At 42.5% G+C, this 66,113-nt stretch overlaps 2 protein-coding genes across 3 annotated transcripts; both read left to right on the forward strand.

The window, feature by feature from the left end:
* The first annotated feature begins 22,207 nt into the window (after positions 1-22,207).
* LOC134601530 (zinc finger protein 583-like) lies at positions 22,208-41,075 on the forward strand. 2 transcript variants are annotated; one of them, XM_063446043.1, is made up of 6 exons: positions 22,208-22,261; positions 33,292-33,394; positions 33,431-33,561; positions 35,409-35,532; positions 36,587-36,691; positions 39,392-41,075. In XM_063446043.1, the coding sequence occupies exons 2-6, from the start codon at positions 33,292-33,294 to the stop codon at positions 40,366-40,368; spliced, it is 1,440 nt and encodes a 479-aa protein (XP_063302113.1). In that variant the 5' UTR covers positions 22,208-22,261; the 3' UTR covers positions 40,369-41,075. The 2 variants fall into 2 exon arrangements, with proteins under 2 accessions (XP_063302113.1, XP_063302112.1); XM_063446042.1 differs by having other exon boundaries at positions 33,292-33,561.
* Positions 41,076-50,866: 9,791 nt separating this feature from the next.
* On the forward strand, positions 50,867-56,172 carry LOC134601531 (platelet glycoprotein Ib alpha chain-like). Its single transcript, XM_063446044.1, has 3 exons — positions 50,867-50,972; positions 51,745-52,276; positions 54,719-56,172. Exons 2-3 carry the CDS (start codon positions 51,788-51,790, stop codon positions 56,045-56,047), a joined length of 1,818 nt encoding a protein of 605 aa, XP_063302114.1. The 5' UTR covers positions 50,867-50,972; positions 51,745-51,787; the 3' UTR covers positions 56,048-56,172.
* The last annotated feature ends 9,941 nt before the right edge of the window (positions 56,173-66,113 follow it).

A 66,113-nucleotide genomic window follows, 5' to 3' on the forward strand; every position in this document is an offset into this window, starting at 1 on the left:
CTCATACTATAAACATGTAAATACTGGGTACAGGCAGCCCTCATACTATAAACATGTAAATACTGGGTACAGGCAGCCCTCATACTATAAACATGTAAATACTGGGTACAGGCAGCTCTCATACTATAAACATGTAAATACTGGGTACAGACAGCTCTCATACTGTGGTGGAATCTCGGTAAAAATAAATTTAGTAGGCCGAGATTACCACGTGGCATGTGTACGTGCATATGCTGACGTATCGATCAGTTGGTTGCACGAGGCAAGATACGATCAGTAGTGTACGGAGCATGTGCAAGAATACAGGATGTAGTATTCCCCTCCTCCATTGTGCTGGACAGGCCATGCGGTCAAGCAGGAAGTTAATTCTTATTTGTATTGATTGGTCAAGAGAATGTGCGGGTGGAGCTTAATATGGGAGGAGTTATGTGCCTATATAAGGAGCCTGCACTATTGTCCGGGGCTCAGAACTTGCTGTATTTTGGTGACATTAGTCCCTCTGAGTCCCGATCGGTGATCCAATAAAGAATCTCTTCCTTCCTGAAGAAACCTGTGTCCATCTCTCTGTGCTTGGCTTCCGTCAGTTTCTCCGGTATCATTTGGTGCATTGGCCGGGACGCTCATCGTTCAACGGTAGCTGAGAGGCAGAGGCGTGAGACGGTCTATCTTTGCCCACGTTCTCTACGGCTGCACCCCTGAACTTCTGCGTGGACCTCCCTTCGTCTCGGCGCCACTGGTCTGTTGTCCAGGAGATCATCGGCCTCTACGTAAGAAGTGCTGGGGTGTCCCCGTCGATGAGTGTGAACTCAGGTTCAGGAACGAGGAGGTAAGACAACTGCTGTTTTAGACGGCAGACCCACTAGGGGTATACCGATTGTGCGGTAGGCCCATAAGGGGTTATTTGTGTATGGAATCTGCCCCCTCTGTCGGAGGGAAGGAGGGAAGGAGCGAAGGCGCACCGCTCGATCGAACGCTCTTTAGTCAGACCGTTTGATTTTGTTAGTCAGGCGGGGTTCTGGTGTAAATAGCCCTAGCCGGACACCGGTGTCTTGTCTAGACTAGCGTTCTAGGGTGTATATTTTGTTCGCTAGGTCGGAGGGACCGGGAGACTAAGCGGCGTCTGTGTAAATTCGGTTCGCTAGCTCTCAACCTATCTTGGCTAAGTGGGAAGGCGTGTAAATTTGGAACCCACTAGATTTTTGATAGTAATCGACTAAGAGGCGTCTGTGTAAATTCGGTCCTCTAGCTCGCTATATGTGGTGCTTTGGCAGTGTGGCTAACCAAAACGGATGTAGATAGTTTTAGGTAGTCCATTCAAGGTACTGGCCAATAGTTTAGTTGGGAATTGTAAATGTGATAAAGATTGTTTAGTAAAGTGTATATCTTGTTAGATAGCGCGAGCTCAGCCGTCTAGCGAGAGTGTTAATAGTGTGTTGCTGTATCATAGTGCACGGTACCATAACCTTGTATATTTACTGACACTGTATATAAGTACTAATCACTGTCGTCCATTGCATGTTTAACACCATAACCACTAATAATTGTATTGTGACCTTAAATTGTGCTTTGACCTATGCTAACCGTACTGTAACCGCTATTTGTAAAAGACGATGTTACTGGGGTGTGTTATAGACGGGTAATTCATATATAGAGAATTATAGCGTGGGTGACTGTATAGTTTCGCCAAAGGGCATAATATTGATTATATAGTGACTGGTGTAACAGCTGTGTGTGTACGGGAATTCCCTGAGTGTTTATTGTGTTATTGTGTACGTTTCACTTGGTAACCGTACCACGTGGTGCTGTTGCCAGAGGAAACGGGTGTGACTGTTGAAAAGTACGCGTGCATAGTATTCGTTGTCAACGACGTTCCATTGATAAGTATGGGCGCGTCGCAGTCAACGATTCCGGATCCCTTAGGTTGTATGGTGAAGAATTTTAAAAAGGGATTCAAAACATGTGATTTTGGGGTTAAAATTTCTCCTGTACGTTTGGTCACTTTGTGTACTAGGGAGTGGCCTACTTTGGTTGCGGCATGGCCGCCATGTGGCAGTTTGGATCCAACTCTGGTACAGCGCTTACACGTGGCTGTATCGGGTAGGCCTGAACTTTACGGGCAGTTTCCTTATATTGATTGTTGGAGACAGGCCGTAAATGACTCGCCAAAATGGATTCAGACATGCCACGAGGAGCAATGTCGCCTCATGGTGGCTAGGACTTGTTTGTCCACTAGGACTGGTGTTAGGCCCATTTTGGATACGCCCCCTGAGTCCGAGATCCCTTTGTCGCCCCCTTACTTTCCTTTAAGAGGAAGTGACGCGAATGCAGGAAGTCCTGCACCCCTTCCCCCATTGCCCCCATCCACTTCCGCTTCCTCCTCCAGTACAGAATCCACCCCCTCTCGTACTAAATCTCCCCTTCCGGAACCAGAACCAACCCCCATTAGATCTGAATATCCTGATTTGGCGCCACTTCAGACTTCCGGTCAAGCTTCTTCTAGCTCGGCTCGAAGTGTTCTATTTACTAACTTTTCCCAAAACCAAGCTCCCACATCCTCATGCTTTATTACCCCCCGACCGGAACCTCTAACTGACGCCCCTCTACGTAGCCCCATACTAACCCGACAACTGACCGGTACCCAACAATGAAAACATTATCAGATGCCTCTTCGTCTGAATCCCGGGTCAGCCTATATCGATGCCGCAGGTCAAATGGCACATGCTGACCCAGTCTTCGTATATGTCCCGTTCACGACTACCGATCTCTTGAATTGGAAGACCCACAATTCCTTGTACACTGAGAAACCACAAGCTATGACCGATCTGTTCACCTCGATAGTTCAGACACATAACCCGACATGGGCTGATTGCCAGCAGTTATTCATGACTTTGTTCAATAATGAGGAAAGGACAAGGATTAATCAAGCGGCCATTAAAGCGCTAGAGGATAGAGCCCGTGCTTTGAATCAAGCCAATCCAGCAGCATGGGCCGCAACACATTATCCTAACACTGATCCCGACTGGAATGTAAATGGTGCTGATATGGTTCAACTCAGAGCCTATAGAGACGCTATAATTGCTGGCATGAAAGCCGGAGGAAAGAAAGCCATTAATATGTCGAAGACAGTTGAGGTGATTCAGAAAAGTGATGAAGCGCCCAGTGTCTTTTATGACCGATTATTGGAGGCATACCGCTTGTATACCCCCTTTAATCCGGAAGACGCAGATAATTCCCGAATGGTGAACTCCGCCTTTGTCAGCCAAGCTTACGGAGATATTAAGCGCAAGCTACAAAAGTTAGAAGGGTTTGCAGGTATGTCTATCACCCAACTAATGGAGGTAGCGAATAAAGTATACATGAACAGGGAAACAGAGACTAAGAAAGAGGAAGAGCGTAAGATGCGTAGAAAGGCAGATATGTTAGCGGTAGCGATCGCAGGCGTAGATAGACGGGGCCCAGATAGAGGCGATAGTAAGTGGAATGAGGAACCTCTAAGTAGAAATCAGTGCGCATACTGTAGGGAAGAAGGGCATTGGAGAAATGAGTGTCCGCGAAGAGAACAGTATGAGAGAGACAGACCTAGGACAGGTTATGGAAACTTTAGAGGCAGAGCGAGAGGTAGAGGAGGCCCCGGAGGGAGTAATGGTAATAGAGGGAGCAATGGGAACAGAGGAAGTGTTAGGGAAGATAGGTATTTTCCAGCAGCGCAAAGGTCCCGCGATAGAGAAGGTAGAGACTTTCTAGGATTGGCTGACACGGTCATGGAGGACTATTGATACCGACCGGGCTCCATCCCCCTTGGTCGAGCGGAGCCTATGGTCGATGTATCAATAGGGGGAAAAAGGAGTGCGTTCATGATCGACACTGGTGCTGAACATTCGGTGGTGACTAATCTAGTTGCTCCTCCATCTGGAAGAACTATTACTGTAATAGGAGCAACTGGAAGAAGTGCTGCAAAACCGGTTCTTAAAAGTCGACTCTGTACATTGGGAGGCCACGTAGTAAAACATCAATTCCTTTATATGCCTGAATGTCCAGTCCAATTGCTGGGACGTGATATGCTATCTAAATTACAAGCGCAGATTACGTTCCTACCAAATGGAACAACATCCTTAAAGTTTAATGGACCTTCAGGTATTATGACATTATCAGTACCAAAGGAAGAAGAGTGGCGACTTTATACAGCGTTGACTATCCAAAACCCTAGGAGTGATGAATCCTTATTCAACATACCAGGAGTTTGGGCAGAGAACAACCCACCAGGACTGGCCCGCAATATTCCACCTATTAAAATCGAACTAAAACTTGGGGTTTATCCAGTGAGCCTAAGACAATATCACATCCCGCAGAAGGCTAAGAAGAACATACAATCTTATCTGGATAAGTTCATACGTTATGGTATCCTAAAATTCTGTACTTCCCCCTGGAACACCCCATTGCTGCCTGTTCAAAAGCCCGGTACAGATGAGTATCGACCTGTGCAGGACTTGAGAGCAGTCAATGATGCGGTTGTTAGTATACACCCAGTTGTACCCAATCCATATAACCTGCTTGCTTTAATTCCGGGCGGGGCTACTTACTTTACAGTCTTAGACCTCAAAGATGCCTTCTTTTGCCTCCGAATTGCCGCAGAAAGTCAATGTATCTTCGCTTTCCAATGGGAAAACGCTGTAACGGGCTCAAAACGCCAAATGACCTGGACAAGACTGCCCCAAGGGTTTAAAAATTCACCTACCCTATTTGGTTCAGCTCTAAGTCAAGATTTATTGGATTTCGAGTCCATCCCAGGAGAGTGTGTATTGTTACAATATGTAGATGACTTGTTGATAGCAGCAGTTACAAAGGAAATATGTCAGCAAGCAACGCACGATCTACTACACATTCTCTGGAAGGCAGGATACAAGGTGTCTAGAAAGAAGGCTCAGTTGTGTTTGCCAACTGTCAAATATCTGGGATTCCATATCTCTGAAGGTCAAAGAATTATGGGGCCAGAGAGAAAAGAAGCTGTGTGCCAAATACCGATACCCAAGAATAGAAGACAAGTGCGAGAATTCTTGGGGGCAGCAGGCTTCTGTAGGATATGGATTCCCAGCTACGCGATACTGGCAAAACCTCTGTACGCAGCTATCAAAGGTACAGAGCACGACCCCTTCTTATGGACTCAAGAACAGCAAACGGCATTTGAAGATGTGAAGAAGGCTTTGATGAGTGCCCCAGCATTAGGTCTACCTGATCACACACGACCATTCTACCTGTATGTACATGAGCAAAGAAGAATGGCTGTGGGAGTATTGACACAGTACTTGGGATCATGGCAAAGACCTGTCGCCTACATGTCTAAGCAACTGGATGCAGTGGCCAGCGGACTTCCACCTTGTCTAAGAGCCGTAGCTGCAGCCGCCCTGCTAGTAGCTGAAGCCGATAAACTCACTCTGGGTCAAGAACTTTATGTACGAGTCCCACATGCAGTACAGACGTTGTTGGATTACAAAGGAAATCATTGGTTCAGTAACAGCCGTATGACCAAGTATCAAGCAATGTTGTGTGAAAACCCAAGAGTGCATTTAGAGACTGTAAACACCTTAAATCCAGCTACCCTTTTGCCACAACCTACTGAAAGTCAACATGATTGTTTGGAAGTAATGGATGAAGTATTTTCAAGTAGACCCGATCTTCGTGATTTTCCCATCCAGAACCCCGATGTTCAATATTACACCGACGGCAGTAGTTATGTGAAAGAAGGGATCCGCTATGCAGGATATGCAGTAACAACAATAGACAAGGTGATAGAAGCTCGGCCACTGGCGAAAGGAACATCAGCACAAAAGGCAGAATTGATAGCACTGACACGAGCGTTACAATTGGCTGAAGGTTTAAGAGTGAACATCTACACGGACTCCAAATATGCGTTTTTAACCACTCATGCCCACGGAGCTTTGTATAAAGAAAGAGGACTATTGAATTCAGAAGGCAAAGAAATCAAGTACGCAGCTGAAATCCTACAACTATTGGAAGCAGTGTGGGAGCCGAAAGAAGTCGGTATCATACATTGTCGAGCGCATCTGAGAGGAGATGGTGATGTAACTAAAGGAAATCGGATGGCAGACAGTACAGCTAAGCGTGCCGCTGAATCGGGAAGACAGGAATATGTGGGGCATATAGCTGCTCTTATACCAACTCCACTGTCTCAATGGACTCCAGTTTATACAGCTCAAGAAGAGGAGTGGTTAAAGACTGAACCTGGAAAGTATTTGGAGAACAAATGGTATCAGTTAGAAGATGGAAGAATAGTCATTCCAGCATTACTAGCGGTAGAAATTGTCCAAAACTATCACAACGGGACACATTCTGGGAGAGACAGCACAGAAGAATCTCTCAGAAAACATTTCTACATACCAAGATTGTCCAACTTGACTCAGGCCATTGTACGAAGATGTGTAACGTGTGCTAAAAATAATGCAAGGCAAGGACCAGTAAAGCCACCAGGAGTCCAGTTTATGGGGGGACTCCCCATGTCCGATTTACAAATTGACTATACAGTGATGCCTAAATCGGGTGGACATCGTTACCTGCTGGTAATTGTGTGCACCTATTCAGGCTGGGTAGAAGCATGTCCTACTCGTACAGAGAAAGCAGGAGAAGTTGTGAGATTCCTGTTACGAGAAATAATACCCCGATATGGACTACCCTGCTCTATAGGATCGGACAATGGTCCAGCTTTTGTTCACCAGTGCCTACAACAACTGACTTATATTCTTGGTATAAAGTGGAGGCTTCATACGGCATATAGACCCCAGAGTTCTGGTAAGGTAGAGAGAATGAATAGAACTATTAAGAATCAGTTGGCTAAAATGTGTCAGGAAACCCAACTTAAGTGGAACGTTCTCTTACCCATAGCTCTATTGCGAATCCGCAGTACACCTACCAGAAGGATGGGCCTCTCTCCTTTTGAAATTATGTATGGGCGACCACCTCCCGTACTTGGTAACTTAAGGGGGGATTTGAGTCAGTTGGGAGAAGGAATTACCCGGCAGCAGGTTGTAAGAGTTGGGTAAGACTATGGAGGAGGTACAGAAATGGGTACAAGATAGATTACCTGTGAATATTTATCCCCCAGTTCATAGTTACCACCCAGGAGACCAAGTGTGGATTAAAGAATGGAATAATGTACCGTTGGGGCCCAAGTGGAGAGGTCCTTATGTTGTTCTTTTGTCTACCCCTACAGCGATAAAAGTAGCCGAAGTGACTCCGTGGATACATCACTCCAGGGTTAAACCAGCAGCAGTCGATTCTTGGCAAGTTACAGCAGATCCAGAGAATCCCTGCAAGATCCGGTTAAAACGCACGACTCAGTCGGAGTGACGAGGAACCTTGTGGATTACAAATTTTATTGTTTCAGAGATTTGGTACGTGAGTGAGAAGGCCATAATAAAGCCTGTCCGCTCACCGACGTATAGTATATAAGCCAGGAAAAGTCTCGAAGGGACTCCTGTGAAGACGAGCAGAACTCCATTCCCTGCAGCCCTTACATCCTGGAAGCTGAGGTGCCTTCGCACGGACGAAGACTGAGGATGACGACGAAAGATGTGTTTATGATAATGTTTATTTATGTGTATTTTTATATTCAGGAAGGTAGAGGTACCGACACTCCTAGCTGTGAGGTATGCATTAAGACTACAAGAACAGGTAACCATATTTCCCAAACCCTAATTTGGCATTCACAATACGAGTGTAAAGGAGATGTATCAAGATGTAGATACCTAAATATAGAATATAGTGTGTGCCATTTAGGAGTAGGAGAACCTAAGTGCTTCAGTCCAGAGTATCAACCTCGTACAATTTGGTTGACTCTCAGGAATGGAGATCCTCAGGGGACCCTAATTAATAAGACGGTATTAGAATCCGTACATTCTTCGGGTGTTCTGCTATTTGATGCGTGTAAGGCAATATCAAGTGGTAGAAAGCCGTGGAATGTATGTGGGGATCTTAGATGGGAGAGGACGTATGGGTCTAACGATAAATATATTTGTCCCAGTAGTAAAAATAAATATGTGAGTCCTAGATGCCCAAATAGAGATTATAACTTTTGCCCATATTGGTCTTGTGTGGGGTGGGCAACTTGGGGACAGACAGTAGACAAGGACATGATAGTGACTAAGTTGCCTACCAGCCCATATTGTAAGTCTATGGAATGCAATCCAGTCCATATACTTATAAATAACCCCGACAAGTTCTTAGATACATATGGTAATTTATTTGGGTTTCAAATATATGGGACGGGTTTAGATCCTGGGACAGTATTGTTTATAGGGATAGAGACTGATACGGTATCCTCCCAAACTCATCAAGTATACCATTCCTTTTATGAAGAGATGAGCATAGATAATAAGATCCCCCATAATGCTAAAAACCTGTTCATTGATTTAGCCGAGAGTATTGCCGGTAGTCTTAATGTTACCAACTGCTATGTGTGTGGAGGTACTAACATGGGAGACCAATGGCCTTGGGAAGCAAAGGAGGTAATGTCCGGTTCTGAGGCAGTTGACCAATTAATATCTACACAAGCCGATTATCATATGAGTGTTAGAGGTAAATCTGAGTGGAGATTAAAGACCTCCATCATAGGTTATGTTTGCATAGCAAGGAAAGGAATGATGTATAATACTTCTGTAGGAGAATTAACTTGTCTAGGGCAAAAAGCTTATGATGATGATACAAAGAATACAACTTGGTGGTCGGCTTCAAATGTCTCAGAACCATCTAACCCGTTTGCTAGATACGCCAATTTAAAGGATGTGTGGTTTGACCTATCTATCACATCTACCTGGAGAGCCCCAGCAAATTTGTACTGGATCTGTGGTAAGAAAGCCTATTCGGAGTTGCCACAGGACTGGGAAGGGGCATGTGTGTTGGGTATGCTCAAACCATCCTTGTTCTTGTTACCTATTGAAACAGGTGAGACTTTAGGTGTTAAAGTGTATGATGTGAATCATAGGAAGAAAAGGGGACCCATAGAGATAGGCGCCTGGGAAGATAATGAATGGCCTCCCCAGCGTATTATAGATTATTATGGGCCAGCCATGTGGGCAGAAGATGGTACCTTTGGTTATAGAACCCCTATTTATATGCTTAACCGTATTATACGATTACAGGCGGTGGTTGAGATCATTACTAACGAGACATCACAAGCGCTCAATCTTCTAGCGAAGCATAATACCAGGATGAGGACAGCAGTCTACCAAAATAGATTAGCCTTGGATTACCTTTTGGCAGTAGAGGGAGGTGTATGTGGGAAGTTTAACCTGAGCAATTGCTGTCTTCAAATAGATGACGAAGGGCAAGCAATAGCTGAGCTTACTAGCCATATGGTTAAACTAGCGCATGTGCCTACTCAGGTATGGAAAGGGTATAATCCAAGCAGTTGGTTTGGTAGCTGGTATGAGTGGTTTGGAGGGCATAAGGCAGTGGTAGGTGGAGTCCTACTGATTTTAATGTTGTGTCTACTCCTGCCGTGTCTTATACCCTTAGTAGTTAGGTCTGTGCAAAGCCTGATAGAAAATATAGCAGAGAGGAAGGCTGCTGCACAGATAATGGCAATTTATAAATATAAGGCTCTAGATCAGGGAGAACCAATGCAGGAAGATGAGTGTTGAAGATTCACATCATAAGATAAGTCTGGTCTGGTTCAAGGTAACTTGCGGTGTATGCAAACTAAGGTTAAGTGATGCCTCAAGTAATTGTGAAATATCAAGAGGCATCAAAGGGGGGAATGTGGTGGAATCTCGGTAAAAATAAATTTAGTAGGCCGAGATTACCACGTGGCATGTGTACGTGCATATGCTGACGTATCGATCAGTTGGTTGCACGAGGCAAGATACGATCAGTAGTGTACGGAGCATGTGCAAGAATACAGGATGTAGTATTCCCCTCCTCCATTGTGCTGGACAGGCCATGCGGTCAAGCAGGAAGTTAATTCTTATTTGTATTGATTGGTCAAGAGAATGTGCGGGTGGAGCTTAATATGGGAGGAGTTATGTGCCTATATAAGGAGCCTGCACTATTGTCCGGGGCTCAGAACTTGCTGTATTTTGGTGACATTAGTCCCTCTGAGTCCCGATCGGTGATCCAATAAAGAATCTCTTCCTTCCTGAAGAAACCTGTGTCCATCTCTCTGTGCTTGGCTTCCGTCAGTTTCTCCGGTATCAATACTATAAACATGTAAATACTGGATACAGTCAGCCCTCATACTATAAACATGTAAATACTGGGTGCAGGCAGCTTTCATACTATAAACATGTAAATACTGGGTACAGTCAGCCCTCATACTATAAACATGTAAATACTGGATGCAGGCAGCTCTCATACTATAAACATGTAAATACTGGGTACAGACAGCTCTCATACTATAAACATGTAAATACTGGGTACAGGCAGCTCTCATACTATAAACATGTAAATACTGGGTACAGGCAGCCCTCATACTATAAACATGTAAATACTGGGTACAGACAGCTCTCATACTATAAACATGTAAATACTGGGTACAGTCAGCCCTCATACTATAAACATGCAAATACTGGGTACAGGCAGCCCTCATACTATAAACATGTAAATACTGGGTACAGTCAGCCCTCATACTATAAACATGCAAATACTGGGTACAGGCAGCCCTCATACTATAAACATGTAAATACTGGGTGCAGGCAGCTCTCATACTATAAACATGTAAATGCTGGGTACACGCAGCTCTCATACTATAAACGTGTAAATACTGGGTACAGGCAGCTCTCATACTATAAACATGTAAATACTGGGTACAGGCAGCCCTCATACTATAAACATGTAAATACTGGGTACAGGCAGCCCTCATACTATAAACATGTAAATACTGGGTGCAGGCAGCTCTCATACTATAAACATGTAAATACTGGGTGCAGGCAGCTCTCATACTATAAACATGTAAATACTGGGTACAGGCAGCCCTCATACCATAAACATGTAAATACTGGGTACATGCAGCCCTCATACTATAAACATGTAAATACTGGGTACAGGCAGCTCTCATACTATAAACATGTAAATACTGGGTACAGGCAGCCCTCATACTATAAACATGTAAATACTGGGTACAGGCAGCTCTCATACTATAAACATGTAAATACTGGGTACAGGCAGCCCTCATACTATGAACATGTAAATACTGGGTACAGGCAGCTCTCATACTATAAACATGTAAATACTGGGTACAGGCAGCTCTCATACTATAAACATGTAAATACTGGGTACAGGCAGCTCTCATACTATAAACATGTAAATACTGGGTACAGGCAGCTCTCATACTATAAACATGTAAATACTGGGCACAGGCAGCCCTCATACTATAAACATGTAACTACTGGGTACAGGCAGCCCTCATACTATAAACATGTAAATACTGGGTACAGGCAGCTCTCATACTATAAACATGTAAATACTGAGTACAGGCAGCTCTCATACTAAAAACATGTAAATACTGGGTACAGGCAGCCATCATACTATAAACATGTAAATACTGGGTACAGGCAGCTCTCATACTATAAACATGTAAATACTGGGTACAGACAGCTCTCATACTATAAACATGTAAATACTGAGTACAGGCAGCTCTCATACTATAAACATGTAAATACTGGGTACAGGCAGCCATCATACTATAAACATGTAAATACTGGGTGCAGGCAGCTCTCATACTATAAACATGTAAATGCTGGGTACACGCAGCTCTCATACTATAAACGTGTAAATACTGGGTACAGGCAGCTCTCATACTATAAACATGTAAATACTGGGTACAGGCAGCCCTCATACTATAAACATGTAAATACTGGGTACAGGCAGCCCTCATACTATAAACATGTAAATACTGGGTGCAGGCAGCTCTCATACTATAAACATGTAAATACTGGGTGCAGGCAGCTCTCATACTATAAACATGTAAATACTGGGTACAGGCAGCCCTCATACCATAAACATGTAAATACTGGGTACAGGCAGCCCTCATACTATAAACATGTAAATACTGGGTACAGGCAGCTCTCATACTATAAACATGTAAATACTGGGTACAGGCAGCCCTCATACTATAAACATGTAAATACTGGGTACAGGCAGCTCTCATACTATAAACATGTAAATACTGGGTACAGGCAGCCCTCATACTATGAACATGTAAATACTGGGTACAGGCAGCTCTCATACTATAAACATGTAAATACTGGGTACAGGCAGCTCTCATACTATAAACATGTAAATACTGGGTACAGGCAGCTCTCATACTATAAACATGTAAATACTGGGTACAGGCAGCTCTCATACTATAAACATGTAAATACTGGGCACAGGCAGCCCTCATACTATAAACATGTAAATACTGGGTACAGGCAGCCCTCATACTATAAACATGTAAATACTGGGTACAGGCAGCTCTCATACTATAAACATGTAAATACTGAGTACAGGCAGCTCTCATACTATAAACATGTAAATACTGGGTACAGGCAGCCATCATACTATAAACATGTAAATACTGGGTACAGGCAGCCCTCATACTATAAACATGTAAATACTGGGTACAGGCAGCCCTCATACTATAAACATGTAAATACTGGGTGCAGGCAGCTCTCATACTATAAACATGTAAATACTGGGTGCAGGCAGCTCTCATACTATAAACATGTAAATACTGGGTGCAGGCAGCTCTCATACTATAAACATGTAAATACTGGGTACAGGCAGCTCTCATACTATAAACATGTAAACACTGGGTACAGGCAGCTCTCATACTATAAACATGTAAACACTGGGTACAGGCAGCCCTCATACTATAAACATGTAAACACTGGGTACAGACAGCCCTCATACTATAAACATGTAAATACTGGGTACAGACAGCCCTCATACTATAAACATGTAAACACTGGGTACAGGCAGCTCTCATACTATAAACATGTAAATACTGGGTACAGGCAGCCCTCATACTATAAACATGTAAATACTGGGTACAGGCAGCTCTCATACTATAAACATGTAAACACTGGGTACAGGCAGCCCTCATACTATAAACATGTAAATACTGGGTACAGGCAGCCCTCATACTATAAACATGTAAATACTGGGTACAGGCAGCTCTCATACTATAAACATGTAAATACTGGGTACAGGCAGCCCTCATACTATAAACATGTAAATACTGGGTACAGGCAGCCCTCATACTATAAACATGTAAATACTGGGTACAGGCAGCTCTCATACTATAAACATGTAAATACTGGGTGCAGGCAGCCCTCATACTATAAACATGTAAATACTGGGTGCAGGCAGCCCTCATACTATAAACATGTAAATACTGGGTACAGGCAGCTCTCATACTATAAACATGTAAATACTGGGTACAGGCAGCTCTCATACTATAAACATGTAAATACTGGGTACAGGCAGCCCTCATACTATAAACATGTAAATACTGGGTACAGGCAGCTCTCATACTATAAACATGTAAATACTGGGTACAGGCAGCCCTCATACTATAAACATGTAAATACTGGGTACAGGCAGCTCTCATACTATAAACATGTAAATACTGGGTGCAGACAGCTCTCATACTATAAACATGTAAATACTGGGTAAAGGCAGCCCTCATACTATAAACATGTAAATACTGGGTACAAGCAGCTCTCATACTATAAACATGTAAATACTGGGTACAGGCAGCTCTCATACTATAAACATGTAAATACTGGGTACAGGCAGCTCTCATACTATAAACATGTAAATACTGGTTACAGACAGCCCTCGTACTATAAACATGTAAATACTGGGTACAGGCAGCTCTCATACTATAAACATGTAAATACTGGGTACAGGCAGCCCTCATACTATAAACATGTAAATACTGGGTGCAGGCAGCCCTCATACTATAAACATGTAAATACTGGGTACAGGCAGCCCTCATACTATAAACATGTAAATACTGGGTACAGGCAGCCCTCATACTATAAACATGTAAATACTGGGTACAGGCAGCTCTCATACTATAAACATGTAAATACTGGGTGCAGGCAGCCCTCATACTATAAACATGTAAATACTGGGTGCAGGCAGCCCTCATACTATAAACATGTAAATACTGGGTACAGGCAGCCCTCATACTATAAACATGTAAATACTGGGTACAGGCAGCACTCATACTATAAACATGTAAATACTGGGTACAGGCAGCTCTCATACTATAAACATGTAAATACTGGGTACAGGCAGCCCTCATACTATAAACATGTAAATACTGGGTACAGGCAGCCCTCACACTATAAACATGTAAATACTGGGTACAGGCAGCTCTCATACTATAAACATGTAAATACTGGGTACAGGCAGCTCTCATACTATAAACATGTAAATACTGGGTACAGGCAGCTCTCATACTATAAACATGTAAATACTGGGTACAGGCAGCCCTCATACTATAAACATGTAAATACTGGGTACAGGCAGCCCTCATACTATAAACATGTAAATACTGGGTACAGGCAGCCCTCATACTATAAACATGTAAATACTGGGTACAGGCAGCCCTCATACTATAAACATGTAAATACTGGGTACAGGCAGCTCTCATACTATAAACATGTAAATACTGGGTACAGGCAGCTCTCATACTATAAACATGTAAATACTGGGTGCAGGCAGCCCTCATACTATAAACATGTAAATACTGGGTACAGACAGCCCTCATACTATAAACATGTAAATACTGGGTACAGGCAGCCCTCATACTATAAACATGTTGTCACGACTAGTAATGTGGTCCAGCACGCAGAATCTATGTAAACATATACATAAGTCAGAAAAGGAAAAATAACAGGACAGAGCGTAAACCGGACCTTAGAATGGCCGGACTAATACGCTAGAGACAGAGAATGGTCAAAGGGAAAGCCGAGGTCAAGGAAGCCAGAAAATACTCAATACCGATAAGACAAGCCAAGTCAGGGAAACCAGAGATCAGAATAACCAGGGAAACGCCAAGGATCAGGATACCAGGAAATCAGAAACACGAAACTAGCACTTTCAGGAAACCAGGAAACTGAAACCACGACATGGCAAAGTACTAGGGTGAATTAGGGGTTTAAATACCCCTCTCTAAGCTATGATTGGTCAGAGGGCGACCTCTGACCCCAGAACGTACGTGTGCGTTGACGTCGTGACGTCACGCACACGTTAGTATAATTCTCGGGGGCGGGGCTATCCATAGACGCGACCATGTGGTCGGCGCCATATTGGATTCGGGCGTGATGCCCGGAAGAACTACACGCGCGGTTCCCGGCTCGCCGACGAGCAGGTAAGCTCGTGTAGTCGGAGCGGTCGTGCCGGTCGGGCACGACCGTGAGGCTCGGCGGGCCGGTGACCGCAACAGTACCCCCCACTCGAAGACCGCGCATCGAGCGGGAAGGACCCGGCTTAAGAGGAAAGCGGTTGTGAAATGACCGGATAAGACGGGGCGCATGGACCCGGTCAGCAGGAACCCAACAACGTTCCTCGGGACCATAACCCTTCCAGTCAACGAGATAGGACAAGACACCTCTGGATAATTTGGAGTCCATGATAGAACGGACTTCGTATTCCTCTTGATCACCCACTACCAAGGGCGGAGGAGGAGTGGATACCCTTGTGTAGCGATTGCAAGTAAGGGGCTTGAGCAGAGACACATGGAAAGTATTCGCTATTCTCATATGAGCCGGTAGTGCCAAAGTATAGGTCACTGGATTAATACGTTGGGTAACTCGAAAGGGACCAATGTACCGAGGGGCAAATTTCATGGACGGGACCTTAAGCTTGATATGTCTTGTGGAGAGCCACACCCTGTCACCTGGAATATAGACAGGATTAGCGCCCCGTTTCTTGTCAGCTTGGACCTTCGCTCGTAATGAGGCTTTTTGCAGAGCTGAATGGACGGAATCCCAAGTATCATGAATCGAATCTAAACGGGTGTTCAAAGCGGGGATTTCTGTGTCTGAGAATGCAGAAGGAAAAACAGTGGGGTGATAACCCTGATTAACAAAGAATGGACTGTGATTAGAAGATTCATGAGTGGCGTTGTTTCTGGCGAACTCAGCCATGGGTAAGAGCTCGTACCAGTTAGATTGATTGGCATTTATAAAACAACGTAAATAGGCTTCTAAAGACTGATTCGCCCTCTCTGCTGCTCCATTTGTTTGAGGGTGATATGCTGACGAAAAGGAGAGTTCGATGCCCAATTGTTTGCAAAAGGAACGCCAAAACCTAGAAACAAACTGGGTACCTCTGTCAGATACTATGCTTTTGGGTACACCGTGCAACCGAAAGATCTCTCTCAAGAATATTTGAACTAGATCTTGAGCAGATGGTAATTTTTTAAGTGGGACGAAATGTGCCATCTTCGTGAATCTATCAATGACCATAAGGACTGTATTAAACCCGTTTGAACTGGGTAGATCCACAATGAAATCCATGGCCAAGTGGGTCCATGGAGCACTAGGTATGGGCAGTGGTTGTAATAGTCCAGGAGGTGACCTGGGAGGAACTTTAGAAACAGCACATATTTGACATGCCCCAACATAATCTTTGACATCGTTTCTAAGAGCAGGCCACCAAAATCTCCTGGAGATGGCAGAGAGAGTTTTATGGACTCCAGGATGGCCCGCTGTGAGGCTGTCATGGAACAAATCTAGTACCTTCTTTTGAAACTGAGGTGACACATACAGTTTGTCCGGAGGTTTTCCCACAGGTGCCTGAGTTTGATCTGCTATTATGGCACAGAAGAGTGGAGAAGACACTTCGGAAACTGTAGTGGCAATGAGGCATTCAGGAGGTACAATAGGATATATCACCTGTTCCGGAACTTCATCTGTCTCAAACTGCCGAGAAAGTGCATCTGCCTTGGTGTTTTTAGTACCAGGTCTGTATGTAATTACGAAATTGAATCGGGAGAGGAACAATGACCACCTAGCCTGACGAGAGGACAGTCTCTTAGCGTCCCCAATATAAGCCAAATTCTTATGATCAGTAAAGATCAAAAGTGGCTCTTTGGAACCTTCCAAGAGATGCCTCCATTCCTTAAGGGCAAGTACAATGGCCAAAAGTTCCCTATTCCCTATGTCGTAATTCCTCTCTGCAGGTGTGAGTTTGCGAGAGTAAAATCCACAGGGATGTAAAAGCGTATCAGGACTCTCTCTTTGAGACAGAATGGCTCCAACTCCTGTCTCTGATGCATCCACCTCTAGGATAAATGGTTTGGATGGATCAGGATGGGTCAGGACAGGTGCTGAGGAAAATAAAGATTTTAATCGTTCAAATGCCTCTCTTGCTTCTTTGGGCCAAGATATACAATTTGCTCCTTTTTTTGTTAAATTGGTTATAGGGGAAATCACGGAGGAAAATCCCCTTATGAATTTGCGGTAGTAATTCGCAAAACCTATAAAGCGTTGAGTAGCTTTAAGGCCCTTGGGTAATGGCCACTGTAAGACTGCCTCCAGTTTACGAGGATCCATCTGGAAACCAGACGGAGATATAACGTATCCAAGGAATTGTATCTCCGTTTGGTCAAACTGGCATTTCTCCAGTTTACAGTAAAGGCCGTTCTGTAACAGGGTTTTCAGTACAATTCTCACATGTTCGTGATGTGTCTCTAGGTCTGGGGAATAGATGAGAATGTCGTCCAAATACACTAGAACGAGCATGTGAAGGTACTCTCTTAGGACATCGTTGATAAAATCCTGGAATACCGCTGGAGCGTTACATAATCCAAACGGCATAACCAGGTATTCGTAATGTCCCATTCTGGTGTTAAATGCGGTCTTCCATTCGTGACCGTCCTTAATTCTGACTAGATTGTAGGCACTTCGGAGATCGAGCTTGGTAAAGACTCGAGCTCCCTTTAATCTGTCGAATAGCTCTGATATAAGGGGAATAGGGTAGGCATTTTTTATGGTAATCCTATTCAAACCCCTATAATCAATACAAGGGCGTAGGTCTCCTTCTTTTTTAGAGACAAAGAAGAATCCAGCCCCGGCTGGTGAGGAGGACCTACGGATATGACCCTTTCTGAGAGCATCCTTAATATATGCCTCCAAACAAAGATTTTCCTGGGGGGACAAGGCATAGACTCCTCCCTTGGGAGGCATAGTCCCTGGTAACAAGTTTATAGTACAGTCATAAGGTCTATGAGGAGGTAACCCTTCTGACTGGACCTTGTTAAATACCTCTTTCAATTCCATATACTGCTGAGGAATTTGTGTGGTCAAGGGAGGTGTAACAGGAACATTAATGGTGCCAATAGGTTGTGGGATTTGCTTAAAGCAAACACCTTTGCATCTCTCACCCCAACTCACAATCTCTCCTTCAATCCAATCTAAACGTGGATTGTGTTTCAGGAGCCAAGGGAAACCGAGTATTATCGGAACTGTAGGTGAAGATATGATTTGAAAGGTAATTTCTTCAGAGTGGAGAATACCCACTGAAACAGTGATTGGCAGAGTTTCGTGTGTGATGAAAGGCTGGGTAAGAGGCCTTCCATCAATGGCCTCGACTGCTATAGGTTTCTCTTTATGTCTTAAGGGCAGGAGATGTTTAGCAGAGAACTCTTTGTCTAGGAAATTCTCCGCTGCCCCAGAGTCAATCATAGCCTCACACTGAACAGTAGTGTTCTCGAAAGATAAGGTTACTTTGACCAGGAAACGGTTCTTAGTCAATTTAGGGGACATATACATCACACCTAAGGTCGGTCCCCGTACGTGCCTTAGGTGTGCAAGTTTTCCGGCCAAACCGGGCATGACGATCTTAGATGTCCCTTCTTGCCACAATACATACATAACCCCTCGTTACGTCTGTGTTGTCTCTCTGCCTCAGTGAGTTTAGCACTACCCAATTGCATGGGTTCAGGTTCTGGAAGAGGCGTTTGGCTACTCACCACTGGGTTAGAGAAACGAGGAGCTATGGACAAATTAGAACGTCTGTTACGTTGTTTGTTTTTCTCTCTCTCTCTGAGCCGGTTATCAATGTTTATCATGTAGGCAATAAACTCATTAAGACTAACCGGAAGGTCTCTAGCTGCAGTTTCATCTTGTATATTCTCAGCTAAACCTTCAGAGAAAGCAGCCACCAGACCGCTATTGGTCCAATCAACCTCAGACGCTAATGTCCTGAACTCTATTGCATAATCGGCTACAGAACGATTGCCTTGCCTGATTCTCATAAGGGCTTTGGCAGCGTTCTTCTCCCTGCCTTTAGGTTCAAATGTAGCCTTAAAGGCCGTAAGAAAGGTACTGTAATCACGGGCTATTGCGTCACCACTTTCCCATAAGGGGTTAGCCCAAGTCAAGGCTTTTCCAGTTAATTGGTTCATCAGATAGCCTATTTTAGATCTATCTGTTGGGAATGAACCTGGGGAGGCCTCAAAGTGGTATTCGATTTGGTTTAAAAAACCTCTAAATTCCTTAGAATCACCTCCATAACGAGGGGGCGGTGACAAAGTTATGGACGGTGGTTTATGTGGTACGGGAACCACTACAGGTGGCGGAACCACAGGTGGTACAGGAGGGACCTCTAAATAGGCAGTCCTCTGGAGCAGGGTCTGAAATGCCTGAGCAAATTGGTCTAACCTGTGGTCCATATCCTCCACCCTATTTTCACAGGCGATCATATGTTTGCATAGTTCTGCAGGATCCATGGCCATGTCGTAATGTCACGACTAGTAATGTGGTCCAGCACGCAGAATCTATGTAAACATATACATAAGTCAGAAAAGGAAAAATAACAGGACAGAGCGTAAACCGGACCTTAGAATGGCCGGACTAATACGCTAGAGACAGAGAATGGTCAAAGGGAAAGCCGAGGTCAAGGAAGCCAGAAAATACTCAATACCGATAAGACAAGCCAAGTCAGGGAAACCAGAGATCAGAATAACCAGGGAAACGCCAAGGATCAGGATACCAGGAAATCAGAAACACGAAACTAGCACTTTCAGGAAACCAGGAAACTGAAACCACGACATGGCAAAGTACTAGGGTGAATTAGGGGTTTAAATACCCCTCTCTAAGCTATGATTGGTCAGAGGGCGACCTCTGACCCCAGAACGTACGTGTGCGTTGACGTCGTGACGTCACGCACACGTTAGTATAATTCTCGGGGGCGGGGCTATCCATAGACGCGACCATGTGGTCGGCGCCATATTGGATTCGGGCGTGATGCCCGGAAGAACTACACGCGCGGTTCCCGGCTCGCCGACGAGCAGGTAAGCTCGTGTAGTCGGAGCGGTCGTGCCGGTCGGGCACGACAGTGAGGCTCGGCGGGCCGGTGACCGCAACACATGTAAATACTGGGTACAGGCAGCCCTCATACTATAAACATGTAAATACTGGGTACAGGCAGTCCTCATACTATAAACATGTAAATACTGGGTACAGGCAGCCCTCATACTATAAACATGTAAATACTGGGTACAGGCAGCCCTCTTACTATAAACATGTAAATACTGGGTACAGACAGCCCTCATACTATAAACATGTAAATACTGGGTACAGACAGCTCTCATACTATAAACATGTAAATACTGGGTACAGGCAGCCCTCATACTATAAACATGTAAATACTGGGTACAGGCAGCCCTCATACTATAAACATGTAAATACTGGGTACAGGCAGCCCTCATACTATAAACATGTAAATACTGGGTACAGGCAGCCCTCATACTATAAACATGTAAATACTGGGTACAGGCAGCCCTCATACTATAAACATGTAAATACTGGGTACAGGCAGCCCTCATACTATAAACATGTAAATACTGGGTGCAGGCAGCCCTCATACTATAAACATGTAAATACTGGGTGCAGGCAGCCCTCATACTATAAACATGTAAATACTGGGTACAGACAGCTCTCATACTATAAACATGTAAATACTGGGTACAGGCAGCCCTCATACTATAAACATGTAAATACTGGGTGCAGGCAGCTCTCATACTATAAACATGTAAATACTGGGTACAGGCAGCCCTCATACTATAAACATGTAAATACTGGGTGCAGGCAGCCCTCATACTATAAACATGTAAATACTGGGTACAGACAGCTCTCATACTATAAACATGTAAATACTGGGTACAGGCAGCCCTCATACTATAAACATGTAAATACTGGGTGCAGGCAGCCCTCATACTATAAACATGTAAATACTGGGTGCAGGCAGCCCTCATACTATAAACATGTAACTGAACTTTTCCCATAGAGATGCATTGATTCACCAACTTCAAAGTGGGGCTGGAGGGCCAAAATGTTTTTTTTTTAACACTATATGGTCAGGAATACATGTTTTTACTGCTGACCGTATAGTGTTCCTTTAAGATCTACCAAACAACAACCCAATGAGACTGTCTGGTTTTCTTGAGAATGAGGTCCAAAAATAGAAGTATCAATACCCCCAGACATCACGACCCATCCATTTTACCCATCTGGCTAAAGTGGTCTTTGAGAGCAGATAATGGGGCTTGTAGAGAACGAGGAATAGTAACAGGCGAGATGCATCGCAGAAGTCTGATATATGTAGTTCATATTCCAGGAGACAGGACATAATTGGGCATGTTGAAGCCATATCCACACACACACACACACACACACACACACACACACACACACACACACACACACACACACACACACACACACACACACACACACACACACACACACACACACACACACACACACACACACACACACACACACACACACACACACACACACACACACACACACACACACACACACACACACACACACACACACACACACACACACACACACACAAAAAAAAAAAAATTTGGAGCTCCTAGAAAAGAGGGTCAGGGCGATTTGTGCCCAAAATAGGGACTGTCCTTCCTAAATAGAGACGCTTGGGAAGTATGATTCATGTGCAACTACATCACTGTGAATATTTTCAGTTTTAAATAAAGCTTCACACATTCAAGATAAGTCAAGCCTCAGTATGATTTTTTTCTGATCAGCTGACTGTGTGTATATACTCTTTACAATGCATCATGGGATTAGAAGTTTTTGTTACATGTAGCACTGCTTGAACCTACTGGGGAGAGAACTACATGTCCCATGATTCAATTTGTTCAGTGTTTCTGCTACTGAAAGTTAAACCATCCCCCACACAGTAGTAAGACAAGGCACATCTCTCCTGCTGTAAGGTATGGTTGTTAGCAGAGATACATTGTAGCCAGCCAGCTGTTATAGCTCAGGGTGATACCTGATGTGTGTTAATGCATCCTCTATTTATTTTACTTTGCATGTAATGTTATTTCTGTCATTTATTTAGTAATGGTTGTATGTGGTTTTTTTTAGAACTATATAAAACAAGCAGCATCTGTCCCATGTGCCTTAGGTTTTTATTAATAAATGTTCTCTATATTTTATATCGTGTTCAAGGAACGCTATAGTGTTAGGGATATAACACTGTATTCATAACATTATAGTGTCCTTCTGTCATCCCCCCTGTCTCCCCCCCACCCCCATTTCTCCTGCACCCCCCTCCTCCACCCCCTTTTCACTTACCTGATTCGGCGCAGTCAGGCTCCTCCTCCAATGTCAGCCTGTGGTGGAAACGCAATGGGCGGCGAGCACGTTAAACCTTCCCCATCGGAAAGCATTGACTCGATTCGATAGACTCTGGAGGTCCTCGTGCAGAGTGTGCGAACTTCCAGCGTCGTTTCACGGAGTCGAACCCAGTGAATGGCCAAGAAGCGCATTTAATGGCTTAACCCAGCAATGTAACATTGCAGTTTCTGTGAAAATGACCGGGACGGTGCACCAAGACCAATTCGATGAGATGGTTGTGGTGTTGCCATATCCACCATGTTTTCCCTACCTATAGTGTCCCTTTAATGATTGAGAGTTATAACCAGAGTCATTGCTGTTTAGCAGAGCAGACTGAAGCAACACTTTGCGAAGAAACAAATCGTCAGGGCAGACATTTTTCAGAGCGTACTTTGATATTAAAGAATGTGGTGTACTTTGATATTACAGAACGTGGTGTACTTTGATATTACAGAATGCGGTGTACTTTGATATTACAGAATGCGGTGTACTTTGATATTACAGAATGTGGTGTACTTTGATATTACAGAATGTGGTGTAATTTGATATTAGAGAATGTGGTGTACTTTGATATTACAGAACGTGGTGTACTTTGATATTTCAGAATGTGGTGTACTGTGATATAGAATGCGGCGTACTTTGATATTACATACTGTGATATTACAGAATGTGGTGTACTTTGATATTACAGAATGTGGTGTACTTTGATATTACAGAATGTGGTGTACTTTGATATTACAGAATGTGGTGTACTTTGATATTACAGAATGTGGTGTACTTTGATAATATTACAGAATGTGGTGTACTGTGATATTTCAGAATGTGGTGTACTGTGATATTTCAGAATGTGGTGTACTTTGATATTACAGAATGTGGTGTACTTTGATATTACAGAATGTGGTGTACTTTGATAATAGTACAGAATGTGGTGTACTTTGATATTACAGAATGTGGTGTACTGTGATATTACAGAATGTGGTGTACTTTGATAATATTACAGAATGTGGTGTACTTTGATAATATTACAGAATGTGGTGTACTTTGATATTACAGAATGTGGTGTACTGTGATATTACAGAATGTGGTGTACTTCGATAATATTACAGAATGTGGTGTACTTTGATATTACAGAATGTGGTGTACTGTGATATTACAGAATGTGGTGTACTGTGATATTACAGAATGTGGTGTACTGTGATATTACAGAATGTGGTGTACTGTGATAATATTACAGAATGTGGTGTACTTTGATAATAGTACAGAATGTGGTGTACTTTGATAATAGTACAGAATGTGGTGTACTTTGATATTACAGAACGTGGTGTACTTTGATAATATTACAGAACGTGGTGTACTTTGATATTACAGAATGTGGTGTACTTTGATAATATTACAGAATGTGGTGTACTTTGATGATATTACAGAATGTGGTGTACTTTGATGATATTACAGAATGTGGTGTACTTTGATGATATTACAGAATGTGGTGTACTTTGATATTACAGAATGTGGTGTACTTTGATAATATTACAGAATGTGGTGTACTTTGATATTACAGAATGTGGTGTACTGTGATATTACAGAATGTGGTGTACTTTGATAATAGTACAGAATGTGGTGTACTGTGATAATATTACAGAATGTGGTGTACTTTGATAATAGTACAGAATGTGGTGTACTTTGATAATAGTACAGAATGTGGTGTACTTTGATAATAGTACAGAATGTGGTGTACTTTGATATTACAGAATGTGGTGTACTTTGATAATAGTACAGAATGTGGTGTACTTTGATAATATTACAGAACGTGGTGTACTTTGATAATATTACAGAATGTGGTGTACTTTGATATTACAGAATGTGGTGTACTTTGATAATATTACAGAATGTGGTGTACTTTGAAGATATTACAGAATGTGGTGTACTTTGATATTACAGAATGTGGTGTACTGTGATATTACAGAATGTGGTGTACTTTGATAATATTACAGAATGTGGTGTACTGTGATAATATTAGAGAATGTGGTGTACTTTGATATTAGAGAATGTGGTGTACTTTGATATTAGAGAATGTGGTGTACTGTGATATTTCAGAATGTGGTGTACTGTGATATTGTCAGGATCGGGACAGGGATCCAACACGCAGAGTACAAACAGTAGCCAGATACGTATACCGGACCTTAGAATGTCCGGACTAACGTAAGTAGTACAGTATAGAATGGTCAAAGACAAGCCGAGGTAGAGGGTAACAGAAGACAGGTAAGCGAGAGACAAGCAGAATCAAGGGTAACAGAGATAAGCAGAGTAAGGTAAACAAGCCGGGTCAAAACCAAAAGGGATAATAGAATACACAAGCACTGAGTGACTAGAGCAAGCTAGAACCACGACAGGGCAATGAGCTAATGAAAGAAGCTCTGTTAAATACCCTGTTCAGAGCAGTAACCACGCCTCCGAGGCGTCCTGATTGGTCCTGCAGCAATTGACTGACAGGTCGTTCCGGGGGAGTGTCCTGATGACTACTTCCTGCCTAGATGCTGTAAAAGGCAGTCACTCCCTCGCGGCCGGCCTAGCATGACCGGATAGACCGCGGGGAAGGGAGCCATCAGACCGTCTGGATGGAGGAACAGCTAAGTCTCTACCTCTTTCGGAGGTAGAGACCACAGGTACCCTGACAGTACCCCCCCCCTCAGATGCGCCCACCGGGCGGAATGAACCGGGACGAGATGGGAAGCGAGAGTGATACGCCCTGCGGAGACGGGGAGCATGAACATCCTCCTGAGGTACCCAACTCCTCTCCTCAGGACCATATCCCTTCCAATCAACCAGATATTGTACTCTCCCCCGGGAGATTCGAGAATCAATAATAGAGTTAACCTCATACTCCTCCTGACCCTCCACCTGAACGGAGCGAGGAGGGGCTATTGTGGAGGAAAATCTGTTACATATGAGTGGTTTCAGCAATGAAACATGAAACGAGTTCGGGATGCGTAAGGTATTAGGAAGAGCTAAACGATACGCAACTGGATTGATACGGGTCAGCACCCTGTAGGGTCCAATATAACGAGGAGCGAACTTCATGGAGGGCACTTTTAAACGGATGTTCCTCGTGCTCAGCCATACCCTATCACCTGGAACAAAGACCGGAGCCGCCCTTCTACGTTTATCAGCGTGTTTCTTGACCAACATAGAGTTGTGCACAAGGATTTGTCGAGTTTGATCCCACAACTTCCTCAAATTGGCAACATGAACATCAACCGACGGCACCCCCTGGGAAGGAGAATCCGAAGGAAGAATAGACGGATGAAAACCATAATTCATGAAGAAGGGGCTTGAATGAGTAGAATCGCAAACGAGATTGTTGTGTGCAAACTCCGCCCAAGGAATCAAACCGACCCAATCATCCTGGTGTTCAGAAACAAAGCATCGTAAATATTGTTCAATTTTCTGGTTGGTACGTTCAGCAGCTCCGTTAGACTGAGGATGATAGGCAGAAGAAAAGTTTAATTTAATACCAAGTTGAGAGCAGAAGGACCTCCAAAAGCGGGAAACAAATTGGGAGCCTCTGTCCGATACAATTTGAGAGGGTATCCCATGTAGGCGAAAAATCTCCTTAGCGAAACCATGGTTTCTCTGGAACCTCCAAGGGGTGCCGGAATCCACATGGAAGCGCATGGGGTTGTTTGGTTTTAGTACAAACTTCACATGCAGCGATGAACTCCTCAATATCCCTCCGTAAAGCAGGCCACCAGAAGTCCTTAGAGATCAACGCGTAAGTTTTGCGAATACCAGGATGTCCCGCCATCTTGCTATTATGTAAACACTGTAAAAGTTCCAGTTGAAGAGCAGGAGGAACGAAATGACGGCCCGCAGGAGTCTGTTTAGGTGCTAGATGTTGCAACTTAATGATCTCGGCCAGTAATGGAGAATGAATCCTGAGATTCGTATTAGCAATGATATTGCATTTCGGAACTATAGAAGAAAGAACTGGTTCAGGTACAGTAGAAGGTTCATATTGGCGAGATAATGCATCGGCTTTAGAGTTTTTAGAACCAGGTCTGTAAGTCAGTACATAATTGAAGTGAGTCAGGAATAAGGACCAACGAGCTTGTCTAGAGGATAAGCGCTTAGCCTCCCCAATATAGGACAAGTTTTTGTGGTCCGTCAAAATCGTAATAGGGTGTAGGGTCCCCTCCAACAAATGTCTCCACTCCTTTAAGGCTTTAATGACTGCTAACAGTTCCCTCTCCCCGATGTCATATCTGCTCTCGGGCCCAGAAAATTTCTTAGAGAAGAAACCACAAGGGTGTAACGGTTTATCCACCCCTAACCTTTGAGACAGAACAGCCCCAACTGCTGTCTCAGAGGCATCGACCTCGAGCAAGAAAGGCAGAGTCGTATCAGGATGGACTAGAATGGGAGCCGAGGCAAAAAGTTCCTTGAGAGTCTTGAAAGCACCAAGAGCTTCCTTAGACCAGAACTTAGTATCAGCCCCTTGTTTGGTCATATTGGTAATAGGTGCAATGATAGAGGAGTATCCTTTAATGAAGCGCCTATAGTAGTTGGAAAAACCAATAAACCTTTGGATAGCCTTGAGTCCTTTGGGCAAGGGCCAGTCTAAAATAGATTGGAGTTTTACAGGATCCATTTTAAAACCTTCCCCAGAAATCACGTATCCAAGAAAGTCTACCTGAGACTGATCAAAACTGCACTTCTCCAATTTGCAATATAGACCATGTTGCAGCAGCTTGTGTAATACCTTTCTGACCTGTCTATGGTGAGTTTCAATCTCCTTAGAGTGTATTAGTATGTCGTCCAGGTAAACAATAACACAATCGTGCTGAAACTCCCTAAGTACCTCATTAATCAAATCTTGAAATACTGCAGGAGCATTGCATAGTCCAAATGGCATAACAGTGTATTCGTAATGGCCATACCGGGTATTGAATGCCGTCATCCATTCGTGACCTTGCTGGATTCTCACCAAATTGTAAGCCCCTCTGAGATCTAACTTGGTGAAGATTTTGGAGCCCTTAAGACGATCAAATAACTCGGTAATCAGTGGGATAGGATAGGCATTTCTGACAGTTATTTTATTCAAGCCTCGGTAATCGATACAAGGTCTCAGCGTGCCATCCTTCTTCTTAATGAAAAAGAACCCAGCCCCGGCCGGAGAAGACCACCTCCTGATGAATCCCTTTTCTAAATTCTCCCGAATATACTCCTCTAGAACCGAGTTTTCCTGAACAGACAAAGGATATACATGGCCCCTCGGAGGCATAGTGCCGGGTAGAAGCTTAATCTTACAGTCAAATGACCTGTGTGGAGGCAAAGAATCGGCATTCTTCTTGTCAAACACTGCCCTTAAGTCTAGGTAAAGGCCTGGTATTTGTCTTTCTGTGGACTGAGTAGGATTCTCCGGTATGTTAATATTAGCTAATGGAGAAACCTTGCACAAACACCGATCCTGGCAGCCCTGGCCCCACGAGAGTATCTCTCCTAACTCCCAATCGATAATAGGGTTATGTTTTTTCAACCATGGGTACCCCAGAACTATGGGAACGGAAGGAGACGAAATGAGCATAAGAGATAAATTCTCCACGTGTAGGATACCAACATTTAACTCAATGGGTATGGTCTCACGAAAGATAACAGGGTCTAGTAGTGGTCTACCATCTATGGCCTCAACGGCCAAAGGTGTCTCCGTTAGCTGGGATGGGAAATTGTTCTTACTAGCAAAGGCTTGGTCGATAAAATTCTCAGCAGCACCGGAATCTATCAATGCCATAGCCCTTACTACTTCCCTCCCCCAAGTTAAGGAAACTGGTAGCAGAAGCCTGTGATCTTTATAATTAGGAGTAGAGGACAAAATAGAAACACCCAAGGCCTGTCCTCTAGAGAGACTTAGGTGCGAGCGTTTCCCGGGCGGTTAGAACAGTTCGAGAGTAAATGACCCTTGGCTCCACAATACATACACAAACCCTCTCTTCTCCTGTGCTGTCTTTCCTCCTCAGAGAGGCGGGTATACCCTATCTGCATAGGTTCAGTAAGCAAAGATATCGTGGAGTCAGGACTTGGAAAAGCGGGAGCTAACCTAAAAGAAGGTCTCTGGTTCCTCTCTCGAGTGTTCTGTCTCTCTCTTAGACGTTCATCTATACGAGAGATGAACGAAATTAAATCCTCTAAATTCTCAGGGAGTTCTCTGGTAGCAACCTCATCAAGGATTACATCAGATAGGCCATTCAAAAATACATCCATATACGCCTGCTCATTCCACTTGATTTCTGCCGCCAGAGACCTGAACTCTAGTGCATAATCCACCAGTGTTCGGTTCTCCTGTCTCAGGCGCAACAGTAATCTGGCTGCATTAACCTTTCTACCTGGAGGGTCAAATGTTCTTCTAAAAGCAGCTACAAATGCGTTATAGTTATAAACTAATGGGTTATCGTTCTCCCATAGTGGGTTGGCCCATCTCAGAGCTTTCTCTATGAGTAGGGTGATAATAAATCCTACTTTTGCCCTATCTGTAGGATAAGAGCGAGGTTGCAATTCAAAGTGGATACTAATTTGGTTTAAAAAACCACGACACTTCTCAGGAGCCCCACCATAGCGTACTGGGGGGGTAATGCGAGAAGAAGCACCCACTGTGGCTACCTCTAGACCTGAACCGACAGGAGAAACAGGGGTATTACGTATCTCCTCTGGTGGGTTATTGGCACAAGCTAATAGAGCCTGTAGCACCAGCGCCATCTGATCCATTCTGTGATCCATGGCTTCAAACCTAGGATCAGGAGCAGCCAGCTGACTGTTTGTAGTTGCAGGATCCATTGGCCCTGTCGTAATGTCAGGATCGGGACAGGGATCCAACACGCAGAGTACAAACAGTAGCCAGATACGTATACCGGACCTTAGAATGGCCGGACTAACGTAAGTAGTACAGTATAATGGTCAAAGACAAGCCGAGGTCGAGGGTAACAGAAGACAGGTAAGCGAGAGACAAGCCGAATCAAGGGTAACAGAGATAAGCAGAGTAAGGTAAACAAGCCGGGTCAAAACCAAAAGGGATAATAGAATACACAAGCACTGAGTGACTAGAGCAAGCTAGAACCACGACAGGGCAATGAGCTAATGAAAGAAGCTCTGTTAAATACCCTGTTCAGAGCAGTAACCACGCCTCCGAGGCGTCCTGATTGGTCCTGCAGCAATTGACTGACAGGTCGTTCCGGGGGAGTGTCCTGATGACTACTTCCTGCCTAGATGCTGTAAAAGGCAGTCACTCCCTCGCGGCCGGCCTAGCATGACCGGATAGACCGCGGGGAAGGGAGCCATCAGACCGTCTGGATGGAGGAACAGCTAAGTCTCTACCTCTTTCGGAGGTAGAGACCACAGGTACCCTGACAGATATAGAATGCGGCGTACTTTGATATTACATACTGTGATATTACAGAATGTGGTGTACTTTGATATTACAGAATGTGGTGTACTTTGATATTACAGAATGTGGTGTACTGTGATATTACAGAATGTGGTGTACTTTGATAATATTACAGAATGTGGTGTACTGTGATAATATTAGAGAATGTGGTGTACTTTGATATTACAGAACGTGGTGTACTTTGATATTTCAGAATGTGGTGTACTGTGATATAGAATGCGGCGTACTTTGATATTACATACTGTGATATTACAGAATGTGGTGTACTTTGATATTACAGAATGTGGTGTACTGTGATATTAAAGAATGTGGTGTACTTTGATATTACAGAATGTGGTGTACTTTGATAATATTACAGAATGTGGTGTACTTTGATAATATTACAGAATGTGGTGTACTTTGATATTACAGAATGTGGTGTACTTTGATATTACAGAATGTGGTGTACTGTGATATTATAGAATGTGGTGTACTGTGATATTACAGAATGTGGTGTACTTTGATAATATTACAGAATGTGGTGTACTGTGATAATATTAGAGAATGTGGTGTACTTTGATATTAGAGAATGTGGTGTACTTTGATATTACAGAACGTGGTGTACTTTGATATTTCAGAATGTGGTGTACTGTGATATAGAATGCGGCGTACTTTGATATTACATACTGTGATATTACAGAATGTGGTGTACTTTGATATTACAGAATGTGGTGTACTTTGATATTACAGAATGTGGTGTACTTTGATATTACAGAATGTGGTGTACTTGTATATTACAGAATGTGGTGTACTGTGATATTACAGAATGTGGTGTACTGTGATATTACAGAATGTGGTGTACTGTGATATTACAGAATGTGGTGTACTTTGATAATATTACAGAATGTGGTGTACTGTGATATTAGAGAATGTGGTGTACTTCGATATTAGAGAATGTGGTGTACTTTGATATTACAGAACGTGGTGTACTTTGATATTTCAGAATGTGGTGTACTGTGATATTATAGAATGTGGTGTACTTTGATCATATTAGAGAATGTGGTGTACTTTGATAATATTACATAATGTGGTGTACTTTGATAATATTAGAGAATGTGGTGTACTTTGATATTACAGAATGTGGTGTACTTTGATATTACAGAATGTGGTGTACTTTGATAATAGTACAGAATGTGGTGTACTTTGATATTACAGAATGTGGTGTACTTTGATATTACATGCTGTGATATTACAGAATGTGGTGTACTTTGATATTACAGAATGTGGTGTACTGTGATATTATAGAATGTGGTGTACTTTGATAGTACAGAATGTGGTGTACTTTGATATTACAGAATGTGGTGTACTTTGATAATATTAGAGAATGTGGTGTACTTTGATAATATTACATAATGTGGTGTACTTTGATAATAGTACAGAATGTGGTGTACTTTGATATTACAGAATGTGGTGTACTTTGATATTACAGAATGTGGTGTACTTTGATAATAGTACAGAATGTGGTGTACTTTGATATTACAGAATGTGGTGTACTTTGATATTACAGAATGTGGTGTACTTTGATATTACAGAATGTGGTGTACTGTGATATTATAGAATGTGGTGTACTTTGATAATATTACAGAATGTGGTGTACTTTGATAATAGTACAGAATGTGGTGTACTTTGATAATAGTACAGAATGTGGTGTACTTTGATATTACAGAATGTGGTGTACTTTGATAATATTACAGAATGTGGTGTACTTTGATAATATTACAGAACGTGGTGTACTTTGATATTACAGAATGTGGTGTACTGTGATATTATAGAATGTGGTGTACTTTGATAATATTATAGAATGTGGTGTACTGTGATATTAGATAATGTGGTGTACTTTGATATTTCAGAATGTGGTGTACTGTGATAATATTACAGAATGTGGTGTACTTTGATATTACAGAATGTGGTGTACTGTGATAATATTACAGAATGTGGTGTACTGTGATATAGAATGCGGTGTACTTTGATAATAGTACAGAATGTGGTGTACTTTGATAATAGTACAGAATGTGGTGTACTGTGATATAGAATGTGGTGTACTTTGATAATATTACAGAATGTGGTGTACTGTGATATCAGAGAATGTGGTGTACTTTGATAATATTACAGAATGTGGTGTACTGTGATATCAGAGAATGTGGTATACTTTGATATTTCAGAATGTGGTGTACTGTGATATTACAGAATGCTCTTTGATCGTAGTAGTACTAGGGTGAGCAGTAAACCGTGCGGTAAATTAGAAGCAAATCATATTTATAAGATAAACTCCTTGTGCCCACCGTTATCTAATTCAAAGCAGCACTCAATATGTTATATAATATACAGGAAGGAGATAAGTGCAAATTACAGAAACTCTAAAATCAAACTCAAATATAAAATGTAAAAAGCTAAATAAATGAAAATTTCAAGCACACAAGGCACTAAAATGAAATAAAAAAAAAAAGAATATCCGGGATAGTCTGAATCAGTGAATGCAGTAGGAATTAAGACGGCCCTTTTCTAGCGACTAAGCTGCAATGGCTGCCCTCTCGCTAGGTTTAAACATTTAGTAGACCTGCAGCAGGTGGGAGCGTATGGAGGTAAAACACCTCCGTTTTAGTATAGCCATTGAATGTTATTTCTGTATTTATTTTTACATGTTTAATGTGGCGGCTGGCTAGCAAGCACTGGTCAGCCGCCACGTATTAACCATTAATGTTTCAGAATCAGTCAGGTGGACTGAATCTTGACCGCATTTGGCCTCAGTAAATCTGCAAATTGCCAATGCGATCAGAATTCAGTCATTTTTTTGTCCATTTGGACAAAGTCCAGTATTTAGTGAATAGCCATGATTATGTAAACTTCTCTTCTCATTTCTGGTGGTACTGCTGAGGTGAGGCACTCACCTGACCACATGTCCTTCTAAACACCTGGTTTAGTGACCTTTCTTTATCGATGTCCTTGTCTTAAAGGGACGCTGTAGGCACTATAACCATGTCATCTTATTGAACTATGATAACCTGGATGACAAAAAGTGTTTGGAGACCCCTGGCTCCTGATGTAGTTCATTCAAATAGTAAAATCTGGAGCGAAGAGCAGATGGGTAAAATTCATAAAAATATAGAGGATTGCCTTTAATATTATAATTGAGTAAATTAATGTGTACCTCAGATGCCTAAGTTGAAAAATGCAGACATTCCTCCAAGGAAGCCTAAGCTGCGGAAGTGTAAAGGTGGTCTCCAACGGAAGCCTAAGCTGCGGAAGTCTAAAGGTGGTCTCCAACGGAAGCCTAAGCTGCGGAAGTCTAAAGGTCTCCCAAAGAAGTCTAAGATGAAGACTGTGATCACCGACTGTCCGCATTGGAAGCCTAACTTGAAGAATTCCAGAGATGGGGGAGCAACACTTAAAACTTCGGGAAGAAGATTCCGAAAAAAGCCACAGGTGAATTACAGGTCATATTATGCATTCTGTTATGTATTGTTATGCCTACCGTTACAGGCACAGGTATTATAGAGTTGTGCTTGGCAAGAAAACTTTGTAATCAGAAACCAGGTAATCTGTGTAAATCTATGCTAGTGTGCACGTATAGTAAGTTATAACTACACTCCTACCTGTCTTCCAGTGTGCAGACCACCGTTCTCTTCTAGATTGCTAATCATTGCTAAACAAGAACGAGAGACAGAGTTGTCATCTTTATTTAAGCTAGATAGCCAAAATTGTGAGAAAAAAAACTTGCTCGCTGTGGTGGACCGCCTGGCTGCGACTGGGTGCCTTGGCCAATCACTGCTTTCTAGCAACCCCGAGTACTCCTAAGTACACCACCGGACACCATAACCACTGTAAACCCCACAGCCAGCGTTACAGCTTGGTTTGGGTCTCGCTGTCCAAGGCCAGGATCCTGCTTCCAGTGAGTAGACCTCTCCTAGCCCAGAGAGTAAAGCAGGATAACTCTTACAAGAGCTAATGTTGTAATCCAAAGAAGTATAGCGAGATTAGTAATCCCTTCCCTGTGCTTGAGAGATAATTGAGTCAGGAACTGTACTAAACTCCATTATCTCCAGGCACAGAAAACATAAATGTTATAATATCCCTAAAGTACCCCCGAAACATATGGAAACCCCACAAAAGTCAATCCCCTGTTCGCCCTGATCTGGGGGATCAACATATCCAAAAATCACCCAGATTGGTTCAGGGGTTCGGGATTTCCATGGAAGTCATAGTTTGACCGACCGCACACGAGGCTCCTGCCCAAAAGAATTCCATGAAATCAGGCTGTGTGGTCGGTCTCTTTCGGGAGCACAAAATACATACAAATATGAATGGAGATGTTCGTCTGTATGCTTGCCTTGTGCCCCTCGTTCGGGAGTGTGTTCCCACCGGACGCCGTTTTTTCTCATATAAACACCACCGAACATACCTGGAGGTGGAAGTCCCAGCAGTGTTCGCGCCCTTGAGTGTCCGATTTGGGTTCCATACACTCGACGACCAAACACCGCTATACGCGTTCGCGGGAATAAAATGCCCGCCACCCAGCCGACCATTCAGAATGTTGCGGTTAGAGCTTCCTAACAAGTTCAATAGGGTTAACAAGTGACACACTTCACTTCCAGGTGGTCTCTTCGGTAGTCTGTTCGGCACACTAAAACAGCAACCATAATCCGTTCAGTACATCTCATGTACTGAACCTGGTGATTCAAAAGGCACGGACGGAGCCTTTTTCTGCAGCAAGGTCTATTAAAAGGGCCATAGTCCTGAGGTAGGAGGCTGGCCAGAAGGTCCCTCCAAAAGCCTGTGGCGGGGTTACTTTCGCCACACTCGCCGTAATGGTTATGCGGCAAGTTCTCCTCCTTCTTTGTAAATGGTCAAAATGTTTTTGAACGGTTTGACTTCTTACCTTGGGTCCCCATCTCCACTACGTTCCCCAGTAACAACTTCCATTAACTTTCTTGAGGGCTTAGCTCATTGGCTGAAATCGATCAGCTGACTAGCAATTTTAAGATGGTCCCGGGGGTATTTAACTAATTTACATACCAGGCAAAACGTGTAAAGTAAACAAATAACTAGTGAGTTCTTTAAGAAATAAATAGCACGACTCCTAACTTTTAGTTAGCTTTTCAGTTGTGCACCCAAGTATCTCGATGTTTAATAAGAGCTTATTCGGTAATCAGTTTGAAATTGTAAATTGATGCTGTTGGGTCTGAATGATTGACTGATTTATCTTAGCTTCGTGCAGTGTTTTTTCCTGTGTAGTAAAATGTTATGGATGTAGGTAATTGCTTTGTTTTTAGCCCCCAGAGTTTGAAGACATTGCCGTATATTTCTCAGAGGACGAATGGCGCTTTTTAAAACATGGACAAAAGAAGCTTTATCGGGAAGTAATGATGGATAACTACCAAACTGTTCATTTTTTGGGTTAGTTCACTGTAGTTTACTCATTTCCTTGATATATATATTTATGAGCTCAAGCAGATCACATACGCAAAGTAAATAAAGTACAGAAACAAAAAGTCATCACACGCTGTAAGATGTCACTCTGTGTCTGGAGAGCGGTGGGGGTTCGAAAAATATCCTTTTACAAGATAAAGGTACTAGGCCACTGATTGACAGATTTGTGTTGTTTATTTATTTATTTTTACTGGAAATGTAGCTGGAAAAAGGGGGGGAAAAATAAATTTTTGCTTTTTCAGCTACATTTAGCTTCAATCCTTTTTTTTTTTTTCTGTATAGGACGGAGTTTACTTGTGATTTATTAACTCCTAGACTGAAAGGTTATTAAATCATAGCAAATATAAGGTCTCGTATTAAGATCGCCGGTTTCTTTCCCTGTCTAGATTTGCTGTTTGTGTAAATAAAGCTTTAAAAAAAAAATAAAGCCCGGTCCACAAAACCGTTACCTATTCTGATAATAGAAAGATTGGAGCTGCACAATGGTCGATAAGAAGGGAGATTCTTATAACCTCCGTATTCATAAATTACATTTTCATAGATGGAGAGACTGCATGCAGAACTGCGATTTCCTATTGTGCAGGAACCCAAGACATTTTAGGCAGAGCGGCAGCAGTAGGGTGTGATGCCAATTGATTCCCTACTTTGCCAGTGGTGCAGCCATTAAGGCATTCATCTCTACATTTACTAGCACAATGCTAACTTGGATCATTGTTCCAGTTGAGCAATTGAATTCTTAAATTTGAAATTCACTGTGAATTCTCAACAATTCCCACTTCAGTAAATAATCCTGTCTGAATTTGTGACAACCACTTCTGTTACTAACCCTGACTGTCAAATTGTGACCAAGTTCAACGTAGACCAACTTGAGATAATCTCGAAGCCTGCTATGTTTTTTTTTTAGTTCAACTATTTTTTGGCCAGAAACCTTAAAAATTCCCTTAGAATTTCTGACAATCTCGTTAATAAACCTTAGTAAGCAAAAATGCACGCTTAATGTAACTATTTTTAAATCACCCAGGTTATAGAAACAAAAAGCCCAAATTAATCACAAGCATTGAACGTGGAAAAAATCTTTACGTGTCTAAGAGGGAAAGTCCAGAAAAAACTACCCGATGCATTCAGAGTAAGTATGAAAAAAAAAAAGAGAGACATTCGATGTCCGTTAAATCTAAAATGTGTCTGACTAGTTGTTTATTATTTTTTTGTATTAATGCTACCACCTTTGTAGCCGGCATTGGGGAATTTTGTCTTTTAAAAAGTTCAACACCCACAAATCAGTCTGTCTGGAGGTTTGTCTGACATTTTGAATGTTTTACCACCAAATGTATCCTCTGTAAACTCTTATGTCGTATTCTATAATACTGTGGATGGATGTATTGTAATATTGAAGGAAAGGGCACTGTGTAATGAGTTCTTATTAGTAGTCATTCACAAAATGAATGTTATTATGCAAAGGAACGTGGAACACAGAATCAATGCAAAGTCAGAAAATAAACTTTCTATTCCCCAGAACACTTGTATTGCCAGGTCCGCTGCTCCGACACTGGCTGGGATCCTCAATATTGATAATCTCAGTCAATCCACTGCTTTCCCATAGGAAGCCCTGGGAGTTGGTGTGCATGCACAGTAATTGCTGCTCTGCTCCAATCAGAGAGATGCATTAACTAAAGGTGGTCATAGGAGGCAACGTAAACAATGTATTTTCTCATAAAAGGCGGTCTTTACACTGCCGAGATTGCCCCAGAACCAAAACATTATAGGACAACTAAAGGCACCCAGGCTGCTTCATTGAGATGAAGTGATCTGAATGCAATGGGTCTTTTGCAATGTAAAACATTAACGTGTAGTTGATACACCAGCTTACTTTGCAGCGTTAAATACACCTCTAGTAACTGTCTACCTGGCAGCCATTAAAAGTGCTTCCGCTGTAAGAACGGAGTCAAACTCACTTCTCACAGCTTACCTCCAAAAGTGGCACAGCTGCACATGCTTTTTTTTTATTATTTTATCCTCCAATGCTCGTTTGAATTTGATTGGATTTTTTACAAGCGTCGTCGTGATGTCACAGGAGGCGGAATGAGCAGTCAAGGGAAATTGCTCTTGGCGCTGGGAAAAAAAAAAGTAAAACATTTTTTTTTTCTCTTAGATTTAATCTAAATAAAGAGAAGAACACCATAGTATTAGGAATACAGGTGTTTTATTCCTAACACTATAGTGTGCCTTTAAACCATGGGGCGTCAACCTGGTCCCTACCGCCCACTAGTGGGCGTTTCAGGATTCCAGGTGGGCGGTAGGGATTTTCAAAAATTTTTTACAGATTGGGTGAGCGGGCGGGTGCGAGCCGGCGGTACCCCTGTGACCGGGTACCGCCATCACCACTTGCGGCCCCGGCCCGGGCGGCAAACCGCCGGGGCCGCATATGGAGGGGTCCATCGGGTGGCCCATGCTGTCAGGGCCACCCGATGGATGTGGATTGTGAGGAGGCCCGGTCAGCGCTGGGTGCTTTAACAGCGTGACCGGGCCCCCTGTGATGACCTCATCTCTGCTGGGAGGAAGTGATTCCCCGGTCACTCCTCCCAGCATACAGACAGCCTGCGCGGGAGGAGGAAGGAAGAGGGAGTCAGAGTGGGAACTCTGACTCCCATCCACCTGATCCACCACTGGACCCCAGGGAAAGTCACCCTCCTGCACCTTAAAGGTAGGAAACAGGAGGGTGACTTAAATATGTGTGTTTGTTTGTGTATGTGTCTTTGTATGTATGTCTTGTGTGTATGTGTCTTTCTGTATGTGTGTCTTTGTATGTGTCGTCTTTGTATGTATATGTGTCTTGTGTGTGTATGTGTGTCTTCTTTGCATGCATGTCTTGTGTGTGTGTGTCTTTGTATGTATGTCTTGTGTGTGTGTGTCTTTGTATGTATGTTTTGTGTGTCTGTCTGTATGTATGTGTCTTTGTATATGTCGTGTGTGTGTGTGTCTGTCTGTATATATGTGTGTATGTATGTGTCTTGTTTTTGTATGTTATGTTTCTTGTGTCTGTCTGTATGTGTGTATGTCTGTCTGTCTGTATGTATGTGTGCCAGTCTGTTATAGTGGGATACCTAGCTCAGCCTTCCTAATGGGCATTGCTATAAGGAAGGTTAAAAAAAGGTGGGGAGGGGAATTGAGGAGGGAGAAGAGGGGAGCTGACGCACAGATGAGAAATCATATTATGCGCAAACAGAGAAGTCGTCTGAATATCACCGAAAGAGAAGACCTTCGTTTGTTCCTTATGAAAATTGAACCAGATATCAAATATTTAGTCTCGCAGCATCAACCTCAAGGGTCTCATTAATCACTAGTAAAGGTAATTTCAATTTACTTTATTGTTTTCTCATTAAACTTTATAAAGCTAAAAACATTATAAGCCTGCATTAAGTAGAAATAAAAAGATAAATGTACGTACACCCTCCTTTCGAAAAAAAATATTCCGCACTTGCGCGAAAACTGGTGGGCGGTAAGGAAATTTTTTCAACCAAAAAGATGCATTAGTGGGCGGTAGTTAGAAAAAGGTTGACTACCACTGATTTAAACTGTAGTGGTTTTGGTGCTTAGAGTTTAATTTTAAAAATGGTGTTGACATTGAATTTGATCATTTGTTGTTTTATTCAGTTGCTTCGACTGGATTACCTGTTTAAGAATTTGTATATAAATTAAGTAGAATTGCTTTAATTAAAGTGTTCCATATATATATATTAATGAATTCAGGTGAGATGGGCTGCATCCTAAATTATGTCTACGAATTGTGTTCACTGGATACTGACAGTAGGTATTTTTTCTATCATAGATGGCTCCAAATATACAACAGCTGAACTGGTTAGGTCCCTGTTTACACCACATGGATGGGCGGTGGCAGGCCTAAGTTTTGAACCACATTATGAAGAGATGAATAAAGATGGAAGACCTTCTGTACGTCCGTATAATCTGCGTCACCGTGTTGGTGTGGAATACACCTCTTTTTACACAGACGAAGACATAGAGACAAGGGAACTTAAACCTCACCGTAAATTACATATTAAACAGATTAACGCTTCAGGTGTCAAATACTTGCAGCAAAGAGTAAATGGTCGACACTCTTGTTCTGAATGTGGGAAGAGCTATAGTCAGAAATCCTATCTTGTTAAGCACCAGAAGGTACACACGGGTATTTCAGTCTTTGTTTGTACAAGATGTGGTAAGTGTTTCACCCAGCGTTCAAATCTGATGAGACACGAACGGACACATTTAGTGGAAAGACCATTTACCTGTCCGGACTGTGACAAGAGTTTTAGTGATGGCTCTACTTTGCTTAAGCACCAGAGAATCCACTCTGGTGAAAAACCATTTGAATGTTCTGAATGCGGAAAAACCTTTAGCATTAGCACATACCTCATTGTTCATCAAAGAACTCACACAGGAGAAAAACCATACGTATGCAAGGACTGCGGAAAAAGCTTCACTCAGAGCTCCCATCTAATTACACATCAGCGAACGCACACTGGGGAAAAGCCGTATGCGTGCATTGAATGCCGAAAAAGCTTTGCATCCAGTTCTCACCTCATTACACATCAAAGAACGCATACGGGAGAGAGACCGTACCCCTGTGAAGAGTGTGGGAAGACATTCAAACATAGCACACACCTTGTATTACATAAACGGACTCACACTGGAGAGCGGCCATACACATGTTCTGTTTGTCCTCGTACGTTTGTTCAGAGGCCGCAGCTTCTCAAACACCAAAAGAAGTGTCATGCAAAAGTGGACAACTTGGACAGCGGACCTTAATTTATTTATTTTCTTTCGTGGTCTTCCTTCTCCATATCAAGCTACAAGTATTCGTGTTCGAAAAACCATTTTATACTTGAGAAGGCTTTTTTTCCCCCCTTTTCTTGTTTTGGTTCTGTTGCAGGTTTATCCGTATATGACGATGCACATGTTAAAGGGTTTACAATTCAACGGGTTAATGTTTTTTGTCCACATCCGTTCATATCTGAAAATACATATCACAAGCATAGTTTTCCTTATTGTTTTTGCTAGATAAGTAAAGCTTAGTTAAGTAAATGTTTTGTTGTTTTTTTTATAAATCATTTGATTTAATATTTGTGTTTATATGGTTGATGTTCGACAGTTTCAAACAGACAGAGCAGGAAAATGAAAACACTTCAGTTGTGCAATGGCTCTCTAAGTGCAGAAGTCGTATATCAAGTTGCACAATGTTTGTCGTGTTTTTTGCATGTCTTTCCAATGTGCTTTTGTTGACATTGCGACATCAGTCATGTCACGGACGTTTTGTAATACATAATCCAAATCACTACTTTTCGTTCAGAAAACATTCTTCGGCACCAGAAAAAAAATAGAATAAACTTCTGTTACATTATTACAGTAAAAAATAATTGAAAACAATGCTTGCAAGTATTCAGCGAGAAGTTATTAAACTTGATCCAATGTTTGGGTTCTCTAAGAGGACACTGGTATAAAATTACTCCTAGAGTAGTTAAATGACCACTATAGGGGGGGCGGGGCCTGGCCGTCGAGCAAGCTGGTCGCACTACACCAGAGCTCCGAGCAAAAACCCACAAAAACGCTACTTAACACCTCTAAAACGTGGAGAAAATAATAATCGGATGCACCAGATAAGCGGCGTCACCCTGCAACATATTTGGGCGACCAGCCGGGCTCGGCGAGAAACGCTGAAGCTGACAGACCGTGGAGGCCTACCTGCGGTTGCAAGCGTGGGAGAGGCGGCCGACCTCCCTGCGAGCAGCCCAGCGGGAAGCGCTGAGAACCCCGTTTTCCCCCCCCTTGCCGGTGAGGGATATCCCGGCACAATCGTTAAGCCTACAGACCCGACCACGAGACGACAAGAGGTACCAGGGAACTTACCTGACCCTGTCTCACCACACCGCTACACAGCCAGAGCTAAGATGGCGGCTGCCCTGCCGACGACGTACAACCTACTTGACAATTATGAAAAGCGGCTGGATGATCTCTTCGGAGTCTTGTGGCAGCGACTGTGGGGTGAGGGGACGTGGATACAGGGGAAGCAGAAAGCGACTACCAAGCAGCAGAACCCACCCCCTGGTGGCTCGCACCACAAGGCTGACGGGCCTCGGTACAGGCGACTAGGCCCCGACCCACAGAAACCCAAGCATAAAAGAGCCAGCGTGAAAGTACTACCCGGTCCACTACTGCCTACTGCACGGCGCCACCCTTCAGGGTCGAGAGCCCGACGAACGGGACGACCAGGAGACCGGCGGCCTAAGAGACCGGCAACCACCGTTAAGCAAAGGCATTCTAATAGTGGACCCTCCCGTGACCTATACAGATGGGCCGCGAAGGCCACCCTACGCCTCACAAATCGGAGTACCCAGCAGCCCCCAACGGACTACCCACGGATCTCATCCACACACCGAGAGACCGACCCTCACTGTGGCAGGCAGGCAGGCCTACACAACGACACAGGGAAAGACAACCATATACCAGCAGCTGGCGTTGGTTAAGTGACTCTAGTGATCGCTACATCACCTGTCCTGATAACACCGACCTACTCACTATTAACCAGCTTAGCACAGATGATTTTGCCGTATACATTTTCTATGGCTCAGCCTAAATGTGTTCCCTGGCACTCCTCTAAGATGTTTCTTGTAACGTGATCCAAACCTTAGTACCAATATGATCTATATCCTGCCCTAACTATCCATAAGCCTACTATTGTTATCTCTTATACGTATAGTCTTAAGCACCAAAGCATATGTATGCTGGACTATTTGAATCTGCCTAAATTGTGGTAAAATATGCTTTTAAATTTCTCTGAGCAGCCTACACTAGCTAATGGGGATTACAACTGTACGCGAGACTCAACGCTCGTCTAGCTTATTTACCCATATCATGTCACAAAACGAAATCTTGCAAGATTCCAGCTTCTTTTACTTACCACATAGAATAGCATGTTTAGCTATATAGCCCAGCTAACACCGCTTTTCGTCTTCAGTTACTCTTTAAACCAGGCTATATCTTATGTTTACGCATGCTATATACATCACTAATTATAGATTACTGGCTTGTTATCTTTTGAAAGTATGTGCAACTTCTTAACTTGATAAATCTAGCGACTGTATTGAAACAAAAAAGAAAAATTGTGCGATTATGCATGCCACAGTCATACTCTTGTATATGCTGTTAGACGTTGATACACGCTGTTGTGGCGTTTGAAGTAACTCTGTACCCACCCGCACTACAAAAATAAAGAATTTAAAAAAAAAAAAATGACCACTATAGGCACCCAGACCACTTCAGCTTAATGAAGTGGTCTGGGTGCCAGGTCCAGCCCTTTCTTCTATAAACATAGCATTTTCTCTGAAACTGCTATGTTTATAATAGGGTTAATCCAGCCTCTAGTGGCTGTCTCAGTGACAGCTGCTAGAGGCGCTTGCGTGCTTTTCTCACTGTGCATGCGCATTCAGTCGATGACGGCGATATGGAGGAGGAGGAGAGTTCCCCGCCCGGCGCTGGAAAAAGTGGTAAATTTAACCCCTTCCACCCCCTAGAGCCCGGCAGGACGGGGGCCCTGAGGGTGGGGGCACCCTCAGGGCACTATAGTGCCAGGAAAACGAGTATGTTTTTTCCTGGCACTATAGTGGTCCTTTAAGTCTGCTTAAAAGGAAGTTCATAGTTTACACCGGTAAAAACAGAAGTTAAATGATGAATGTAAACACAAAATAAACATACAATACTGGCCACAAGTGTCTAGAAGTGATTCTCCTTGGTACCAGTCCATCTCCCACTATTAAATCCACTATTGCATTTTGTGATGCTGATATGTCTAATCTTGATACCTCGCTATCAGCAGTTAATGCTGGGGATTGTTTCAGCACTTATAGCTGCATCGGAAGCACAGTATTATACCTCCCAATGTTAAAGCTTTTATAGTGCTTCCAAGTTTTTAAAATTATTTAATATTATGGTGTAAACTTAAAAAAAAAAAAAATTCTTCAAAATATTAAAATAAAAAAATATAACAATATATTACAATGTTAAAATAGTTTTCATTATATTAAATCAATTTAAAAGTAATATAAAAAATATGAAATGATTTGAAAAGCTTGTTCAACGCCTGTTTAAATTGAGGCTATGTTACGCCAGTTGTATTTAATTTAAAGTTTTTTGTAATCGCTTGTGTAAGCTACAAAAAACGAATCAAGCGTAAGTTAAGATAGTTTGATATAGGGCACATGTGCAGCTATTCCAGCATGGTAGGCAATGGTTATTGGGGTGTAAGATTATAAATACCATATAATCAGATAAAGTGGGCTTAAATGGACAATATAGTCACTAAAACTATATTAGCTTAATGAAGCAGTTTTGGTGTATAGATCATGCCCTTGCCGTCTGACTGCTTAATTCTTTGCCATTTAGGAGTTAAATCACTTTGTTTATGTAGCCCTAGTCACTCCTCCCTGCACGTGACAATCTTCATAAACACTTCCTGTAAAGAGTCATCCAATGTTTAAACTTCCTTTATTGCACAGTCTGTTTAGCTTTGTAATTTCTTATCTCCTGCTCTATTGATTGCCCTTGTAGACCCTGCAGGAGCTGCCTGTATGTAATCTAGTCTCAATTTTACAGAGCAGGAGACAAAACATCTAAAGTAAGTTAACATCTGGTCGAAACGGAAAACTTTTTTTTTTTCAGGCAGGTCCTGTCAGTCACAGCAAGGGCTGCATAAACAAAAAAACGTGATTTAACTTCTAAATGGCAGAGAATTGAGCAGTGAGACTGTGGAGGTAGAACCTATACCCAAAAACGGCTTCATTAAGCTAAAGTTGTTTTGATGCCTATAGTATCCAATAAAACAATTCAGCGGGCTTGAAGTCCAAATGAAAGCTGTATGAAGGGAAGTGGAGTTCTGCCTACTTCACCCCCTGGTGCTAGCAGCCTACGTCACCTCAGGGGGCAGGCCTGTCTTTTAATGTTCCAATTATACATTGGGAGGAACAGGTGGATATCAGACAGCCAATGAGGGTGATCATATAAGTTTATCAGATTTCTGGACAAACGACTATAAATTAGCAGATGTTACTATTTACAAGGTGTAAAGTCATGAATTTATTAAAGACACAGAGGGAAATATTATGATTAGCTTTCCTTATTTCCTCAGCAGCAAAGAAAGAATTGTGTATATATATTCAATAGGAAAAAAAAACAAAAAACAATAGCCTTAGCTAGGGTTCAACATATCACTATAATATCCAATGAGAACATTCCACAGTCAATATTCTCCCAGATGTCCCTAAACCACTCCTCTTTCTTTGCGGCTGCTTCCTCAGTTAACCAACGTAACATTGCTCTGCCATTTATTGTCCTGTCACTTATTTTCCATTTGACCTTATCCCTTTAAGGGTTAATAAGTGTGTAGAGGTTTAGAGAAATCCCCCTATCTGTCTCATTAGAGATTTTTACCTTATAGCTGAAGACAGAAAGATGAATTGTTAGTGTTGGGTTTGCCTTGACGTGGCAGGTGAGCTTACAATGCAGGGCATAAACCACACATGCTTGTTTAAACAAACATATATCAAAGGTGTAAGTTTACACACACAAAAAATGAATCCTAAATTATAATTTTTTTCTATTCCAACAACAAACTGGCTATGGACTAGTCTCCACTGATAAATACTGCATCATTATTATGAGCGACATGTTCATTATCAGTGTATAGATACTCAGTATCATTATACAGAGCGGGGTGTTCATTATCAGTGTATAGATACTCAGTATCATTATACAGAGCGGGGTGTTCATTATCAGTGTATAGATACTCAGTATCATTATACAGAGCGGGGTGTTCATTATCACTGTATAGATACTCAGTATCATTATACAGAGCGGTGTGTTCATTATCAGTGTATAGATACTCAGTATCATTATACAGAGCGGTGTGTTCATTATCACTGTATAGATACTCAGTATCATTATACAGAGCGGTGTGTTCATTATCAGTGTATAGATACTCAGTATTATACAGAGCGGTGTGTTCATTATCAGTGTTTAGATACTCAGTATGATTATACAGAGCAGCGTGTTCATTATCAGTGTATAGATACTCAGTATCATTATACAGAGCGGCGTGTTCATTATCAGTGTATAGATACTCAGTATTATTATACAGAGCGGTGTGTTCATTATCAGTGTATAGATACTCAGTATCATTATACAGAGCGGTGTGTTCATTATCAGTGTATAGATACTCAGAATCATTATACAGAGCGGTGTGTTCATTATCAGTGTATAGATACTCAGTATCATTATATAGAGCGGGGTGTTCATTATCAGTGTATAGATACTCAGTATCATTATACAGAGCGGTGTGTTCATTATCAGTGTATAGATACTCAGTATCATTATATAGAGCGGGGTGTTCATTATCAGTGTATAGATACTCAGTATCATTATACAGAGCGGTGTGTTCATTATCAGTGTATAGATACTCAGTATCATTATACAGAGCGGCGTGTTCATTATCAGTGTATAGATACTCAGTATTATTATACAAAGCGGTGTGTTCATTATCAGTGTATACATACTCAGTATTATTATACAGAGCGGTGTGTTCATTATCAGTGTATAGATACTCAGTATCATTATACAGAGCGGTGTGTTCATTATCAGTGTATAGATACTCAGAATCATTATACAGAGCGGTGTGTTCATTATCAGTGTATAGATACTCAGTATCATTATACAGAGCGGTGTGTTCATTATCAGTGTATAGATACTCAGTATCATTATATAGAGCGGGGTGTTCATTATCAGTGTATAGATACTCAGTATCATTATACAGAGCGGTGTGTTCATTATCAGTGTATAGATACTCAGTATCATTATATAGAGCGGGGTGTTCATTATCAGTGTATAGATACTCAGTATCATTATACAGAGCGGTGTGTTCATTATCAGTGTATAGATACTCAGTATCATTATACAGAGCGGCGTGTTCATTATCAGTGTATAGATACTCAGTATTATTATACAAAGCGGTGTGTTCATTATCAGTGTATAGATACTCAGTATCATTATACAGAGTGGTGTGTTCATTATCAGTGTATAGATACTCAGTATCATTATATAGAGCGGGGTGTTCATTATCAGTGTATAGATACTCAGTATCATTATACAGAGCGGTGTGTTCATTATCAGTGTATAGATACTCAGTATCATTATACAGAGCGGTGTGTTCATTATCAGTGTATAGATACTCAGTATCATTATACAGAGCGGCGTGTTCATTATCAGTGTATAGATACTCAGTATCATTATACAGAGCGGTGTGTTCATTATCAGTGTATAGATACTCAGTATCATTATACAGAGCGGTGTGTTCATTATCAGTGTTTAGATACTCAGTATGATTATACAGAGCAGCGTGTTCATTATCAGTGTATAGATACTCAGTATCATTATACAGAGCGGCGTGTTCATTATCAGTGTATAGATACTCAGTATTATTATACAGAGCGGTGTGTTCATTATCAGTGTATAGATACTCAGAATCATTATACAGAGCGGTGTGTTCATTATCAGTGTATAGATACTCAGAATCATTATACAGAGCGGTGTGTTCATTATCAGTGTATAGATACTCAGTATCATTATACAGAGCGGTGTGTTCATTATCAGTGTATAGATACTCAGTATCATTATATAGAGCGGGGTGTTCATTATCAGTGTATAGATACGCAGTATCATTATACAGAGCGGTGTGTTCATTATCAGTGTATAGATACTCAGTATCATTATATAGAGCGGGGTGTTCATTATCAGTGTATAGATACTCAGTATCATTATACAGAGCGGTGTGTTCATTATCAGTGTATAGATACTCAGTATCATTATACAGAGCGGCGTGTTCATTATCAGTGTATAGATACTCAGTATTATTATACAAAGCGGTGTGTTCATTATCAGTGTATAGATACTCAGTATCAGTATACAGAGTGGTGTGTTCATTATCAGTGTATAGATACTCAGTATCATTATATAGAGCGGGGTGTTCATTATCAGTGTATAGATACTCAGTATCATTATACAGAGCGGTGTGTTCATTATCAGTGTATAGATACTCAGTATCATTATACAGAGCGGTGTGTTCATTATCAGTGTATAGATACTCAGTATCATTATACAGAGCGGCGTGTTCATTATCAGTGTATAGATACTCAGTATCATTATACAGAGCGGTGTGTTCATTATCAGTGTATAGATACTCAGTATCATTATACAGAGCGGTGTGTTCATTATCAGTGTATAGATACTCAGTATCATTATACAGAGCGGCGTGTTCATTATCAGTGTATAGATACTCATGATCATTATACAGAGCGGCGTGTTCATTATCAGTGTATAGATACTCAGTATCATTATACAGAGCAGTGTGTTCATTATCAGTGTATAGATACTCAGTATCATTATACAGAGCGGTGTGTTCATTATCAGTGTATAGATACTCATTATCATTATACAGAGCGGTGTGTTCATTATCAGTGTTTAGATACCCAGTATCATTATACAGAGCAGTGTGTTCATTATCAGTGTATAGATACTCAGTATCATTATACAGAGCGGTGTGTTCATTATCAGTGTATAGATACTCAGTATCATTATACAGAGCAGTGTGTTCATTATCAGTGTATAGATACTCAGTATCATTATACAGAGTGGTGTGTTCATTATCAGTGTATAGATACTCGGTATCATTATATAGAGCAGTGTGTTCATTATCAGTGTATAGATACTCAGTATCATTATACAGAGCGGCGTGTTCATTATCAGTGTATAGATACTCAGTATTATTATACAGAGCGGCGTGTTCATTATCAGCGTATAGATACTCAGTATCATTATACAGAGCAGTGTGTTCATTATCAGCGTATAGATACTCAGTATCATTATACAGAGCGGCGTGTTCATTATCAGTGTATAGATACTCAGTATCATTATACAGAGCGGTGTGTTCATTATCAGTGTATAGATACTCAGTATCATTATATAGAGCGGGGTGTTCATTATCAGTGTATAGATACTCAGTATCATTATACAGAGCGGTGTGTTCATTATCAGTGTATAGATACTCACGATCATTATATAGAGCGGGGTGTTCATTATCAGTGTATAGATACTCAGTATCATTATACAGAGCGGTGTGTTCATTATCAGTGTATAGATACTCAGTATCATTATACAGAGCGGCGTGTTCATTATCAGTGTATAGATACTCAGTATTATTATACAAAGCGGTGTGTTCATTATCAGTGTATAGATACTCAGTATCATTATACAGAGTGGTGTGTTCATTATCAGTGTATAGATACTCAGTATCATTATATAGAGCGGGGTGTTCATTATCAGTGTATAGATACTCAGTATCATTATACAGAGCGGTGTGTTCATTATCAGTGTATAGATACTCAGTATCATTATACAGAGCAGTGTGTTCATTATCAGTGTATAGATACTCAGTATCATTATACAGAGCGGTGTGTTCATTATCAGTGTATAGATACTCAGTATCATTATACAGAGTGGTGTGTTCATTATCAGTGTATAGATACTCGGTATCATTATATAGAGCAGTGTGTTCATTATCAGTGTATAGATACTCAGTATCATTATACAGAGCGGCGTGTTCATTATCAGTGTATAGATACTCAGTATTATTATACAGAGCGGCGTGTTTATTATCAGCGTATAGATACTCAGTATCATTATACAGAGCAGTGTGTTCATTATCAGCGTATAGATACTCAGTATCATTATACAGAGCGGCGTGTTCATTATCAGTGTATAGATACTCAGTATTATTATATGGAGCGGCGTGTTCATTATCAGTGTATAGATACTCAGTATCATTATACAGAGCGGCGTGTTCATTATCTGTATAGATACTCAGTATCATTATACAGAGCGGCGTGTTCATTATCTGTATAGATACTCAGTATCATTATACAGAGCGGCGTGTTCACTATCAGTGTATAGATACTCAGTATCATTATACAGAGCGGTGTGTTCATTATCTGTATAGATACTCCAAATAATTGTATAGAGGAATTGATAGATTTACTTACTAAAGACCAATGAAATAATAATTCATTGTGACGAGTCGGCCTTTAAAGGGACTCTCCAGTGCCAGGAAAACCTATCCGTGCCCCTCTCCTTCCCACACCCCATCCCATGTTGCTGAAGGGGTTAAAATCCCTTCAGTGACTTACCTGAATCCAATGCGATGTCCCTTGGCGCTGGGTCAGGCTCCTCCCCCGCCGACTCTAGCTGGCAATGGCCGCGTGCATTAGACCTCCCCATAGGAAAGCATTATTCAATAAACAATAAAGTTTAATGAAATTACCTTTAACCGGAGATTAATGAGATCCATGAGGCTGATGCTGCGAGAAATATTTGACATCTGGCTCGATTTTCGTAAAGAATAAATAAAGGTCTCCTCTGTAAGTGATATTCAAACGGTTTCTCTGTTTGGTGATAAGATATGTGGTAAGGAATGATATCAATACAGTGAATATGATTTTCCACATATTTGGATATAACGCTGACGTTTTTTTTTTATCTTGCCAGAGTTTTAGGTACCCACCACTGTTGAAATTACATTTACAGGTAGACCTCATTTTACCTATTTTACGACAGCTCGCACTATCATGCTTTCCTATGGGGATTTCGGCGAGGCTGGAGGTCCTAATGCATAGCGTGAGGTCGTCCAGTGTCCTTTAAAACACTTTTCGTGTTTTAAGAACCCGGAAATCCCTCTAGTGGCTCTCTGATAGACAGCCACTAGAGGAGGACTTAGCCCTGCAAGGTAATTATTACACTTTATAAAAACTGCAATAATTACACTTGCAGGGTTAAGGATGATGGGAGTTGGCACCCAGACCACTCCAATGGGCAGAAGTGGTCTGGGTGCCTGGAGTGTCCCTTTAACCCCTTAAGGACCAAACTTCTGGAATAAAAGGGAATCATGACATGTCACACATGTCATGTGTCCTTAAGGGGTTAAGGTTGCTGTATAGAAATGGTATGTCAAACTCAGTTAATGCTTGTAGGGTTGTACAGAGCAGCTGGTGCTATAAAGCAAGACATGTCATGCTGGCATGGTGCCTGTAAGGGCCCGGTTGGGATTCTCAGGTAGCGAGTTCTAACATTTTCAGTATAATGTGATGTATGTCCCAGCAATTGCTCCCAGTTACAGTTTCCATTACTATATTGGGAATAGTAAGAGGAAGAAGCTGGACCCTGAGATAAGGCGACCACAATGACATTGTTAAACACAGCAACCGGCAGGGAGAAGGCAGCGAGGATTATTGTCAGGGCACAGACCCAGCCAGGCATCTGTAAGTAAGCAGAAAGACATGTACTGCATGTTTAATACTGTGTGACAATATTGGCACGATATATATATATATATATATAATATAAACTGTGATATAAACTATGATATAAATATAAACTGTAATATAGACTGTAATATAAAATATAATATAAACCTTTTGTGTATTAGAGAGAGAGAGATTGTGTGTAAGAGGATGCATAACAGATCTGTGTATAACGGAAAATAATAAACCCACTCAGGTGTTCTGGGGAACCAAACATCGAGTGATTTATTAATGTCGCCAGAAACCCAATGTGGCGTTACTTTCTGTAATACACGCTTTACCGCTGTGTAACTTTTTATTACGTGATATTTTTAGGATAGTGTTTAGTCTTGGATTTAATATTTGGTGATATATTAAGACATAATTTGGTGTAATGGGAGGACTTTACTGTCAGGGTAGAACGGGCATACGTATATGTGCTGGCTGAGTTTAGTGGGAGTTACAATCCTGGGATACTTTATCTGCCGTTATTAAAATGGCAACAGGTAATGCTGGGGAGTGTAACCTGTTTAAAGTTCTCCCAAGAAAACAAACTCTGTATGTAAGGAACAAAAACTTTTTTTAAAAATTAAAAAGATTCGGTACATAATGTTTACGAGACAGAGACTGTCTAAAGAGACAGAGAGGAAGACAGGAGTGAGAGACAGAGGAAAGGATTACATAGTAAATGATAATATAGAGAACTAGAATAGAAAATCTTTAGCTCTGTATTCTTAATTTGGTTCTTTAGATCACATTACATTCAGCTCTGTCTCCGAAACCTCCTGCTCACCATGAGATCTTTGGCTTATTATGGGGTCATCGTTCTTCTCCTGGTTACAGAAAGCTTAACTAAACCCACCTGCACCAAAGAGAAGAGCCTAATCACCGACAAGATGGAGACCGACTGCACTCACCTTGGTTTGACCGCAGTCCCCATGGCCAATATTGATGACGACACCGAAGTTCTCATCTTAAGTTACAACTCGATCAAGTCGCTTTCCACCTCAGTCTTTAAAAAACTTCCGCAACTTGTAGCCCTGGATGTATCCAACAATGGCATGTCGACCATTCAGATTGACTACCCCATGAGTTTGAAGGATCTAAATCTGGCCAACAATTCATTCGACCAACTACCCAAACTCTCACAGCTGAAAAACCTAATCAAGCTTGATCTGTCCAACAACCATATTGCGGCTATCCCAGACACGGCTTTCCATGGTCTGCATGGACTGAAAGAGCTGCACCTTTCGGGGAATGGGATCAAGCAACTCTCTGAGCAGGTATCAATATTGGAAATATGTCATTATTATGAAAAGATTCTGAAAAGTAAGGGTTAAGTTATGTTGTTATGATTGTATTTTATGAAATGATTCTAAAAAGAGACAGTTTTCTTAATAACATTCTGCCAGTCTACATTTCTTAAGATCACTACATTTAGAAAAAAAGAAAAAAGAACGCTTTTTTCTTCTTTTTTTTTTTTTAAAGTGGTGTGGGGAAAAAAATTATAATCCTCTGATCGTTGGAAAAAAAAAAAGGTGTGTGGTTGTAAAGCCACGAGTAGCTGGGTTGTCACTTCTGATTCCCCTTTCCCTTGTGAATATAGCCCAGAGTGGTAAAAGCTACTTATCGCTGTCTGGGTCACCCAAACACTAGCAAAGACCTAGCGAAGGTTGAAGAAGAACTGGTTTATTGTTACACAGGTCACACTTTAATATCTGGGGCCTTAACAGGATGTCCCCAGGGAGCACAATAGAATTGCAACATACCCAGCACCTTGGTGTCTCTATCTGAGCAGATAATTTAATTAGAGGCCAGGCATCTAGGCACCGGGTTAAAAAAAATACATAAAACATGGAGTTCCTGTGACCACATCCCAACAATAGTGCCATCCCCAAGAAGCTTTCTTCTGAGCGCCCAAAGTGCCCAAAAAGCACTTGGATCGGAGGTGACTAGCCAGAGTTAGGGGGAAGACCACTGCCATCCTCTAATCCAGCTCAGAGTTCCACAGCTCTGGGTAGAAATCCCGGTCACCTGAAATAATGGTACTTTCAGTTGATACATGGAGCTCCCTCAAGTCTTTGGTGTCATTCGATGGTTTGCCACCTCCTCTGTCATGGTTCCAGAAATCACCCTGCTAGGTGGTTTTGGGACCTAGAGCACCATCTTCAAAGGTTTACCTTAGCGCAGCAACTTCGCAATCCGGTCAGGATTTCCAGAGTGCTCCAGGTCAGGTGCACCATGCCTCAGCAGGTTTCTGGATGGTCTGCGAGTGTTCCGGGGCCGTGGGGAAGGAGCGCTGGGCTCGGAGGCACAGACTGGAGGGGCAAATAGCAGTGATGTAACTCTGTTGGGTGGAAGGTGGCAGTTGGGAGACATGTACCAGTCCTAGGTGTCACAAGGTGTATATTTAAAAATGATGTTTAGGTTGCAAAAGAAGCAACGGATTTAAAAAGCTTGAGATATTTAATAAATTGTGTCAAATGTTTGTTAGAAATTAGACATAGAAAGTGTAGGTGATACTTTGAGAAGTCTCCTCCAATCTTTTTTCAACAGAAACTGACTTGTTTCAATCCTTTTATCCACCAGTCTCAAACTGGCGGTCTTCTGAAATGTCTATTACAAAAACTGGTGAGATTTACCATAAAAGAAAATTGTTCCTTTTTTGATCATTATTTAGATTAGGGGTCTTTAACATTTTAATAACCTACCGCCCATTTATATATGTTTGTTGATGGTAAAATTCCTTACCGCCCACGGGTGCCGCAGTAACTCAATTAATTTGCGTATGTGTGAAACGTTTTTAGAAAGGAGGGGTCTTTTTTTATTTCTGCTTTATGCATGTTTATACCTATATAATTTAATGAATTTCTGCATCTCCATCGATGCGGCCCCCACAAGCGCTGGAGCTACTTAAATTAAAGAAAAAGAAAGTTCAATGTGAAAACAATAAAGTTTAATGAAATTACCTTTAACCGATGATTAATGAGATCCATGAGGCTGATGCTGCGAGAAATATTTGACATCTGGCTCGATTTTCGTAAAGCATAAATAAAGGTCTCCTCTTTAAGTGATATTCAGACGGTTTCTCTGTTTGGTGATAAGATATGTGGTAAGGAAAGATATATCAATAAATTGAATATAATTTTCCACATATTTGGATATAACGCTGATGTGTTTTTTTGTTGTTTTTTTTTTTATCTTGCCAGAGTTTTAGGTACCCACCACTGTTGAAATTACATTTACAGGTACACCTCACTTTACGACGGCTCACACATACGACCAGCTCTCTAATGTGAGGATTTTAGGGATTCCCCACGTTAGAGAGCTGGTCTATGTTATGGGAATAGAGTTTGTATACAAATGAGTTCTGCTTTTCGTCCACTAGATGTCAGTATATCACTGTTTCTCCTTACAGCAGAGGTCTCAAGCTCAATATATTCACAAGGGTCACTGGCGTAGTGGGTCGTCTCTCATGGGGCCAGAGATCCATACTATTTTACTCAGAGGTCTAGCATTGCAATTATGTGCTAAAGGAAGATAGGCTGTATGGTATTTATTTAATGAGACATTCCTAATGTTGGTTGTGAAGAGCAACTTAATTATGCAGCTCACTTGAACCGTTTTCAGACATTTATCATCTGAAATAGCTCTTGGTAACATTTTTACACATATTTTCCATGGCAGCCATTATAATCTGATGTTCTTGTGTTTCTTCCTGATAGGTTTTCAAAGGGTTAGATCAACTCGATACGTTGGATCTATCGTTCAATCAGCTGACGAGTGTTCCACCTCTCCTCATCTCTGACTCTGTCAATTTGGCAAGAATATATTTGAGAGGAAATAGTCTAACACTAATTCCAGATAATTTTTTCGATGGATTATATGACTTGGCTTACGTGTACCTAGACCTGAACCCGTGGACATGCAATTGTAATTTAAAGTACTTCAAAGAGTGGGTGGAGTATAATGAAGATAACATCTACACCATCACTAATGGAGCCCCAGACAAAGACGCTAGTAGTGTTGTCTGCTCTAATAAAGTTCCACTTGTGAAATTCTTTGAGAAATGCCCAGATAAAGATGATGAAGACCCAGACATGCCAGAACCTATGAGTACCAACATGATGGAGACAACAAGACAAGTGACAACAACAGCAGCAACCACAAGCCGAGTAACAACACCGGTGATGACCACAAGCCAAACGACAACAACACCAGTGATGACCACAAGCCAAACGACAACAACACCAGTGATGACCACAAGCCAAACGACAACAACACCAGTGATGACCACAAGCCAAACAACAACAACACCAGTGATGACCACAAGCCAAACAACAACAACACCAGTGATGACCACAAGCCAAACGACAACAACATCAGTGATGACAACAATGACTGAAACAACTTCAGCTACAACTGCACCTGTGACAACCAAAGAGTTAACAAGTACAAGCCAAGCAACCCCATCAATATCCACAGAGGCTTCTTCTCCATCTACTACAATTCATACAACAAAGTTTATAACATCCATTGCTACTGCACTCACACCTACATGTAGCCCAGAAACTGTGATGGTTGTGAATACAACTGAGAATAAGGAGACTAAACCAGGCACCACTACAACCGCACAGACTATGGACATACCACTGTACACAATTAGTAACTTGCCTGACCTGCTCTCAAGTATGAGTGAAAGGAGATCATGGCTAGAGGACATCATTGACAGATACTGTTGCTTCCTTCACCTTATACTCTATTCTGGAATCCTTCTTCTCCTCCTGCTACAGATTATAGTATGCCTGATTTTACTCACGTGGTCATGTACCTACTACCATCACTATTTCCAAATCCTTAGAGAACAGGTGCCCAATGTTAGGCTGACAAGGTACAGTCTGAGGGAACCACTAGCTGACGACAAGATTCTCCTTGTTCATGGTGTAAACTCTCACTTTAGACATCGAGCAGACCAAGAACCGATACCAATGTTGCTATTGGAGGCCGGGACTAGGGATTATTCTAAAAGCTACACCTCTGCGATCCTAACATGACTCCGTGGATCTAAACACCGCTTAGAAAGGCATTAAAAGGATGTCTCACTAACCAGGATTTGTAATAATAGTATACTTATATACCCCCTATATTCAACCAATAGTTTAGCAATCATTGCTAGAAGCTTTACCCTTTGCATCTGTCAGTAGGCATCGAGAGAGGAGGAGAAAACAAAACAAGTTCTCTCCTCATCCAATGCAACGTGTGCCCTGGCCGTACCAAGGCTAAACTGTAGTGTGAGGTCAACTGCTAAATTTGTAATATACTCTAAACCGAGCATAACATGAACTATTAAAAATAAAAGTTTACACAAGCTCCAAGTGGTTTATATATTGTTTTATTCAGAGGTGAAATGTCCAGGGATTGTGGTGGATTGTTGTGGTGTGTGCGCCACTGAGTGCAAGGCTGCAAAGTGTTGTGTCATAAACCAGCTCTGATATTATCTCCATAATTGTACAGTTCTTTAATGCACGTGTAACGGACCGTTTCACTTACAAGAGGATAAAACCCAGTTTAGGCGATACCCCCCTTTCCAGATGCACAGGCAGCTACTGCAAACACCACTCTCCCGAACTCCAAACTGTACGAATCTTCCAACTCCCGAACTGGAAACACACGAACTCTGGAATCAGCCGAACAGGAAAAGCATACCATCCGCTTACACTCCTAGCAGTCAGCATACAATCCAATTCCCCCAAAAACGAGACGACACATCGGTTTGAGGGTCAAGCAGGAACTCTGGACTGGCTCATCCAGCCTGGCTTTTATTTCCAACTCACACATACAGGCCACACCCAGGGGGAGGCATAAAAGAACCAATGACATAGATGTTACCTCCCACACATCCCCTCCCCTTAGTGTGACACATAATCCCATTATGCATACAGTTTAAAATATACTTTTACACAACTTTCCTAACTCTAAAACCATACATCACATTCACATAAAAATACATATCCACAATCAATCCATTCAGGGGAACAACATATTAAAAAATGGCATGGATCAGACCAGGGGTTCAAAAGTTAGTAAAGTATCTTTTAAAACCCCTAGCTTTCCAGCTCAGACTGTTTTTTACAGAGCCTTCTCTGTGCTGGAGAAGTAATCCAATTATCTCCAGCACAGAGACAGACTCCATTAACCACATGGTTACAGAAAGACATAAAACACTTTAAAATACAGAAAGTTACTTTTTATCCATAACACACAGACATTTCACATATCCCCAGATAGCTGGGATCTGAGCGCACAAAACTACCGAATAGCCCGCAGATCCTATTCACACAGTACAATTGCCATGGAGCTAAAGTCTTTCCCATAGTCTTTCATTATATGAATAGGCTCCAGGGTATAGCTATCTGGGTTAACACAAGTCTGGTCCATAGTCCAAAGGCAAGAGGCGGGCAAGCAGCCCCCTCCAAGGACACGTGGCGAGGTCGGTTTCGCCACAGCACGCCTCTCCTCCTTGTACACCCTGATCAGATGTGCTTTGTTGGGGGAAGGGAGGCGCAATATAATACGGGAAAATTGTCAACTGTGGGGCACACGTCCGGTACTCCCACCCTTCTCCTGGCAGTTAACACTGAAAAGTGCTTTGACAGGGTGGATGGCCCTATCTACCCTTTGTACCCGGCAGATACTGGGATGTGGGCAAGGCTGCGATCGAGGGTTGAGGTGCTTTATACAGACCTATCAGCGAATGTACACGTTAATGGTCGGCTCTTCCTCTCTTTTCGCCATTAACAATGGTATGAGGCAGGTGTGCCCTTTGTCCTGGCCATGTGTCCTTCTTACAAGCAATCCAGCACAATGACCTTATTGAGGGTTATAAATTTCCAAGGTGTCAGCATTTGCAGATGACTTCCTCGTTACCTTTACGTAACCCACAGTTTCACTGCCTCCGGCGATTCAGGAGCTGAGCAGGTTTAGTTCCCTCGCTAACTTTAAAGGAAAACTTTGGTGTAAGGAATAATGAGATGTATTCCTATCACTAACGTGTCAATCTGCCACCATGCATCCATCCCATCCAGCTGATGTTAAAGGGTTAATAAAACCTTTATTCACTTACCCAATTCCCGTGCCATGTCCCTCAGCAGTGGATTGCGCTCCTCCTCCGCCAACGTTTGCTGATCTGGGGGGGAGGGGGGAACCAATGCATTCCTATGAGGATTTGCTTGTCTCTGGATGTCCTCATGCAAAGTCTACCTCAGTGAAACAACAGGAAGCACCTCTAGTGGCTGTCTGGCACACAGCCACTAGAAGCAGTCTTAACCCTGTAATATAAACATGGCAATTTCTGTAAAACTGCAATGTTTTATATTGTAGGGTTGAGGGGACCCAGACCACTTCAATTAGATAAAGTGGTGTGTGCGCCTATAGTGTCCCTTTAAGGTCAATATTGACAAGAGTGAAAACCCGGGTGGCACTGACACAGATCCTCTACGAAGGACTGTTATTGGTGCTTTTAGTTTTAAATTAGTGTAATCAAGTATTAAGTATTTAGGGTTCACCTCATATCCACCACTAATGGCCTCTATGGGGTCAACTGTTTCCCACTCCTCAACACCATCCAGGCTGAAAAAAATCGACATATCCAAATCAAGCCCACATTCTTTCTCATCACTAAAAAAAAAAAAAAAAGCCTTTATATAATTTGTTTGGGCAGGCAACCACCCGAGACTGTCATATCTCACCCTTATGAGTGCCAGGCAACAGGAGGATGCCACACATCTATCATTACTATTTGACTGTCCAGGATATGGGAGTGGACGAGAGGCCATCATTGTAGGTCATGGTATAGGCTTGAACAAAATTTTGCTACACATTCTTCCATGACTTCACTGTCCTATTGGGGATTTATGCCAAGGCAACCATCACCTGATAAGGCAAACTCTCAATCTGTGGAGAGGGTAGGACTATGATAACCTTTCATCAGGCATTTCCCTGCAATACCCCCTTGTGAGCAATCCGGCACTGCCGATAAGGATGGGTCATGCTTCTGTGAGATGATTTCCAAACCATCTCTTCTATTTTGGTGGCTGGAGGATACCCACCCACTTTAGCTGGACGCAACTCAACAATATTCTGAGGACTGAGGTCCTCTCTCCGCGGTGTAAAAGAGACCTGACCCTCTTTGAGATGTGGTGAACACCAGAAAAACAAGTGAGAAGACCACTGTCAAAGATATACTACATGACACAGAAATCGTAGTAACAGTTTGTATGCCATGTCTCCAGTGCATCTTTAAAAACAAAAGAGTGACACTCCTTACATACTTTTCCTACACCGACATATCATGGAGTGAGTAGAACAAACAATATAGCGTGGACACACTGTCCTCCCTGGTATATTTTAATTTATAACATAAAAGTAAAATCAGATAAGACGTAAATAAACTATAAATAACCCCATATACATTTCTTTAGTCGATAGGACATGCCCTATTCTTTCTCAGGTTTTCATAAGCGGGTTCCAAAAATCCGCCTCTGAATCACCTAAGAATTGCAAACCGTCTGTTTCTGTGCGTACAGGTCCATGTCCCATCGTAATGCATGTTAGTTACGTATTGAGTGGTTATATTTCAACATTTGCGGTGAATGCTCACGGTAAAAAGAAAATAGAAGAAAAAAGATAAGAGCGGTAAGTAGGAAGAAAGAAAAAGGGAGTACGAGGGGGGGTGTGGAGGGGGGAGGGTGCAGGGAAGAACTGGCCAGTTCATATCCAATCTATCTAATCCCAGCCTTGGTAGTATCGTTAGCGTGTACCTCAGGCATTCGCTGCGCTGGCTTCCCAAGGGCCCCAAATTTTTTTAAACTTTTTTGTCGAGCCTCTAACCCTGGCTGTTAGGTCATCCATCAGATAATGATCTCTAATCTTGCGAATTACCATATCAATTTCCGGAGCTTCGCTCCGCAGCCACACCTGTGCCAATGCTCTCCTAGCGGCTAGGTTCACCTTATGCAACAGGGTCTGTTCCGCTTTTGCACATTTGTTTTTTGCTGTTGATCCAAAAGAAGGCAAAAAAAAAAACCACGTTTGAAGCACTACCAATTTTGCAATAACTAGGAAACAAATTCCCTCTTGAACCCAAAATGTCGGTCAGATTTATCCTTGGATCAGGAAGCTATTACCCTACAGTTGAAAAATGATATAATTGAATATTCTGTTTTAGCAAGTATGCATCTAGTTGCTGTTTAAACATGTTTAAGGACTCTGATAAAACCACTTCTTCACGCAGAGAATTCCACATCCTGATTGTTCTTACGGTAAAAAAATATATCCTTTGCTTTAGACAAAATCTTCTTTCTTCCAGTCTAAACGCATTACCTCGTGTCTTATGTAAAGTCCGGTTTGTGAATAGATTTCCACACAATGGTTTGCATTGGCCCCGGATATATTTGTATAATGTTATCATATCCTTTCTGAGTCAATGTTTTTCTAAACTAAAGAGGTTGACATTTGTTAACCTTTCTTCATAGCTAAAATGTTCTATTCCTTTCATAAATTTTGTAGCCCGCCTCTGCACTTTTCCTAGTGCTGTGATATCCTTCTTTAGAACGGGTGCCCAAAATTGTACAGCATATTCAAGATGTGGTCTTACCAGTGATTTACAAAGAAGCAAAATGATATTCTCATCCCAAGAATTAATGCCCTTTTTCATATATGACAATACCTCACTGTAGGGATGCACCGAAATGAAAATTCAGGGCCGAAACCGAAAATTTAGGATGCCCTTGGCCGAAAACCAAAACCGAAAATGACTTTTCCCCCCAAATGATTTGTGCAGGTTATGTGGTGTGGGAAGGGATGTAGTATGTATGTGTGTAGGTTATATAGTGTGTGTAGGGAACATGGTGTGGTGCAGTATAGAGATGTAGTGTGTGTAGGGAACATGGTGTGGTGCAGTATAGAGATGTAGTGGGTGTAGGGAACATGGTGTGGTGCAGTATAGAGATGTAGTGTGTGTAGGGAACATGGTGTGGTGCAGTATAGAGATGTAGTGGGTGTAGGGAACATGGTGTGGTGCAGTATAGAGATGTAGTGGGTGTAGGGAACACAGTGTGGTGTGGGATAGGGATGGAGCTTGTAGGTTATGTAGTGTGTGTAGGGCACATAGTGTGGGGTGGGCTAGGGTTGTGGCGTGTGTAGGGCACATAGTGTGGGGTGTGACAGGGATGTAGGGCACATAATGTGGGGTGATAGGGATGTAGTATGGGTAGGACACAGTGGGCTGGGATAGGGATGGCAGAGTGAGGGGGTGACAGGTGGCAGAGCGTGGGATGGAGGGGGTGACAGGTGACAGAGCGTGGGAGAGAGGGAGTGACAGAGCGTGGGAGAGAGGGAGTGACAGAGTGATGGAAGGAGGGGGTGGCAGGTGGCAGAGTGAGTGAGGGGGTGACAAGTGGCAGAGTAAGGGGGGTGGCAGTGAGGGAGGGGGTGACTGTTGTCAGAGTGAGGAGGTGACATAGTAAGGGAGGGGGTGCCTAGTAGCAGAGTGTGGGAGGGAGGGGGCGACTGGTGACAGAGTGACTGAGGGAGGGGTTGACTGGTGTCAGAGTGAGGGAGGGAGAGGGTGACTGGTAACTGAAGGAGGGGGTGACTGAGGGAGTGACTGGTGACAGTGGCTGAGGGAGTGGGTGACGACTGGTGACAGTGACTGAGGAAGGGGGTGACGGTGACAGATGGAGGAGGGACTGGTGACAGAGTAACTGACAATTACTGAGGGAGAGGGTGACAATGACTGAGGGAGGGGGTGACAGTGAGGGAGGATGTGACTGCAGACAAAGTGACTGGTGACAATGACTGAGGGAGGGGGTGACAGTGACTGAGGGAGGGGGTGACTGGTGACCGTGACTGGAGGAGGGGGTGACCGTGAATGAGGACAGTCTAGTTCGATAATATAAAAACTGAACTACCGAACATATTCAAGAGTCTTACCCTGGAGCTTGTTCCCCCTGTTCGTGGGAACGTTTCCACCGAACAGTGTCTTCCTAAGTGTTATAAAACCGAACACAGGAGAAGTCCAGCGGTGTTCGGGAGTTTCAGTGTCTGAAAATAGTTCCATGAACTCGATGACCAAACACCGCTGCCTGTGTTCATGCAAACAAGATGGCCGCCACCTCGTGGTCATCCATAGGAAATGTGGCCACCCAGACGAACACTTAGAACACTGCAGTGGAAATTTCTCAAATTCGCAATTAAGCTTAACAAACTCCAGGGTGGTCTCCGGTTCGTGTGGCTGTTCGGTTCCCGAACCATATAGTCCAAATACACGAACAGAGACTGTAGAATATTGCATATTCTATGTTTCTATTGATTATATATGGATGTGTGGATTGATATAAGTAACAGATGGTATAAGTCACAAGGGTTTCTTTGTCTGAGAGCTCTGGAATGAGGTTTTGGGGGTCTTGTCCATATATGGCAAGAGTTATGCTCTGACGTCAGTATGGGCACTTCTATATAGTAACAAAGGGACATGAGGTCTCTCTCTTTTGGCTCTTGTCTCTCTCTCTGGGCTCTCTCTGGCTCTCTCTCGATGTAAAGATGTAAGGATGTAAAGAAGTCCAGCAATTACCATCTGCTGTTGAATGTCCATTATCCTGTAACATCATTTGTTGTTTTATTATGTATCCGTAACTAAGAATAAACCTGAAGAAACCGTAAGTCAGATTGCGTATTAGTACTTTTCAATAATATAGACATATATTATTGTGGCGAGCATTTGGCCCAAGACTATATATACAAAAGATGTATATATATATATATATATATCAATCAACTGAAGACAAGAAGAAATTTAGAAGATTTAACTGTGACGATTCCAAACCAGTTTTTACAGAGACTTTTTCGTGCATATTACAGGGCCCACAGTCTGTGGGCATGAGGCTGGCAAGGGGCTAGTCCAGGAGCTCGTGGCAAACGAGTTTGTAACAAGGTAATCTCTGGCTCTGATCTCAATTAACCCCTGCAACATTGACTGTCTCACCCCAGCACCCCTGCACCCCATGCACTATCCTCACAATGCATTATCACTCTATGTATTTTGCCTTTAATCTGACAAACTTGATTCGTTAGTGTAGTCTGCTAGTTGTCAATCCCTCCCATTTTATGTGTCAAACTTTATAGCCTATTGACTATCTCTAGGCTAAGTGGAATTCCCTATTTAGTGAAGTCACTGGAGAGCATATGACCAAAGGGAGCACAGACCACATTCCATCGGTGTGTCACTGTCCATCAAGTGCCAACTTCCAATAAGTGTCCTGAATCCTAGGAATTTACCAAGGGACACACAGAGGAAAACAGCAGACAGTGTTTTTCAATCAATATTTTCATTATCATCCACACGCTGTTGTGCTTGTTGCATTTATGTTTGTGTCCTGTACCTAGCCATACGTGTAGTGTAAGTACTACTTCCTCAATATACATGCATTATTTGTAACTTATTTAATTTTTGTTTTCATCTCCTCCCCTCCTCTACATGGCTCCAAATTTGACCGCATTAATATTCCTTGTAACCCTCTTCACACTCCTGTCATGTTCCTACCACTACCCTCTTAACCCCTTAAGGACACAACTTCTGGAATAAAAGGGAATCATGACGGAATATTACTGTCATGTGTCGTTAAGGGGTTCAGCACCACTCACCACAAACTGAGAACCACATTCTTATACACCATGGCCTGCTTTGTTGCTGTAATGTATCTGTGGAGTGCTGGTGGAGATTGTTGAAATCAAGCCCTCCAACCCCCACCTTACAAAAGCATAACACCTTAAAATTGCAATACTACCAAACTAAGATTATGTTCAAATTCCTATTACTCATGTTACCCTTGCAAATGATGTAGAGTCTATCCTTGGTCCCCAACAGATTCCATTCCTAGCCTTCCAGCTAAAAAAGGCCTCTCCTTTGTGCACTGTAATATCCGCAGTTTACTACCAAAAAATCGATGCACTGCAAGCATGGTGTTTACATTACAAGCCCCAAACCATTGTGCTCTCTGAATGGTGGCTAACCGCAAAAATACCTGACTCTGCCATTGCAGCACATGGGTATTCATGCCATAGAAATGACAGAGCAAAAAGAGGAGGCGGCATAGTCATTTATGTTGACAATTCCATAAAGTTCACCCCCTTACAAAACCTTAGTCCTCCTGCACCCTTTGATTTCCTTTCTGGCACCATTGAGATCCTGTGCAGTAAGTCAATCATTGTTGCAGGAATCTACCGCCCACCTAGCTCCCCTGTGCATTCCCTTTCTGACATAGCCCATCAGTGAAACCATAGCTCAAAACCCAAAAAGTGAACTGTTGATCTTTGGAGATTTTAATATTGATTGGCTGAATCTGAAAAATAATAGTTCTTGCTCGCTATTTAAGACTTTGCAGCTTACACAATTAATCTCCTCCCCAACTTGCATTAACATTAAAAGCCATAACCATACCATGCTAGATTGGATTCTCTCCACTTCTCCTGATAGAATCCAGGAGGCCGGTGTTCTCCCTAACAGTTTCAGTGACCACTGCTTGGTGTACTGCGTGAGCAAAATAAAGGCTACTAAATCCTCTCCCAAGGTTAAAATCACCAGGTCCTTAAAAAAATGGAATCTTGAATCCTTTTTAAATGACATCAAGAGCCTCCCATGGCACAGATTAAACCGAATTCCAGATCTAGACTGTGCTGTTGGATTCTTTTAGTCCGAAACCCTACAAGTTTGGAATTTGCATGCCCCGCTACGTAAGGTGAGAGTAAAAGGGGCACATATGAATTGGGTCCCAGCAGGGGGGGCGGAGCCTGACAGCCAAGCGAAGCGGTCGCACAGCAGTGGAGCTCCTGGCTCAAAAACCTGAAAACGACGAAAAATACTCAAATTACCCACATACAGACGGTTTTCCAGCTCCAGCAACGGTGGTAGGCGATGGAGCAACCACTATCTCGCCCCACTGAGCAGCGATGGCGACTGCACTCAAATAACAGACCCGAGGCCTGCATGCGGCCTACACAAGCGGCGTGGGGGAGGCGGCCGATCCCCCAGCCGACTGATACCCGCTGCACCGGAGGCTTACTCAAAGCGCCTTCTCCCCCCCCCCTGCCGGTGGGGGTCATCCCGGCAAACACAACGAGCAGCACAACGAGCAACATAAAGCAGAGAATCTTGGGCACAGATGCCGCCGGGCCATCGACACCCAAAATGGCGGAAGCCACGAGAGCCCCAACGCCTGAAACCCACCTCTTGCCGTTGTCGGAAAGGATAGATCGACTTCTGGGCCAAACTGGACAGCCGAGGGGGCGCCCAGGAAAGGACCCCATCGACACTCATTCCGAGGGGCTCTACTCCGAAGCCCATACTGCTAACACGGACCCGGAGGGGGACGTGGAAGGCAGGAAGGCAGAGGCAGGGAACCCGACACGAGCCCCAGCAATACCACTCCCGGTCACGGATGAGGCACCCAAAACCTCAACGAGGACTGGCCCCGGGGCTACCCCCGCTCCGTATACCCCGTCAGCACAAGCGGCAACAAGGGACACTGCTGACAGCGGGCACTCACTCACCCCGACTGCCGTCATGCGCCTCTCAGCAACAGCCTGACACTCCGACGGAGCATAATAGAGGCAAACGATGGCAGGGGGCCCTGCATTTGCCTCACCTACGCGAATCACCTTCCTCTCGAGCAACATATGAAACCACTGGGATAAGGGGACACCACTCACGAGCAGACCCACAGCATAACTATCATCGACTTCCCCACAAACTGGGCATTGGCTAAATGGGCAGAAATTTCAGGACTGTATTACGGGACAGATTTCCCCAGGCAAATCCCCGCTGTGATTCTGATTTCTTATATGCCCCTCACATGCCACCACCTTTACTCAGCCTCTGGGACCGCGGCCTAGACATACCTCATGCCCAACAACGAAAGACGTCGACTGCTTGTACAGGAATCTCCACACGGCAGCTGAGCACGGTCCTTCTCTAATACAAATGTTAAGCATTCCCTGACTAGTGGTTCCCTGATACCCTGTTTAGTCTAATCGCTGATCCACTTCAGCAGTCTTATGCATGTA

The sequence above is a fragment of the Pelobates fuscus genome, chromosome 3 (genome assembly GCF_036172605.1).
Source record: "Pelobates fuscus isolate aPelFus1 chromosome 3, aPelFus1.pri, whole genome shotgun sequence".
Lineage (NCBI taxonomy): Eukaryota > Metazoa > Chordata > Amphibia > Anura > Pelobatidae > Pelobates > Pelobates fuscus.

What these genes read in the sequence shown, in the direction of transcription:
- LOC134601530 (XM_063446042.1), top strand. Translation starts at nt 33,292, where the DNA reads ATGCCTAAGTTGAAAAATGCAGACATTCCTCCAAGGAAGCCTAAGCTG. An exon ending in GATTCCGAAAAAAGCCACAG is followed by an intron (nt 33,562 to 35,408) that starts GTGAATTACAGG and finishes CTTTGTTTTTAG; the next exon opens with CCCCCAGAGTTTGAAGACAT. An exon ending in AACTACCCGATGCATTCAGA is followed by an intron (nt 36,692 to 39,391) that starts GTAAGTATGAAA and finishes TTTCTATCATAG; the next exon opens with ATGGCTCCAAATATACAACA.
- LOC134601531 (XM_063446044.1), top strand. Translation starts at nt 51,788, where the DNA reads ATGAGATCTTTGGCTTATTATGGGGTCATCGTTCTTCTCCTGGTTACA. An exon ending in TCAAGCAACTCTCTGAGCAG is followed by an intron (nt 52,277 to 54,718) that starts GTATCAATATTG and finishes TCTTCCTGATAG; the next exon opens with GTTTTCAAAGGGTTAGATCA.